General features: G+C 42.1%; 1 protein-coding gene and 1 long non-coding RNA gene across 3 annotated transcripts; one reads left to right on the top strand and one right to left on the bottom strand.

Moving 5' to 3' along the window:
* The first annotated feature begins 35,731 nt into the window (after positions 1-35,731).
* LOC147238267 (uncharacterized) lies at positions 35,732-42,619 on the top strand. 2 transcript variants are annotated; one of them, XM_086197892.1, is made up of 4 exons: positions 37,492-37,632; positions 39,419-39,494; positions 39,564-39,684; positions 39,796-42,619. In XM_086197892.1, the coding sequence occupies exons 3-4, from the start codon at positions 39,576-39,578 to the stop codon at positions 40,956-40,958; spliced, it is 1,272 nt and encodes a 423-aa protein (XP_086054018.1). In that variant the 5' UTR covers positions 37,492-37,632; positions 39,419-39,494; positions 39,564-39,575; the 3' UTR covers positions 40,959-42,619. The 2 variants fall into 2 exon arrangements, with proteins under 2 accessions (XP_086054017.1, XP_086054018.1); XM_086197891.1 differs by lacking the exons at positions 39,419-39,494; positions 39,564-39,684 and having other exon boundaries at positions 35,732-37,632.
* A 4,133-nt stretch (positions 42,620-46,752) lies between these two features.
* Positions 46,753-48,553, bottom strand: LOC147238266 (uncharacterized). Its single transcript, XR_015111885.1, has 3 exons — positions 48,457-48,553; positions 47,440-47,557; positions 46,753-46,948 (listed from the first exon to the last, which is right to left on the bottom strand). It is a non-coding gene; the product is annotated as an uncharacterized LOC147238266 (long non-coding RNA).
* Between the last annotated feature and the right edge of the window lie 23,536 nt (positions 48,554-72,089).

Here is a 72,089-nt window from a genome sequence, read left to right as displayed (position 1 = left end):
ACTGGGTGCAGCCATCATGCAGGAGGGCAGGCCAGTGGCTTATGCATCTAAGCTACTCAACAGCACCGAGCATAATTACGCCCAAATAGAGAAGGAGCTATATGCAGTCCTGTACAGCGCATGATGCTTGCATTGCAAAAATACGGCATAACCCTCATCCACAAACCAGGAAAAGAGATCCCAGTGGCTGACACACTGTAGAGAAAGTCCATGGAGGAAGAGGACAAGTCTCTATCCGAGGCCATGGAGACACAAGTGCACACTGTTATCAGCAATGCCCCAGTGAGTGCAAACAGACTAGATTACATCAGAACAGCTCAGGATGAGCATCTCTCCACCTTAAAGCAAGTCATTTGGTCCAGCGGGCCGGAGAAAAGAAAACAGTGCCACCCACTCATCAGCGAGTACTGGAACCACCGTGATGAGATCACAGAGGCTGATGGAATCCTCCTGAAAGGTGAGAAAATAATCGTTCCACCCTACATGCTAAAGTGTATACACACAGGACATTTTGGAGTAGAGATGAGCCAACACAGGGCAAGGAACATAATGTTTTGGCCTGGCATGAGTCAACAGATCGAGGAAACAGTCCAAAAATGTGACATATGCCAAAAACACCGTAGTGCCAATGCTAAAGAACCCATGCTCTCACACAACATCCCAGAGACCCCATGGGAGACTGTGGAAACAGATCTATTCACATGGAACTCTGAGAATTACATCGTCATTGTCAACTACCTCAACAGGTATTTTGAAATAGAACGCCTGCACAACATCACTACTGCCACTGTCATTTACAAAATGAAGGCGGTGTTCTTAGGTCATGGTATAGCTCAGACGGTTGTCAGTGATAACGGTCCAGCCTATAGCTCACAAGATTTCAAGCAGTTTGCAGAGTCGTGGGGTTTCCAACACATCACCTCGAGCCCGCATTACCCACAGTGCAACAGCCTTGCTGAAAAGACTGTCCAGACTGCAAAGCAGATCGTCACTAAGGCAAAAGAGGACAGGAAAGATCCATAACTCAGCCTTCTGGAGTACAGGAACACACCGGTCGACGGGCTCAGATTCCCAGCCCAGATCCTGATCAGCCACAGACTGCGTTCCATCCTACCCACGACAACTCAGCAGGTACGACCTTGAGCGACCCCCACAGACACTGTGCATGTGAGGAGAGAGACCTGCCAGCAGCGCCAGAAACAACACTACGACAGATCTACTAGACCGCTGTCAGCGCTGCACGCCGGAGCGGCTATCCGTTTCCAGCAGGGAGATGGCACGTGGAAACCAGCTACAGTCGTCCAACCAGCTGAGACCCCGCGGAGGTACCACATCGAGACCGATGATGGACAATCCTTCAGGCGAAACTGACGACATTTACTCGACTCCCATGCATCCCCCACGCAGCAACCTGAGACCAGGGAGGACAACCCTGTCACTGCACGGGAGAACCCAGATGCACAGCAACATCATGATGGTTCTGCCAGTGAACGGAGACATGGCTAACCAATATTATACCGGATGCTAATGTGGACCTGCAAGGTTTCACTGCGGTGAGAGCGGACAGGGACATGAGGGCATGCGAGAAAAGTAAAGGTGGAGGACTTATTATCTACACCAACAACCGTTGATGTAACCCTGGCCATGTCTCAGTGAAGGTGGTTTTGTGTTGCCCTAATCTGGAGCTGCTAGCCGTTAGCATGAGGCCATATTACCTGCCGAGGAAGTTCAGTCACGTGATCTCCCTTTGTGTGTACATCCCTCCGACGGCGGACGCGGCCGCTGCACGTGAAAGGATCCACAGTGTTACTGCTCGGCTGCAGACCCAACATCCTGAGGCCTTCATGATAATTTCTGGAGACTTCAATCATGTCACCCTGGACTCTACCCTGGCTGCTTTCCTTCAGGTTGTTGACTGTCCCACAAGGAAGAACAGGACGATTGACTTACTGTATACCAACGTTAAGGAGGCATACAGAGTCACCGCCCTCCCCCCAATTGGCAAGTCGGACCACAACCTGGTGCACGCACAGCCCCAGTACACTCCCCTGGTCAAAAGACAGGCAGTCTCTACCCGCACCATCAGGAGATGGACTCCTGCAGCAGAGGAGGCCCTGAGAGACTGCTACAACACCACAGACTGGGATGTACTGCTGGGTGCACATGATGAGGACTTAGATGGGATGACTCACTGTCTCACAGACTACCTCAACTTCTGTGCAGACGTGGTTGCCCCCACCAAGACTGTTCGGTGTTATCCAAATAACAAACCATGGATAACACAGGAAGTCAAGGATGTCCTCAACAGGAAGAAGAAGGCCTTCAGGACAAAGGACAAGGAGGAGATGAGAGCAGCACAGAGGGAGGTGAAACGCTGCCTGAAGGAGGCAAAGGACTCCTACAGGAGGAAGGTGGAGCAAAAGCTGAAGGAGAACAACTTGAGGGAGGTCTGGGAGGGCATCAAAACCATCACCGGCCACAAAGCCAGGACCAGCACGGAGGGGGGAGGGGTGGAGAGAGCAAATGACCTGAACAAGTTCTTCAACAGGTTCAGCCAGTCCACGTCACACCACCCTCCAACGCCCCCCTCCCCCTCTGCAACAGCTGAGCAGCCTCCTTCCTACTCCATGACCCACCGCCCCCCCCTCCACAGCAACAGAGCAGCCCCCCTCCACCCCTCCCTCCACCACCCCCCCTTCTCACAATCTCCACAACCCCCTCCTTGCTTCACAGCTGACCAGGTGAGAGGAGAACTGAGGAAGCTTCGGCCCCAAAAGGCAGCGGGACCAGACAGAGTGTGTCCCCGGCTCCTTAAGACCTGTGCTGCTGAACTGGGGGAGCCGCTACAACGGGTCTTCAACCTGAGTCTGCAGCTTGGGAAAGTGCCCACCCTATGGAAGACGTCATGTATCGTTCCAGTTCCTAAAAAGAACCGGCCCAGCGAGCTGAACGACTTCCAACCGGTGGCACTAACTTCACACCTGATGAAGACTCTGGAGCGGCTCTTCCTCAACCTCCTCAGGCCTCAGGTGCAGCATGCGTAGGACCTTCTACAGTTTGCCTACCGGGGGAAGGTCGGTGCGGAGGACGCCGTCCTCTACCTGCTACACCGAGCCCACTCGCATCTGGACAAGGGGAAAGGCACATTGAGGATCCTCTTCCTGGATTTCTCAAGTGCCTTTAATACGATCCAGCCCCCTGCACTACAGGACAAGCTCCTACGAATGCGAGTGGACCCCGGCCTGATTGCTTGGATCTCCAGCTACCTCACTGACAGGCCACAGTTCATCAGGCTGAAGGACATCACGTCTGACACTGTGGTCAGCAGCATCGGTGCTCCGCAGGGGACTGTACTGTCCCCTATCCTCTTCACCCTGTACCCCGCGGACTTCTGCTACAACTCTTAACTGTGTCACATCCAGAAGTTCGCAGATGACACAGCCATCGTGGGGTGTATCAGGGAAAGTGAAGAGGAGGAGTACAGGTGCCTGGTGAGGAACTTTGTTGCCTGGTGCCACTACAACAGCCTGCACCTCAACACCTCCAAAACTAAGGAGCTGGTCATTGACTTTGGGAGGGACAGACCCAGACCTAGACCAGTTCTGATAGGAACAGAGGAGGTTGAGGTCGTACAGTCCTATAAATATCTTGGGCTGTGGCTGGACAACAGGCTGGACTGGACGAGCAACACGAGGCAGCTATATAAGAAGGCTCAGAGCAGGATGTACTTCCTGAGAGCCTTCAACATCTGCAGGAAGCTCCTGTGGATGTTCTATCAGTCTGTGGTCTTCAGCATCCTGTCCTACGCTGTGGTGTGCTGGGGAGGGAGTGTGACGAAGGCAGACCTCTCCAGGCTGGAGAAGCTGATCAGGTGGGCCAGCTCAGTGGTTGGGATGAAGCTGGACCCTCTGGCAACAGTAGCAGAGAGGAGAACTTTGGACAAACTGCTGGACATCCTGGACAATGTCAGCCACCCTCTGCACACTGTCACCACCAGCCAGAGAAGCCTGTTCAGCCAGAGGCTGCTCCTCCCTAAGTGCAGGACCGACAGACTGAAGAATTCATTCATCCCCCGAGCCATCAAACTGTTAAACTCCTCACTGGAGGGGGGGGGGGGGGGGGGGGGGCAACAGAAGGACTGTAGGAGAGGGCTGAGCACCATTAACTTGCCCAGATAACAACACTCATGTGCAATATAAGAGACTGTACATTATTATTATTATTATTATTATTATTATTATTATAATTCTTGTTACTACTGCTATTATTATTATTATTATTATTATAACTATTGTTAAATTTTTTATTATATTATATCATCATCATTATTATATTATATCATCATCATTATTATTGTTATAATTACTATTATTGTTATAATAACAATTAAGAACAATTAATATTATGATTATTCCTGTCACTATGCACATATACATAACCATCCAGGTACACACAGGAACACGCACATGTATATATGCATATATATATATATATATATATATACATATATATATAGTCTTTGTTTTCTCTTCTTTGCTATTTTTAGTCTTTTCTATGGTAACAGTGCTGTGAATGTATGTTGAGGAGAGTGCAATTTCCCTGGCGGAACGTCCAAAAGAGATTAATAAAGTAGTCTGTCTGTCTGTCTGTCTGTCTGTCTGTCTGTCTGTCTGAACCTGAGACGTGCCAACGCACGCGGTATGGACGTGTCATTAAGCCAAGGGAAGTCCTTGACTTATAACTGATTGTAAAGGGTGAGAGCCTAGAGCTGCCCTATGACTTCTTCGATGTACGATATACATATTGGATTTGATGTGTTGATTTCTGAGAAGATAATTGTTTATGGTCCAACTGTACTGATACTTGCCTGTCATATGATGCTCACCAGCTTGCTACTGCCAAAATAGTGTAATTCCCTTATGAGGTTATTGCTATCATCACAGGAGTATCTCTGCACTCTGTTTGATTGATGGAGTTAATTGTTCGCTGCTACTGTAATTGTTCCAGAAGAAGCACACTTACTTGATACTGCAGCTGACTATCTGTTGCTATATTGTGTTCTGAAATATTTGCACTGCTGATTATGTGATTTGAATATTGTGGCATAGGATTGTCATTTAAGTGCATATATATATATATATATATATATATATATATATATATATATATATATATATATATATATATATATATATATCGTCCATCGTATATATATCGTCCATCGTATATATATATATCGTCCATCGTCATCATCCGCTTATTCCTACACATTAAGGGTCGCGGGGCGGCTGGAGCCTATCCCAGCGTCAACGGGCGAGAGGCGGGGTTCACCCTGGACAGGTCGCCAGTCCATCGCAGGGCCAACATAGAGAGACGAACAACCATTCACACTCACATTCATACTTACGGTCAATTTAGAGTATTCAATCAGCCTAGTCCCCAATTGCATGTTTTTGGACTGTACCCGGAGAGAACCCACGCAGACACGGGGAGAACATGCAAACTCCACACAGAAAGATCCCGTGCCCAAGCCGGGACTCAAACCCGGAACCTTCTTGCTGTGAGGCCACAGTGCTAACCACTGCACCACCGTGCAGCCCATATATATATATATATATATATATATATATATATATATATATATATATATATATATATATATATATATATATATATATATTTTTTTTTGTTTTGTTTTGTTTTGTTTTTTTGTTTTTTTGCATGTAATTTACTGCATGGCCACATCTTGATTTTATTGTTAAGGGCAGATGTAATGTTTGGTACTGGGTACGACTTAATTGTGAAGGTCCTCTTATGCTGATAATCACCAGACCGGATCTCGAAGCTCCCAAGAAAAACTGGGGAATAACGGATGTACTGGTCCATTTATTTTTAGATAAGGCTATAGTACATCTCATACATAATATATCACAACACCGCCTTCATTACATGAGTACTGCTTGTTGTAGTTCGCTGATGTGTGCCATTTTTATAATTAAACTGTAACAGTCATTTATTTGAATAGTGTTATTTTGAATATTGTTTGTGATTATTGTGATTATAGTTGTGACAGATGCTGGATTTCAAACAGTCAGTGCTTGGATTCACTCCTTTCATCAACTCTTGAGACTTAGTATTGATTTAGCCAATTTGGACATTGGTCCCTGGTCACAGGGTGGTGCCCTGAAAATGTACTATTCATAGTAAACATTCTTAGCTATTAATAATTATTTTCAATAATTATTCATATTAACTGGCAATCTCCAAAATTGCACCTACTCGTGCACAACACACTGTTTCACGCCAACTCTGGAGGTGCCGTGGAAGTTGGCGGAAAGCCGATTCTTGCGTTAACTTCACTTTGGTCTGTTGGCAACACCCTGTGGTGGTGTTTGGTATCTTTCTATGATCTTTCTGTGTGGAGTTTGCATGTTCTCCCCATGCCTGCGTGTGTTCTCTCCAGGTACTCCGGGTTCTTCCCACCATCCAAAGACATGCAATTGGGATCAAGGCTAATTAAATACTCTAAATTGACCGTAGGTATGAATGGAGTGCGGATGGTTGTTTGTCTATGTATGTTGGCCCTGTGATGGACTGGCGACCTGTCCAAGTTGTACCCTGCCTCTCCCCCATTGACGCTGGGATAGGTTCCAGCCCCCCTGTGACCCTTCATAGTAAAAAGCAGAAGTCGATGGATGGATGGATGGACATACACCGGGCACAAAAAAAGCTTTCAACACAAACACAAACCCAAACAACTTTATGCATTACTTAAGCGGCTATGAAAGAGCCTTCACCATTGTGCTGAATGTGCAACTTTCAACAATGGCAGAACTTGCACTGTTGGAGGACGTGGCAAACAGTGCAATAAGATGGAAGTGACATTTCAGGGAGCGGGAGGACTTGCGCACCAATTCTGATGAGTGGCTAATGAGCTGGTTCCGGCTACTGTGGGCCATCCTCCTGCAAATTCATGAGGAGCTGTGACCAGCGCTCCAGTGCAGAACCACCAGGAGCCGAGCTGTGCCAGTGCCAACACTGGTGCTGAGCACACTACACTTCTTGGTGACTGGCTCTTTCCAGCAGGAGATGGCGGACCGTTCCAGGGTGAGCCAGTCGACCCTAAGCCGGGCCATACCCTTGGTGGTGGACCTGATCACAGTGCAGTTGAACAGGCCAATATTAAAGCACAATTTGCAGCAATAGCCGGATTCTCAAATGTAATCGGAGCCATTGACTGCGCTCATGTTTCCATAAAAGTGCCATCCCATGAAGAATACGCTTACGTTCATCATAAGTGTTTCCACTCCATTAATGTGCAGATCATCGATACACAGAGGCTGGAGGGATGGACGCCGATCCCATCTGGGCAACCGTTCTCACACGCCAGAATTTAATTTTCACAATGTGTATGGGTAAGAAGCAATTACATGATTCATAAAGCCAGATTAATTTATTTTGTCCACGAAATGTTCCAGAACATTTATCAGGCAGTCGAGGCGCTCATTGACCCCGTTATTCCCCTAATAATGTCTTCCTGTGACTGCAAGATTGCCTGTGTGAGGACCCTCCCACTGGATCCGTGTGGGCCGGAGGATGCGCTGCTGGTTTCGGGTGGGCTGGAGGACCGTCCGCTGCTTGTCGGTCTGGTGCTGTGGGATGGGCTGGTCCTGGCAGATGAATACGAGCTGGTGGACGGGCTGCAGGGGTGCTGCACGTCGGCGGCATGTTTGATGGATCAATTTCTGTTACACATTAAACATATTGATTTATTTACATGGCTGATTCTGTGTATTTGTTGCATTTATATCTGTGGCAAAGCATGTGGAAATACTGTGTAAGAAATGGAGTTGCCACTTACCCTCCAGGCTCTTGGAGTCAGCGTGGGTGGTGGCAACAATCCCACCACAGAGGTTCTGCCCGTGACTGCCGCCACCTGCTGCTCAAATTCTGTCAGGTGCTCCTCTCCCTGACCCTCACCTGTCTGGCCGGCACTCCTCCAGAGGGCAGCTTGACCTCCACCTTGAGGTCCTGTTAGTGCCATTTTCCATATTGTTATTTAAATTTAGATTTAAGCCAATTGATTATTTTAGTTATTGCATTTATTAATTGCACAGTGTTGAGTTTAGTCATACATTTAGCTTGCATTGTTTAGGAAGTTAGAATTGCAGACATGCATTAGAAATAGAGAGAGGAAATCTTTCAGAGCCCTAGCAGTAGTGCAAGCTTATGACGTAGTTATGCTTGCACAGGTTTAGTGAGAAAAACTGTGCTTTATATCACTTTGATCACTTCAAACATGTAGCGACTCGTTCTTTCCGTCATTAGAAGTGGTTAAGATTTATGAACATGATGATAAATAACACTGGTGATTGAAAGGAAACAGGTTATAACAGGTCCGATCACGTTTTTTTAAAATCTCCGCAGGGGTGCATTGCTCCGAACCCACCGCATTCACCCTCTCGCACTTCTTTTCCCACTCAAAACTTTTATTTTTTATGCTGACACCACTGGACAGGCTGCCAAACAAACTCTGCTGTCACGCCTCAACCTCCCCGACCAGCACCTCCAGCTTGCACACTGTGAACCTCTTTTTCTTAGACATTATTTTGCAAGTGTGGACAGCAGAGACGCTATTTAAATGAAATTGCGTATTTATAGGTAGGCGTAACTCAATCCTCAATTCCTTGCTGTTTGGGATGTATCAAGGAAAAGTTCGTAGATTCCAGTGCTCACACATATTGATACATCTGGATTTTTTTGTGCATACGCAATTTCGCGATTCTTGCGACCGCAGTTTTTTTTATTATGAGTTCCACTCAAGTATTGATACTTGAGGCCCCTGGTGATCTTCTCAGCAGTCTTCACCACTCTCTGCAGGTGTCTGCGGTCCATGCTGGTCAAGATGGTCTCAATGATGCAACTGTAGAAGTTGGTCAGGATCTTAGGTGACATGCCAAATTTCCTCAGCCTCCTCAGGAAATACAGCCACTGTTGAGCCTTTTTCACCAGCTGTTGGGCCGGTATGTGTACTGCAGGTGGTCCAAGGTATGCTTTTCTGAGTGTGGGCCAGGACCACTCTCTCAAAACACTTCATAAAGATTGGAGTGAATGCTACTGGCCTGTATGCTGTCTGGTCCTGCTACTTTGCGGGGGGGGGGGGGGGGGGTTGATCGTCATACATATTATATATATAAAACGTGTTTTAAAATGCACCCTCAAATTTGCAAGTTCGGACAATTGCGTTTGAGGCATCACAACAAACACCCCTGCAGCTGGACTGTCTTTTGGTTAAGCCCAACATCATGTTCAGGCAGCATGCTGATGCTGTGACGTCAACAATCATTGAAACAGCGTGTCACAGTGACGCAGGTGTCAGCACATTTTACAGTGAGAAATATCACAAAGAAACTCATGATTGGCACTACAAATAGCAGCCCAAATTTTAACATTGACATTAATCCATGTTTGATGCAGTTCCGCCAAATCCATCGGAGGACGGAAGTGGATTTGGTATGGCATGCCAGGTACCTTCTATAAACCTGTTCATGTCCTCATAGTCATCAGATACCAAAAAGCAACATGATGTGTTTACCACTCGGCACAGCTGTCCTTGTTCTGTGAAGATCAAACCCAAACTTCGTTTCTGGGCACTAAGTTCTGTTTTCCATCCGTTGTCTGCCGCTTGTCCTGTTAAGGTTTGCGGGGGGGGGGGGGGGGGGTGGACTGAAGCCTTTCCCAACAGCCTTGGTTGGTGCCCTTGGCAGGTGTAACCTGCCTGCTTGTGAGGCAGGGTACACCTTCGAAGGCTCATCAGTCCATCGCAGGGCCAACACATATAGACAGACAACCATTCACACTCACAGCCATGCCTATGGTCACTTTAGAGTATCCAATTAACCTAGTCTCCCCGAAAGAAACCACGCAGGTGTAATGGTTAAAAATAAGTTACCTTAGGTGAGTTCAAACTCATGTAAATATAAATGCTTTAATTCATAAAAATACATGGTTTAAAAACTAAACAGTTCATTCTAAAGGCTAAAAAAAGAGAAAGCTGATCAAGTTGAAATTCATTGTAATCTGCTGATCTGCTGAGTTATGTGTCACCTGCTACTTTGGTCTCCAAGACCAGTAAGCAGAGTGATAAGCTAAAAGGGATAATCTGTGTAAAAAACATAATCACTTCCTGATATTATTTTGGAAAAGCTCTCCGATTATTGATTTGTATTGTTTGCTAAAATGCTTCTTCTTCAAAGGTATTTCTTGAAAGTTGATCCTATAATCACCTCTAGTATTCGGTTCTTGATTGCTCTGGGCTTAGCTAACTTGTTCGAGGGGAATAAGTTGTTTCCACTCGTCAATTACAACATTGGACATGACTGAAGCACATTGTGTCTGTGTTGTCCATTTATTATTCCCCTTTACAGGTGAGAAAAGTTATGTTTCTCTGTTTTATTGTGTTTAAAAGATAAGGTAAAATACTTGGGTCTGCAGTAATTTTTGAGAGTTCACTTTGAGAACTAATAAGGCTAGCTATATTTGAATGTTAGAGTCACCGTAGCTTTCTTGCTAGCTGTGTTGTGCGGTGCGAATGCCATTGTTTGTTTCAGAAATGTAATTGTGACATTTGTGAGCAATGTTAGGCATTTAATGAGGAAATTGTGAATTTTTGGTGAAAAAGTTCATGACAACGTTGGGCGTGACTGAAGCACTTTGTGTCTGCGTTGTTCATTTATTATTCCCCTTTACAGGGGCATAACACAGGCACAGGGAGAACATGTGCAAACTCCACAAAGAAAAGCCCCGGCCGGGGCTTCAAACCAGAACCTTCTTGCTGTGAGGTGACAGTGCTAACCACTGCACCACCATGCTGCCTAAGTTCTGTACTCATGCTCCTTAATTCTTCATTTACAGGTGACAGAGCATCTGTGGTCTCATTTGCTATGCTCTGTAGTTGGTAAGTGAGCCCATTTACCTTCTGCAATGCAGCCACAATACCTCCCCAAAGAGAGAAAGCTCCAGAGCTCCTTCTCTGCTCCACGGGTCTTGTGAAAAAGGCCCTGTCTAGTGGCATCATCTGTGCTGACTAGTTCCCCACAAACTCTCTTCCTTTACCTGTGCTCCACCTTACACTGTGCAAACTTTGGGCCAATCAGAACCAGGCTGGATTGCATAATGATTTCTCTTCCAAAGACGTCGTCAGAAGACTGTTGGGCATCAGATGCTCTTGTGGATTATGATATTTTGCAAGCTGTGCAAATTGTACAAATCGTCATCTGATGTAAAGTGCATCTAGCGCAAGTGAGTGGCAGAGTTTGTTAATATGTTAATTTACTAATTGAGAGTTTGTGTGTTCAACTTTCATGAGAGCCTGTGTTAATGTTTCTACCTGTTATGTGGCCTCATATAACTCTCTTACCGGAGGTGTTGTGAGGAGCTATAGGATCTACTCAGCTCCACCCTTTCTCTCACGGCTCTACTCAGGATCCTAATGAAAACAAAATATTAAAATGCTTGTTCCTTTTTTTTTTTTCTAGAAATGTACGCCTCTCTGAGAGTACTTCTTAGCAAAGTATCACGCACTCTAATAACGTCTCATTTCAGAGTTAATACATGCTGAGGACATACGTGCCACCTGCTTGTTGGGCCGGGAATTACCTTTTCACAAAGTGTACTCTGTAACCTGTTGTGGGTTACATAAGGATGCCACAGATTGCTTCAAATATCAGATATTAGTCCATCATCTGAAACTGGAAGAAGCTTTGCTCATAGCCGATTCTTACAGCAATTCTCATTACCCCTTCACAGACACCATGGCAGCCTTGAACCGACAGTACGGGCAACTGCATCAGCTGGTTCTTCAGCGCATTACCAAGCTTATGGACAGCCCTAATATCAACAGCAGTGATATCAGGTCATTCCAGGGGTTTGCTCCACCAGCCAGGTCAACCAGAAGACCTCCCCCAGACCTCCAGATTCTTCATGGGGCGGCTGTCTCCTTCATCGTCTCACCAGTGAGTTCCCAAAAGCAAGTCTTTAACATTAAGGGAGCCTTCACAGCACCGAACCTTGGTCTATGAGAGCACACTTATCCCATTAAAGCCCTGGGGTGGAAATTCAGGCATCTGAGGGATCTTCCTATACAGCAGTTTGAGAGCGCTCACCCTGTTTTGCTTATAGGCTCTGATCACCCCCAGTTTGATAACACCGTTGGGACCAGTTCATGTTGGACCACCCGGGGCCCCGGTGGCTACTTGAACCCACTCCAGGGTCCAACCCATGGACTTAAACAATACTTGTCAGAGCAACACTGCCTTTTTACATCCTATTGCCCCCCCCCCCCCCATTGGACCTCTATCAACAAGTTGAAAGGTTATGGCAGATGGATGTCCTTCCCTGGCAGTAAGAAGATCATGAGAGGATCAACAGGCCATCAGCTGCTTGGAGGATAAAACCCAGAGAGTAGAGGTAGCTGGTATCTACCGCTATGCCACCCCTCTTTTCTGTGTTTGGAACTTCCCCCAATTCCATGCACCAAAGGAGGCTGTCCTTCCCCTGCTCAGAAGCACAGAAAGGAGGCTCGCCAAAGCCCCAGAGCAAGCCACAGCATACATTGCGGAGATACACAGGTTGGAACAAGCTGGATACATTGTTAAACTGGAGCCTGGAGCAGAAGACACCCCAACAAGTTGGTACGTCCCCCACCTCATGGTGGAACACAACAGGAAGCCCTGTGTGGTGTTCAATTGCTCTTTCCAGTTCCAGGGGTTTCATCTCAACAAGCTTCTGCTCCCTGGACCAGCACTGGGTTCCTCTCTACTTGCTGTCCTGCTATGCTTCAGGGAACATGCCTTTGCTGTGAGCAGTGATGTTCCATCAATTTAGGCTCCTCCCAGATGACCAGCCACTCCTCCGCTTTCTCTGGAGAGACCTTGAACGGGAGGAACAGCTAACGGTATACAAGTGGAGAGTACTCCCCTTCGGCACTACTTGAAGCCCCTGTTGCGCAACATTTGCACTGCAGAAACATATCCTGGACCACACGCAGCCGGGTGAGGTGGCAAGGGAGTCAGTTTTCAAGTGCTTCTATGTAGACAACTGTCTACAGACTGTAGCCACTGAGGAAGAGGCTAAAGCACTGGTGGACCGACTTCAGACCCTTTTGGTGGAAGGTGTTTTTGAGTTACCGCAGTGGGCAACTAACCACCCTGACATCATCCGTCATCTTCCCTCAGAGGCAAGGCCTGACAGCACAGAGAAGTGAAATTCCCAGGGCTGGACCTGCAGGAATCTGCCATAGGTCTCCAGTGGCACTGTCAATCGGACACCCTGTCCTATAAGTCTCGCACCATCAGAGCAGATCAGATCACCATGCGCTCTGTTTATAAGGAGGTCGCCAGTCAGTACGACCCCCTTGGGTTTCTGGTACCTTATACAACAAGAGCCAAGGTCCTCATATAACACCTATGCCAGCCCCAGGTTGGACTCCCCCACCAGTAATCGCATGGTCCATGTGTTCTGTGATGCCTTGGAGCAGGCATATGGAGCGGTGGCATATCTTCGAACTGAAGGTCACAGTGGTGAAGTCGAGGTAGCATTCCTCACAGCCAGGAGTAGAGTGGCCCCAAGGAAGCTCCTCTCCGTACTAGCAACCAGTAGTCGTTGGAGGTGTGTCCCTTCTTTCCTACTCAGCAGCACAGATCAGTGGTCAGAGACCTCCCAACACCACACAACTTCGATTCCCAGGAGAAAAACAGCTTTCTGTGGGCTAACATCCCCAACCTTATGTCACTAAGTTCACACTTTTTAGTGACCTCATAACTGCAACTGCTCAGGCATTGCACGGGGCGGCTGAGGATGCACTATCTGCTGAGGAGTATCGCAAGACCCAAACGTCTCTCCTTCAACGAGTGTGGAAGAACTGCTTCCCCACCGACCTCACACAGCTGAAGGCGAAGAAAGCAGTGCTGAGCAGTAGTCACCTCCTCACTTTGTCCCCAGAATTCGATGATGTTACCACCAGCTCGTTTTAAGGGAAAAGGGGAAGTAACATAAAATGAACCAAGATTTTAAAGGGTTCAAAAAAGTATTTAATTAATAAAAGTTGCTTGTTTGGATTACGAAAGTGAGGCAGATAACTAATGGAGTGCTGAAAGATAAACAAAATGAGAACAAAGGGAGACTCTAACCTAGAGCTATTGGATAATAACTAGTACAAAAAAAGGGTAGATCACACAACCAAACAGCATCCAAACCTCGAGTCTAACAGTATAAACTAGTGCCTCACAAGATTACAAGGTGTCAGAGTTGCAGTAACAGAGCAGTCTGAGTTGAGGAGGCACAGGACCATGGCTGGCTACAGCTTACTGCGGAGCGTTGGTCTGTCAGCATCTTATTAGGCAGCCTGCCGATGACTGGCTGATCGTCCGTCCAATCAGGGGCCATCCGCACAGGTGTACGGGATCAGCAGTATTGTCCCTGAGAGTGATCACACACGCCTATCCACATGCACACTCGCAACACTCACACAAAAGGGGGAGAACCTCCAAACGGCTGCGGCCGTAACAGATGAAACTGATGATCTCATCCACGTGGGTGGTCGGTTACGCTATAGCAACCAGCATGATCCAGAGGTCGTCCATTCAGTTGTGCTGGATGCCAAACACCCGGTCACACAGCTGATAATTAAAGACTTTGATGAGCAGCTACATCACTCCGGTCCAGAACGAGTCTTTGCGGAGATTCGTTATCAATACTGGATTCCTTGAGGTAGAGAAGGCATTTGATAGCATCAGAGAAGTTAGCTTACTTAAGCTGACTTACCTCAAGCAGGACTAGGTCTGCGTAAGCCAGCATTCTTCTCCACAGGCGTCAACTGCTTTGGCCCGTACTCCATCAAGATCAGCCGAAGAAGTGAGAAGCGATGATGAATATTATTTAAATGCATGACCACTCGGGCGGTGCATATTGACCTCTTATCTTGACACAGACTCTTTTCTCATGGCTTTGAGGCGGTTCATAGCTCGCAGAGGAAAGCCATTTGAACTGCTATCAGATCAGGGCACCAATTTTAAAGGAGGAGAGCGTGAACTGAGAGATGCGTTTGTAGCCCTCCAATCAGACCTTCAAACCCAGTTTGCTCCCCAGCAGATCCACTTGAGATTCAACCCACCAAATGCTCCACACTTTGGCGGTTGCTGGGAATGAGAGGTGCGCTCTGTGAAGCAAACCTTGCAGGTAACCCTTGGAGCACATACTGTGACAGAGGAGGTGCTGAGGACGCTCCTTATTTAAGTAGAAGGGATCCTCAACTCCAAGCCCTTGGGCTACACATCGTCGGACATCGCTGATGGCGACCCAATCACTCCTAACTCCTTACTAATCGGGCGCCCATATTCATCTCTCCCACAGTTGGTGTATGCTGAATCAGAGCTCCTTGGAAGAAGGTGCTGGCATCATAGTCAGCTTCTAGCTGACCATTTCTGGAAGTTCTATCTTCCTGGCCTTCAAGCTCGGCAAAAATGGCATACAGAGAAGCCAGACTTAGACATTGGGAAAACTGTCATGATCATGGACCCTCAGTTACCTTGCTAACTTTGGCCAATAGGAAAGGTCACCAGGCTTTCCCCTGGTCTTGACAGCAAAGTAAGGTCTGTACATACGCACATCCAGTGGTTAGACTTATTCAGCTCCCTGTCTTGCCAGACTAATTGATTACTGGTCTTGTTACGGCCATGGACTGAACAAATGGCCTTTTTGAGACTGATACAGATTTCCTGTGGAAATTTGGGGGCGGCTGTGAAAAAGGCCCTCTCTAGCAGCATCATCCGCGCTGACTAGTTCCCCACAAACTCTCTCTTCGGCCTGTGCTCCCCCTTACACTGCGCAAACTTTGGGCCAATCAGAATGGGGCCGGATTGTGCAATGATTTCTCTTCCAAAGAGTAGTCAGAAGACTGTCAGGTGTTGGATGCTCTCGTGGATTACGATATTTTGCAAACTGTGCAAATTGTACAAATTGTCATCTGATGTAAAGATCATCTAGCGCAAGTGAGTGGGAGAGTTTGTTAATATGTTAATTTACTAATTGAGAGTTTGTGTGTTCAGCTGTCATGAGAGCCTGTGTTCATGTTTCTACCTGTTATGTGGCCTCATATCAGCAGCTAACATTATGCCGGTATGAGCTGAAATTGATATTTGTCTTAGGCATACTGTGTAGCTGTTGAGATGTCACTTTAGTTTGTATTGGTCACTGTGACTGATAGATATTGCTGTTTGTCGGTCTGCCTGTCTGGCCGTGTGTTAATTAATGCCGATACACGTGTTCATTGGAGGATTTAACCACCGTATTGATGCTGTGTAGGTGTATGACCAATAGAGGGCGGTGTTGTACTGCTGATGGTCATTTATTCACTGTTCGAGATGCTTTTTGCTGTGCTAGCCACCGTTTGTCATGTATTGTGGTCACATGATTCAGCTGTTGTTGCAGGTTGTATTATCTGTACATCTTATATTTTCATACAGTTGAGAAGCAATGTAGTACACAATTCCTGCATATTTCTGGTTTATTTCATGTGGACATGTTTGTCTGATTTGTTGTGTTGTTCGATGCAGAACCACTGAAACCATCAGACTTTTGTACAAGAAGTGTGTTTGTGCAACTAAAGACACTGAAATGAAGACATCTGTGTGACTCTTAACGATCCTCCTCAGCGGGTTCTGCTTTATAAATCCAGCATATAGTATATGCAGGGAGACCACATCTTCCCCACAGGTCTGCTAGGGTGTAACTGTTATATTTGGTCATTCTTCCTGCTGTATGAGATCTCTTTTCTGCAGGTGCTTTTCCTGGAAATTCTGGGGAAGGGCCGACGCCACCTGCTGAGACATGGAACACAGAGCAGCAAGCGAACCACCTTTTCTCGCACCTGCGCATCTGAGACAGGCTCAGCAGGTGAGGGCAGCAGGAGAGACAGTTTTGTACGCATCCGTCAGCCGTGGAGTAGTTGGAAAGGTGATACTCCATAAGGATGGCAAACTGAGACTTTGTGGTGGGCAATGTCTCTTTCAAACAAGATTGCAGCAAAATCAGAAGGTACAAACTGGGGCCAATTATCAGTCACTGTGGCCAAGGGTTGCCATGTCTACTGAAAACAGAGGTGAGGAAAGTAGTAACATCTGTTTTAGTGACATTTGCAGTGAAACCAACCTCTGGCCACTTACTGTAATAGTAGACCAGGGGGATGGAGTATCAGCAGGATTGTGTAGCGGTCTCAAAAGGGCCAACTATATCAATGGTCACCTTTTGCAATGGGCGTCCTGAGAGAGTTATGGGTTGGAGTGGTGCAGGGTGAGGTGTGGCAGTCTTGTTGTTAGACTGGCACAGCTGGCATGACTGGATTGTTGCGTTAACAAGTACATCCATTTTAGGCCACCACAAGTACTCTCTCAAGCGTTGCTGTGTACTCACCACACCTTGGTGAGTTTCGTGTGCCAGTGCTGGAGTAGCATGCTTTGCGATGGGCACAACCTGACGAGCATCATGTTGTGTGCTGTTGTCTCCATAAACAATGATGTCGTCCAGCGTTTTGGACAACTGATACACCTTCCAGGATGGTAGCAAGCATCTTCTGAAATGCAGATGGTGCAGAGGAAAAGACCCTTGTGAGTAATGAATGCGGTCAAATCCCGACTTTCCACATGTAGAGGCATCTGATGTTATGAATTGCCAGGTCGATAGTTGAAAACACTGCGGCCCCCTGCAGAGTGGACAGCAGTTCATCAATGTGTGGGAGCGGGTAGCCGTCTGCAATGACCACTTTGTTTGGCTCTCTGAGGTCCACGCAGATCCAAATGCCTTCATTCCTCTTTTTCGTAATGACTGTTTGGTTAAGCGAGAAAGGAGAACAAACAAACAGACAAACAGGAAGGTTTGCCCCCACAGAGATAACAGCAGATACAAAGGCGTCGTGGCCTTTCCTCATTAACAGAGATCAGACTGCTCCACAGATAGCAAAGCCTTTTACTTTCTGTAACAACTTTTTTTCCCGCTGAGATAGTCAGGGTGGAACTTAGAAACTGCACAAGTGCCCAAAACAAGAGATTCTGTGTGTCTGTCAGTCACAGCACACAAGGATGACGACACTGCTAGAAAACAATCGGGACAAAGCAAGGAGACACCAAAGCGGAAGCATCACACCTCTCAATCATATCAGCAGCGAGGAGCCTAGTAATCTGCGCCAAGCGACGGCGTTTTTGTCAGACTGGGGGCACAGAATCTTTTTGTCAACTTTTAATCTCACACTGGCCAGGGATGTTAGTAACACTATAGTATTGACACACCTCTTTGGAGGTGGTAGCGATCAACACTTCATTTACTTAAGATATGACAGTGCTGCCAGCTGGAGGTGTGAAGTTAAAAAAGCACAACACCAAAGCTTCATTCACCAGCCAGGTGAATGTATATCTTTGGCCTTTAAAGGAAAGTCCAAACCAAAATTATGATTCTAGAGCAACTCTGATGAAGATCTAGGCATTTGAAATATTGATCACTGAGAAACAGACCGTGTTAGCAGGCAGGTCTGCTAAAATTGTGCTTGGATTTGATGTAATCAGATGTCTTGGTAATACCATTCTCAGATCCTACACAAATACCACCTATTGTCCTTTTTCTTGATGGGTAGGATTGGTACAGGGAGAAAAGGGACACTGTACAATTACTCCTTTATCAAACAAAGCTTTGAATATTGGTTCTATTTCTTACTCTGCTTCTTTTGACAAAGGCTACTGTGCTTTCAATGGGTAACGCCATGTTTTACTTTGTATAGTTAATGGTGCAGTGGTCGACAAAGTGTCGATATCCAGACAGTCTGTTGCCACAGCAATTCTGGAATAACTGAATAAATGCTTTCTTTTCTAGCGGGGACAGAGTTACGCTTTCCCTCTGCTGTACTCATTGTGGTTGTATAAAAATTAGTAGAGTAACACATGCTGTAGCGAATGCCTGCCATTTGAACTGAATCCACTTCATCTCTTAAATGGTACAATTTGACCAAGAACTCTGGAGAAGGTGGAATTCCCAAAAACAATCACACAGCTCAAATATTCTGGCACTTCAATATTTCCCTGGAGCGGGACTGGTGTTTCAAACACATCTTTAGGCGCTTTGCATTCATAGCCTATCCATCTGGGACATGTTTTTTGACAACATAATATAACAGGTCCTTCTAACCCGACTCCCCCATGGTCAGTAGGATTGTATGGTATATTTTGCATTACAAGTCCAGTCCCACAAGTTTTCAGGGCAGACCTTTCTGAGGAGGAAAGAATGCTCCACTGTTATAATTAGGGCCTGAGCCCGGAGGCACTCTGGGGTAAAGACCCAAATATGTTCGCTCAACACACTCGCCACTTCAAAAGTTAATTTGACCTCCTAAACATGCTCAAAAACTCACAAAATTTGGTACACACATCAGGTGTGGTGAAAAATAAACAAAAAAGCAGCACTTTACTCAATAGCGCCACCTAGATACACAAAAAACCACACCATGGCCTGTAGAACTGTCCTGCAGACATGGGACCAACACCGTTTTATTCGTCTCATCAAGACGGACAAATCATACACTCACACCCCTAACCTAACTCTAACAGGATGTCCACACTTTGGACACGAATGTCTAATTTTGGACAATTTTGCGCCTCAAACAAACGCTATCTCCTCCGAGGGCGTTCATGGTATCGCTTCCAAAACTTCATATGTAACTCTCCAAACTCTGCTGATCAAAAGTTATTAAAATTTTTTATATAGCGTAAACGGTTTGGGTTTTATAAGCCCTCAAAGTGGGGGAGACACTTTTTACACTTTTCACCTTACAATGGAAACCAATGGGGCACCTGTCTGCTCTCATGGTACATACTCTCAAACACTCGCTTCTCACATGTAGACTAAAACTTCAGCTTCAAAATAGACACCACTGTATTCCTGACAAAAATCCCTACAAAAATATGGTATCATGTTCCACTTTTGCCCAACATATGCAGAGCTATTTGATTTTGACACACTAAAAAATGTCAGAATCCTCCTCTGCTCTCCACTCTGACACAGACAGCAGAGAGCAGCAAGGGAGGGGTTCTTAAAGGGCCAGCTCTCAGCTCTGCTCTCACTCTCTGATCAGACTCAGGCTTCTATCTCCTAAACTACAAGGCCCAGGGATTTGCCAATTACACCGTTGGATTTGGGCCGGCGTTTGGCACCCGGTCGCGGCCGCGTGGGAGCTCAGGCCCTAACAACGCTGCTTGCAGCTTTAATTCTCATATCTCTTTCCACTGCCATACATTGCAAAATTGTCACTGTCGTTTTTGAACCTAAAGAATACATAATTCTGAACTCAGGCCTGTGAATGTGCTATGTGGAATCACACATGAAAATCAAATATTTCTCAGAAATATGGAACCAAATTTGTATGATAATTCAAATGAAAATAAAGTAACAGAAATGCATTTGCATTTTCAGAATGTACCTGCATTTCTTGACTCAAAAATAAAATAAAAAATAATCTGAACTGCAATTGCTTTTTCTTCTTCAAGGCTTATCATTCTGTAACAAATTAAAATGTAAAAGAAAAAGCCATTTGAGTTTAATTTTCAAAATATGCCCCAGCAAATATTTACCAAAATTCAATTTGAAATGTCAAATCTGAAATTGAAATGCAGTAGCAGTATGGCTTTTTTTTAATGTCAAATCATAACTATAATTTGACCCTGAAATAAAATTAAGAATAAATAAAACAACCTGAATTTTCATTTTCTTATTTGAGCTGCACATTTCGTAACACATTTCAAAAGAAAAACCAAACAGATCATTGCTTTTCATTTTCTTTTTCCCCATGCAAAAAGTGTACCAAAAATCAAATCGACTTCGCAGTCTCAAGCTGCACACATGAGTGACGTCAGTGACCGTTCTGCCCTTTTTCTACACATAAATGCAGTGTGTCCATGGTGCTGTGTACCTTTCTTTTTGAACTTGATCGACAGTATGATGGATCTCCTGCAACCATTGCTCAAGCTTTGACGGATTTAGTTTCCCAGTTGGAGTTACAAACTATTTCTGAACCAGACGCCGGTGACAGATGTGAGAAAATAATGGAGACGTTGCCTAAACCATGGTTGTCAGAGTGTGTAGATGTTGTATCAAAATGCTTCAAATCAAACAAGGGTGTGTGTGTGTTGAAGCAAACCTGATGTGGCTGGCTACACTCAAGTACATTGGCATCATTAGTAAGATGATGGGAGGATAACTGGAAAAAAAGCAGCTAGGAACTTCACTCCTTTTACCCATCTCCAACAATCCCCCTTTTGATGTGTTCAATGAACAAATCACACAGGCCAGTGGTTAGAGAAACACCTCTGACCTTATCCAAATAGACTAGTTTACAGCCTCCCTCTGGAATTCTGATCTCTGCGTGGAGGTGGCTCACGTTATTCCATGGTTTAATTGAAAAATAGCTTTTATGAATAGCAGACTAGAAGCATTCTTCATTGCAGACTATGAGCAGCAAGCATGTCTTCACTGTATTAGCACAACATGTCTTAACACAAACTATTATTTAAAAAATTCTAAACCAGGTTTGTAAGTACGTGTGTATCATAGGCAGTGTAGGGCACATTACTTTGAAAATGTAATTAGTTTTACTTATTTACTTTAGTTAGTTACTAGTTACATCTCCCAAAAAGTAACAGTAACTGAGTTGCTCCAATATGAAAGTGACTAGTTACCAGGGAAAGTAAGTATTGTGTTACTTTTTTTTCTTTAAAGTTTAAAACTGTCAAAGAATTTGGATTTTTTTCTTTTGCCTATCAGGGCTCTGAAGGAGTTTGAATCAATTGTGGACAAAGTTCTGTCCGTGTCACAATTTTTTTGTGGAGCGGGGAGGAAAAATCCAGCTTTGGCTGCCTGGACAGCGTGGGTCCGTGTCCTTCTTTGTTAGCGGAGCTCACGTTATCAGCACCTGGCTTGCTCTCGTCATTAGCGGTGTCAGTAGTGTTTCTGTTCTCTAGTTTCGTAGACGCGTGGACTGTTGACAGGTGCTTCATTAAATTGGAGTCGCTTATATTGAACGTTGACAGCCTCTTTGCTCTTGCTCTGGGACAACATAACGTACACTCAACATGTACATTTTTACCTTTAACCTCCATGAAGTTAATGTAGTGCCTATATGTCCATCTTGAAAACGCAGACTTTCCCCGCAACTCTGGACTCGCCATCTCTGATAGTTTGTGTGTGCGCTGCTGCGTGCTGAGTTTGAGTGTAAACACCTGCCCACCTGATGTCTCTGGTTGGCTTAACATGAAATCTTACTCTGTCTTAGCCAATCATCATTACTTAGGTGGTTATCTTGCCCCCTTTTTTTCCCCTCTCACCAAAGGAGAAAAAAACACATGTATTTGTGGCTCCTGTGTCTGTGTGAGCTGAGTCAGATGAAAGCTTCAATGAGTAGCTTCAGTAATGCGTTGTAATGGTGTGGTAGCAGTAACGGTGTGTTGGTAACTCGTAACGCGTTGTAACGATAGAGAATGTAATGTAGATGGAGAAAGATAGATAGAGAAAGTAATAAATTAATTGTAAATTTCCCCACTGTGGGACGATTAAAGGTTTATTAGGGCCTGAGCCTGAAGGTACTTCAGGCGAAGACCCTATTATGTTTGCTCGTTTTATCTTATCTTATCTTAATTAGATTACCCGTTACTGACAAAAGTAACGCCGTTAGTAAGGGCGTTTATTTAAACACCATTATTCCTATTCACTGATCCCAAATAATACTGCCCCTGGTGGATCAGTTACCGAGGCCCTATCAGGGCTCAAAACACTGTCCTTAGAAATGGCAGAGCACTCTGTTATAAAAAAAAATCCATTTGGAGACTGGATGAAACGAATGTTTGGTAAATGGAAAAATACAATGACCTCCATATTCATCTCACTAGTTGTAGTAATCTCACTGTTCATCCTGTGTGGTTCCATGTATCAGGTCTCTCTGTGAAATATGTTGACACAATGATCCCAAACAAAATGGGACCTCCTCCTCCTTATCAGATGCCCTTGCTGTTAGCAGAGGAGAGGAACAGTCTGTTGGGAAAGACAGAAGCTGAGGAAATGCTGATGTCAGATAGGGAAAATTATATGTTTGTTGTAATCTAAGCAATTTCATGGCTACATTGACACACCCCCTAAATTAATTTTCCTGCACAGGGAGAAGATGTGGTTCCAGGAGATGAAGACCTGCCCCCTGTCACCTTCCTTCTCCACTAATCATGCACACTCGTAATGTTTAAAACATTACAGCTATAGTTATGATCAGTGATGGGAATATTGGCATTAAAATAAACGCCATTACTTGTTGAAAACATGCTATTGTTGTCAGCAGTTGATTCAGACTCCTTCAGAGCCCTCATAGGCAAAATACTCAGGAGAGGAGGAAGAGCTCCGCCCTGCAGAAAGACATTTTCTAAATACATAAAACAAATTCTTTGAGATCTTTAAACTTAAAAGAAAAAAGAGTAACGCAATAGTTACTTCCTCTGGTAATTAGTTATTTTCATAGTGGAGTAACTCAATTACTAACTCAGTTACTTTTTGGGAGAAGTAACTAGTAACCATAACTGATTGCTTTTTAAAGTAACGTGCCCAACACTGTTCGGGATAAAGACACAGCATTCTTGGCTGAACATCGAGCAAATGCCCCCTTTTTGGCCAGTAAGAAGTCCGGCGCAATTCTGTTTTGGTAGGTCATGAGGGAGGTGGCGGATAGCTGTTCACAAAGCCTGATCACGGCATCTCTGGTCATATTGCTAAGTCTTTGGAAATTAAAGTGGATATAATAGCCGGTCTACATTCTTGTTGATAGTTCCCACCAGAATTGGGATGACTCCAAACATGCTGCAATTTCGTCAACTAGTTTGTATTCATCAGAAACCCTTTGGGGTATCCCAATGACATCAATGTAGACCAGGGAACTTGCGTATAAATCCAACTGCACTTTCCTTTTGTGTTGCCCCCGTGGGGAGTTGATGAGGTCCCCCATCAGGTCCACGGCACTTGTTTTTACAATCGTTATGGGGGCTATTAAGGACACAATGGTATATTTCCCACCCCACCACAGTGGCAACATATTGCGTAAGACATGTCCACCACAATAACAATATACATCAGACTGGGCAAATTTCAATTTGGTAGCATTATCCCACCCTGTTACATTTATCATGATGAGGCACCATTCCAGCTCAAGAGACCTTTTGGACCCGTTTTATCAAACAGGTATGATTGCCAATCACAGGCGTGAATATAGAGGGCTGGGCATCGGATGGAGCCAGAGCGCAATACTTCTCTAGGTATTTGCACCCACTGGTGTGACTTTCAGTTGTAGGTAGCTCTAACAGCTGTAGTTGTAACATGCAATTTCTTTCATGATCAGAGAATGGTGTGGGTACGTCCATGAGGAGAGGCCAAGGCATAGAGCACACCTCGCAATCCTGTTTAGTCATTGTTTTAGCTGCACTTTGCATGAGGTCCATCCAATAGTTGGCTTGTTTGAAGCCTGTTGTCAATGGTATGGTTTGAGTAACAGCTAAGTCTTCCACATTTGAAGCAACATAAGTTTTGAGGTGGATGGACGCAACAGGTGACTGTTCTGAATTTAAATATGAAAGGGGCATTTTGGGCACAGTGTAGATAGGACAGGTTGCCAGTCCATCGCAGGGCCAACACATATAGACAGACAACCATTCACACTCACAGTCATACCTACGGTCAATTTAGCGTATCCAAATTAGCCTAGTCCCTATTTGCATGTCTTTGGACTGTGGGAGGAAGCTGGAGTACCTGGAGAGAACCCACACAGGCACAGGGAGAACATATATTATAATATATATATAGAATGTATATTATAGCTCAAGGCCGTAATGATCATGTGGATGTGTTAAGACCAGGATGTTCATTTAACATTAAGTTTGAATTATGTGATCATATGGAGGATTTGTAACAGTACAAGTGAAGGACTGGAGACTGTAGTCTCACAGGATTTGCAGTTAGATGCTTCCACCCACGAACCCAATGGAAAATAACATGAAGTGTCATGAACATGTGACATGTTTCCATGCATCCACCAGGTAGAGCCAGAGTGACATTAATGCAAAAAACTTATCTTGCTGCTGTTTGGTGAGTGTATCCAAAATCTGATTATCTTTGTTCCACTGATTTTATACTGCAGATGTGATCAGATTAGGCTGTTGATCAAACATGTGAAATTTAAAGCTCACAGGTTGTAATGTTACTAAGTTTGTTTAATAAGATTGTCGTTTTATTGTGAAGGCGGGAGCCTTATTTCGTAAGGCGGGGTTTTCCTGTTGCCGCCATTTTGGAAAGTGGGGACTGCATGCGTGACGTGTGTGACAGCCATCCTTCTTTTTAAGTTTATCGGGCCATTGCCAGTGAGTACATTTGAGTTAGACCTTTAAGAAGAATATTATTATTTATGTATTGTTTCGGTTGTGTTTATTTGGTGACGTTTCTCTTACTTTCTGTATGTACTGTATTTGTTTGTTTCAGTTTTACCTTTTCTTAAGTAAATACCCTGCCAAGCACAACACTTGCCTGTTCTTTGGAGGAAATACGCTGAAGAAATGAGTTTAGACTTGCTGTTTCACAATGGGTGAGAACAGTACATAGGTCAAAAACAGAATTTTCTCAGTGAGAAACCGACAAAATAAATATTTCATGCAGGAAAACCTTTATTTTGAGGAAAAGTGACTGGTTTTCATCTCGTACTCCTTCTTTGTGAAAAGTTCAATGTTAACATTCCTCTGGAAACTGAAATTTGAAAATATTTATGAAGTTTGTGATCACAGGTAACAAATTGCGTTTTTATCAGCAAGAGACGGCTAAAATGAAAACTTCATGCAGAACCCTTGTGAAAAACTGAATATAATCTATAACTAACTTCAAGTTTCGATGTTTCTAAGTTGAAATTACTATGGAAAGTGATTTTGAAAAACTTATGGTTTTATCATTACAAATTTGTATTCCTACGTCAACAACAGCATTTTCTCAGCGAGAGAAGAACAAAATGAAGATTTTGTTAATTTTGAGGAAAACTGACTGGAATCCATCTGTAACTAAAAGTTTAGGAATCTGTCTATTTTTTAAGTCTGAAGTTTCAATGGACAGTCTTTTCGAACAAAAGTTAGAGAAAGTAAAAAAAATTATGCGGAACTCCTTTATTTTGAGGAAAACAGAATGAAATCCGTCTGTAACTTCAAGATAATGTTTTTTTTCTATGCTGTAGGTGAAAATTTGACTGGACAGTCAGTTCGATTAAATGTTTTGGTTGTTGTGATCACAGGTCCCAAATACCGTTTTCTCAGCGAGAGAAGGCCAAAATGAACACTTCATGCATAACTCCTGTATTTTGAGGAAAACTGAGTGAAATCCACCTGTAACTTCAAATTTATACATCTTTCTATACTTTCAGGTTGAAACTTGACTGAAAACTCACTTTGAAAAAAAATTATGGCTGTTTTGTATCACAGGTCACAAATACTGTTTTCTCAGTGAGAGAAGGCAAAAATGAACACTTCATGCATAACTCCTGTATTTTGAGGAAAACTGAGTGAAATCCACCTGTAACTTCTCTTTTATGTATCTTTCTATGCTTTCAGGTTGGACCTTGTCTGAAACAAAAGTTATGTCTGTTTTGTATCACAGGTCCCAAATAGTGTTTTCGAAGCGAGAGTAGGCCAAAATGAACACTTGAAGTGTGGATACATGAAGTGTTCATTTTGGCCTTCTCTAGCTAAGAAAACGCTATTCGTGACCTGATACAAAACAGCCAGAACTTTTATTCAAAGTCAGTTTTCAGTCAAGTTTCAACCTGAAAGCAAGCAAAGATGCATAAACTTGAAGTAACAGGTGGATTTCACTCAGTTTTCCTCAAAATACAGGAGTTATGCATGAAGTGTTCATTTTGGCCTTCTCTTGCTGAGAAAATGCAATTTGTGACATTTGATCAAAAAAAGCCATAATTTTGTTGAAAGTGACTTTTCAGTGAAATTTTAACCTGAAAACGAAGAAAGATGCATAACCACTATTGGTTCGGGAGTCAGGGATGGATTTCACTCAGTTTTCCTCAAAATACAGGAGTTATGCATAAAGTGTTCATTTTGGCCTTCTCTCGCTGAGAAAATGCTATTCGTGACCTTTGATACAAAACAGCCATAACTTTTGTTCAAAGTCAGTTTTCAGTCAAGTTTCAACCTGAAAGCAAGCAAAGATGCATAAACTTGAAGTTACAGGTGGATTTCACTCAGTTTTCCTCAAAATACAGGAGTTATGCATGAAGTGTTCATTTTGGCCTTCTCTTGCTGAGAAAATGCAATGTGTGACATTTTATCAAAAAAAGCCATAATTTTGTTGAAAGTGACTTTTCAGTGAAATTTTAACCTGAAAATGAAGAAAGATGCATAACCACTATTGGTTCGGGAGTCAGGGATGGATTTCACTCAGTTTTCCTCAAAATACAGGAGTTATGCATGAAGTGTTCATTTTGGCCTTCTCTCGCTGAGAAAATGCTATTCGTGACCTTTGATACAAAACAGCCATAACTTGTGTTCAAAGTGAGTTTTCAGTCAAGTTTCAACCTGAAAGCATAGAAAGATGCATAAACTTGAAGTTACAGGTGGATTTCACTCACTTTTCCTCAAAATAAAGGAGTTATGCATGAAGTGTTCATTTTGGCCTTCTCTCGCTGAGAAAACGCTATTCGTGACCTGTGATACAAAACAGCTAGAACTTTTGTTCAAAGTCAGTTTTCAGTCAAGTTTCAACCTGAAAGAAAGCAAAGATGCATAAACTTGAAGTTACAGGTGGATTTCACTCAGTTTTCCTCAAAATACAGGAGTTATGCATGAAGTGTTCATTTTTTGCCTTCTCTCGCTGAGAAAAAGCTATTTGGGACCTGTGATACAAAAAAGCCATAACTTTTGTTCAAAGTGACTTTTCAGCGAAATTTCAACCTGAACGCTTTGAAAGATGAATAAAAATGAAGTTAAAAGAGGATTTCAGTCAGTTTTCCAAAAAATACAGGAGTTATGCATGAAGTGTTCATTGTGGCCTTCTCTCACTGAGAAAACGCTATTTGTGACCTGCGATACAAAACAGCCATAACTTTTTTTCAAAGTGAGTTTTTCGTCAAATTTCAACCTTAAAGCATACAAAGATGCATAAACTTGAAGTTACAGATGGATTTCACTCAGTTTTCCTTAAAATACAGGAGTTATACATGAAGTGTTCATTTAGGCCTTCTCTCGCTGAGAAAACACTATTTGTGACCTATGATACAAATCAGACATAACTTTTGTTCAAAGTGAGTTTTCAGTCAAGTTTCAACCTGAAAGCATAGAAAGATGCATAAACTTTAAGTTAGAGGTGGATTTCAGGCAGTTTTCCAAAAAATGCAGGAGTTATGCATGAAGTGTTCATTTTGGCCTTCTCTCATTGAGAATACGCTATTCGTTAACTGTGATACAAAAAAGACATAACCTTTGTTCAAAGTGAGTTTTCAGTCAAATTTCAACCTGAAAGCATAGAAAGATGCATAAAAGAGAAGTAACAGATGGATCTCCTTCCTTCTAAAAAAAACCATATTTTTGTTGAAAGTGACTTCTCAGTGAAATTTTAACCTGAAAACGTAGAAAGATGCATAACCACTATTGGTTCGGGAGTCAGGGATGGATTTCACTCAGTTTTGCTCAAAATACAGGAGTTATGCATGAAGTGTTCATTTTAGCCTTCTCTCACTGAGAAAACGCTATTTGGGACCTACGATACAAACCAGCATGAACTATTGTTCAAAGTGAGTTTTCAGTCAAGTTTCAACCTGACAGCATAGAAAGATGCATAAATATGAAGTTACAGATGGATTTCACTCAGTTTTGCGAAAAATACAGGAGTTCTGCATGAAGTATTCATTTTTGCCTTCTCTCACTGAGAAAACGCTATTTGGGACCTACGATACAAAACCGCCATAACTATTGTTCAAAGTGAGTTTTCAGTCAAGGTTCAACCTGACAGCAGAGAAAGATGCATTAACTTGAAGTTAGAGTTGGATTTCATGCAGTTTTCCTCAAAATAAAGGAGTTATGCATGAAGTGTTCATTTTGAGAAAACGCAGTCTGTGACCTGTGATACAAAACAGCCATAACTCTTTTTCATAGTGAGTTTTCAGTCAAGTTTGAACCTGAAAGCATAGAAAAATACAGAAACTTCAAGTTAAAGGTGGATTTCACTCAGTTTTCCTCAAAAGAAAGGAGTTTTGCACTAAATGTTTATGTATGCTTTCTTTTGATTTGAAAACACTCTTTGTAACCAGTGATCATCAAAGAGATACCTGTTTCTCAAATTTCTTTCAAGTTAAATTTCAACCTGAAAAGACTGAATGATTTATAAACTTCAAGTTACAGGTGGATTTCAGTCAGATTTCCTCAAAATAAAGGACTCATCCATTAAGTGTTCATTTTTTGCCTTCTCTCACTGAGAAAACGCTATTTGGGACCTGTGATAAAAAACAGCCATAAACTTTGTTCAAAGTGAGTTTTCAGTCAAGTTTCAACCTGAAAGCAAGCAAAGATGCATAACCTTGAAGTTAAAGGTGGATTTCACTCAGTTTTCCTCAAAATACAGGAGATATGCATGAAGTGTTCATTTTGGCCTTCTCTCGCTGATAAAGAGCGATTTGTGACCTGTGATATAAAACATACATAACCTTTGTTCAAAATGAGTTTTCAGTAAAGTTTCAACCTGAAAGCATAGAAAGATGCATAAACTTTAAGTTAGAGGTGGATTTCAGGCAGTTTTTCTCAAAATACAGGAGTTCTGCATGAAGTGTTCATTTTGGCCTTCTCTCGCTTAGAAAACGCTAGTAGTGACCTGTGATACAAAACAGCCATAACTCTTGTTCAAAGTGAGTTTTCAGTCAAGTTTCAACCTGAAAGCAAGCAAAGATGCATAAAATAGAAGTTACAGGTGGATTTCACTCAGTTTTCCTCAAAATACAGGAGTTATGCATGAAGTGTTCATTTTGGCCTTCTCTCGCTGAGAAATTAAGATCAAGAAGGGAAAGTATGGAAAGGGTAAAAATAAAAAGGGAAAAGGAAAAGAAAGGGACAGCTGAAAGGGGATAGGAATGTGAGAGACACAGACATGTACCGCAAACCCTAAACCCAAACCCTAACCCTAACCCTAACCCTAATCAGGGTTCGGGTTCGGGTTAGGGTTTGGGGTTTAACCAACCCTCACCCTAAAACCCTGAAGCGTAAACTCAAGAAAGAGAAACACAAACTCAAGTCAGAGAATAATAAAACTAAATAAGTGAACTCAAAGAAGAGGAAAGGAACTTATGTAAATTACAAACCGATAGGACAGGAAGGGAAGGTAGAAATTAAAATCAAAAAGGGAAAGAATGGAAAGGGTAAAAACAAATAGGGAAAAGGAAAAGAAAGGAACAGCTGAAAGGGGATAGGAGTGTGAGAGACACAGACATGTACCATAAACCCTAAACCAAGAGGACAGGAAGGGAAGGTAGAAAGAAAGAAGAGGAAGGGTTAGGGTTAGTGGGAAAAACCCTAAAACCAAATCCTAACTCTAACCCCAATTAGGGTTAAGGTTTTAACCAACCCTCACCCTAATACCCTTAAACTTACACTCAAGTCAGAGAATAATAAAACTAAATTAAAGCTGCAAGCAGCGTTGTTAGGGCCTGAGCCCCCGCGCGGCCTACGGCCGCGTCCTTGACACCGGCCCAAATCCAACAGTGTAATCGGCAAATCCCTAGGCCTTGTAGTTTAGGAGATACGAGCCTCAGTGCGCTGCACAGTGTGAGAGCAGAGCTGAGAGCCGGCCCTTTAAGAACCCCTCCCTTCTCTGCTCGCTCTCTGCCATCTCTGTCAGAGCTGAGAGCAGAGCTGAGAGCAGAGCTGCCAGCTGGCCCTTTAAGAACCCCTCCCCCGCTGCACTTTCTTTGATCTGTGCTAGAGTGGAGAGAGTGGAGGATTAAGAGAAATGTAGTGTGTAAAAGCTGAATAACTCGGCCTACGTTGGTGGAAAGTAACACAAAATACCATATTTTTGTAGGGATTTTTGTCAGGAATACAGTGATATGTTTTTAAAAGCTGTGCGATGTATGGTATAGACGTGAGAAGCATTTGTTCGAGAGTATGTACCATGAGAGGACACGGCCTCCCCATTGACTTCCATTGTAAGCGTGAAACGTGTCTCCCCCACTTTGACGGCTTATAAAATCCAAACCGAGCACGTAGTATACTAGCCTTTAAAGATTTTTGAAGAGCACAGTTGGGAGAGTAATGTGTGAAAGTTTGGAAGCCCTGGCATTTACGGTTTAGGAGGAGATAGATTTTGTTCGGGGAGTAAAAAAAGTCCTGATTTTGACAGTTTTGTCCAATTTGTGGACATTCTCTTGGAGATAGGTGAGGGGTCAGAGTGTAAGAATTGTTCGTCTTGATGAGACGAGTCCAACGGTGTTGGTCCCATGTCTGTGGGACTTTTGTGTGAGGAGTTATAGCGCGAAATTAAAAAAAATTATCTTTTTTTTGTGTGGCTCCCTAGGTGGCGCTATAGACTTTTGTGGCGTTTTTGTTTTTGATTAGTGAATGTTGAGACATACCGAACGATTGTGCCGAAATTCAGCGAATCTCATGCATGTTCAGGGGGTCAAATTAGATTATGCGCGTTATGCGCATATAGCGCGCACTCATTGAGAGCAAGAACAGTATAATACCAGGTTTTGAATGGGTGTGTATGTGAAAACTGGCTCCGGGCCGTCTGGCCCAGTTGCCTCATGGGTGTTGGGGGGGCCTGGGACACTGTTTAGTGTGGGTTTTTAGTGTTTTTAGTGCTGCTAATGTGTTGCTCTGCCAAGCAAACATAATAGGGTCTTCGCCAGAAGTACCTTCTGGCTCAGGCCCTAATTAAAGCTGCAAGCAGCGTTGTTAGGGCCTGAGCCCCGGCGTGGCCGCGGCCGGATCGCCGGCCCGCAACCAACGGTGTAATCGGCAAATCCCTAGGCCTTGTAGTTTAGGAGATAGGAGCCTTACTGCGCTGCACAGTGTGAGTGCAGAGCTGAGAGCTTGCCCTTTAAGAGCCCCTCCCTTCTCTGCTCGCTCTCTGCCATCTGTGTCAGAGTGGAGAGCAGAGCTGCCAGATGGCCCTTTAAGAACCCCTCAGGAATGCAGTGGTGTGTTTTTAAAAGCTGTGGGATGTATGGTGTAGACGTGAGAAGCATTCGTTTGAGAGTATGTACCCTTAGAGGACATGGCCTGCCCATTGACTTCCATTGTAACGTAAAACGTGTCTCCCCAAATTTGACGGCTTGTAAAACGGAAACCGAGCACGTAGTATATTAGCCTTCAAAGATGTTTGAAGAGCACAGTTGGGAGAGTAATGTGTGAAAGTTTGGAAGCGATGCCATTTACGGTTTAGGAGGAGATAGATTTTGTTCGGGGAGTAAAAAAAGATGTGTTTTGGACAGTTGTGTCCAATTTGTGGACATTGTGTTGTAGATAGGTGAGAGGTCAGAGTGTATGAAGTTTGCGTCTTGATGAGACGAGCTCAACGGTGTTGGTCCCATGTCTGTGGGACATTCGTGCAAGCAGTTATAGCGCTCCAAACTTCTTCTTTTTTTTGTGCCAGACCGGACGTGTGTGCCAAATTTCAGCAAATTTCATGCATGTTCAGGGGTTCAAATAAAGGATTTACTTGGCGTGGAAGAAAGAAAGAATTAAAGCTGCAAGCAGCGTTGTTAGGGCCTGAGCCCCCTCGCGGCCTATGGCCGCATCCTTGACACCGGCCCCAATCCAACGGTGTAATCGGCAAATCCCTAGGCCTTGTAGTTTAGGAGATACCAGCCTCAGTTCACTGCACATTGTGACTGCACAGCTGAGAACAGAGCTGCCAGCTGGCTTTTTAAGAACCCCTCCCCCGCTGCACTGTCTCTGATCTGTGCTGGAGTGGAGAGAGTGGAGGATTAAGAGAAATGTAGTGTGGAAAAGCTGAATAACTCGGTATACGTTGGCCAAAAGTCACACATAATATCATATTTTTGTAGGGATGTTTGTCAGGAATCCAGTGGTGTGTTTTTAAAAGCTGTGGGTTGTATGGTGTAGATGTGAGAAGCATTTGTTTGAGAGTATGTTCCCTGAGAGGACACGCTCTCCCCATAGACTTCCATTGTAAGGCGAAAAGTGTCTCCCCCACTTTGACGGCTTATAAAATCCAAACCGAGCGAGTAGTATATTAACCTTTAACAATTTTTAATCAGCACAGTTGGGAGAGTAATGTGTGAAAGTTTGGAAGCCCTGGCATTTACGGTTTAGGAGGAGATAGATTTTGTTTGGGGTGCAAAATTGTCCAATATTAGACATTCGTGTCCAAATTGTGGACATCCTGTTAGAGTTAGGTCAGGGGTGTGAGTGTATGATTTATCCGTCTTGATGAGACGAGTTCAATGGTGTTGGTCCCATGTCTGTAGGACATTCCTACAGGCTGTGGCGTGGTTTTTTGTGTATGTATGTGGCGCTATTAAGTAAAGTGCCTCTTTTTTGTTTAATTATTGAATTTTAGTTGCACCTGATGTGCGTACCAAATTTGGTGAGTTTTCCAGCATGTTTAGGGGGTCAAATTAACTTTTGAAGTGGCGAGTGTGCCTTCGAAACATAATAGGGTCTTCGCCAGGTACTGGCTCAGGCCCTAAAAAGAAAAGGCAAAAAACGTAACAATTTCAGATATAATTTTTGCCACCATTGATTTCAATGGGAGACCTCACCCCCTGTCCCCCCCGGACCCCCCCGTGATGTTTTTAGAGGCCTGTGATGCTCCTAAGTGTGTGTTTTTACTGCTTTTAGCGCTGACTTCGTGTCTCTCTGACTTCGAAACATAATAGGGTCTTCGCCTGAAGTAACTTCTGGCTCAGGCCCTAATTAAAGCTACAAGCAGCGTTGTTAGGGCCTGAGCCCCTGCGCGGCCTGTGGCCGCGTCCTTGACACCGGCCTGAATCCAAGGGGTGTCTTGGTCAAATCCCTGGGCCTTGTAGTTAAGGAGATCGAAGCTTGAGTCTGATCATAGGGTGAGAGCAGAGCTGAGAGCTGGCCCTTTAAGAACCCCTCCCTTGCTGCTCTCTGCTGTCTGTGTCAGAGTGGAGAGCAGAGGAGGATTGTGACATTTTTTAGTGAGTCAAAATCAAATAGCTCTGCATATGTTGGGAAAAGGGGAACGTGATTCCATATTTTTATAGGGATTTTTGTCCGAAATACAGTGGTGTGTATTTAGAGGCTGTGGGACATTTAGTTTACATGTGAGAAGCGAGTGTTTGAGAGTATGTACCATGAGAGCAGACAGGTGCCCCATTGGTTTCCATTGTAAGGTGAAAAGTGTAAAAAGTGTCTCCCCCAATTTGAGGGCTTATAAAACCCAAACCGTTTACGCTATATAAAAAATTTTAATAACTTTTGATCAGCAGAGTTTGGAGAGTTATGTATGAAGTTTTGGAAGGAATACCATGAACGCCCTCGGAGGAGATAGCGTTTGTTTGGGGTGCAAAATTGTCCAAAATTAGACATTTGTGTCCAAATAGTTGACATCCTGTTAGAGTTAGGTTAGGGGTGTGAGTGTATGATTTGTCCGTCTTGATGAGACGAATAAAACGGTGTTGGTCCCATGTCTGCAGGACATTCCTACAAGCCGTGGCGTGGTTTTTTGTGTATCAAGGTGGCGCTGTCCAATTTGTGGACATTCTGTTGTAGATAAGTGAGGGCTCAGAGTGTATGAATTTTTCGTCTTGATGAGACGAGTCCAACGGTGTTGGTCCTATGTTTGTGGGACATTCGTGGGAGGAGTCATAGCGCTCCAAATTATTAAAAAATTATCTTGTAGTTGTGTGGCTCCCTAGGTGGTGCTATAGACTTTTGTGTTGTTTTTGTTTTTGATTAGTGAATGTTTAGCCAGACCGGACAATTGTGCCGAATTTCAGCGAATTTCATGCATGTTCAGGGGGTGAAATTTGATTATGCGCGTTATGCTCATAATGCACATATTACGCGTGCTCATTGACAGCAAGAACAGTCTAGTACCAGGTTTTGAATGGGTGTGTATGTGAAAACCGGCTCCGGGCCGTCTGGCTGAGCTGCCTCATGGGTGTTGGGGGGGCTGGGACACTGTTTAGTGTGTGTTTTTAGTGCTGCTAATGTGTTGCTCTGCCAAGCAAACATAAGAGGGTCTTCGCCTGAAGTACCTTCAGGCTCAGGCCCTAATAATGATTGATGATATTTTTGAAAGTGTTCCAAATGGAATGGGGAGATCTTATTTGCAGATTATGGTGCCTTGTGGATGAGGGGGAGGAATTTTGCGCATATTGTCAGGAAAATACAGGAGGGAATCAATCAAGTAGAGAGATGGGGAACAAAATGGGGATTTAAACTTTCAGTGGAAAAGACAAAAACTTTGTTTTTTTACAACAAAGAAATGAACAAATTGTTTAAAAATGTATGGTGAAGAAATAGAGAGAGTTAAAAGTTTTGGCTTCCTAGGAATACATTTTGATCAAAGATTAACCTGGAGAGGACATGTGAGTCACATGATCAGTAAGTGTAAACAAGTTTTAAATGGAATGAGGTGCTTGATGGGACTGCGGTGTGGTGCAGATTTTGCATCGTTAAAGCAGATTTATGTGGCCCTGATCAGATCCAGGATGGACTCTGGGAGCATAGTATATGGTTCAGCGACAAGAACAGTGCTGGCAGGGTTAGATGTGATCCAAGCACCAGCATTAAGACTGTGTTTAGGAGCAGTCAGGTCTTCCCCTGTGTGTGCACTTCAGGTAGAAGCAGAGGAAATGCCACTGTATTTGAGAAGGAAACAACTGATGGCAAAACTACTGGATTAACATTAAAGGGCAGGGTGATGAGCATCCTGCAAAAAGTGTCCTGCAGGTATGTTGGGAGAAAGAACGAATGACAAAAGAGAGTTTTGGGTGGAAAGGAAATGAAAGCGCTAAAGATATGGGTGTGTTTGAAAAGGACTTTGCTAAGACTGGAGTATGGCCTGAAAGACCTCTCTGGTTGTATGAGAAGCGAACAATAGATTTTGATCTGTTGCAAATCAAGAAAACTAAGAATAACACAGACTTAGTTCAGGAATTTTACCACCTAGTAGGAAACAGATATAAGGATTTGATCCAAGTTTTTACAGATGGATCAAAGGAACCTCTTACTGGTGCAACAGGTGCAGCTGTTGCAGTACCAGGTATTAATTTTGGGTACAGTAAGAGAACACCTGATCACATTCGTGTTTTTGCTGCTGAGCTAGTTGATGTGGATATGGCAATAGACTGGACTGAACAAAGTGACTGCAGAAGAGTGATTATTTGTAGTGACTCTGTGAGTGCTTTGACTCGTATTGGTACTAGTAGTAGCAAGATCTCACCAAGAGCTCGTATTCAAAATATTGACATCTTGTGAAAGTCTGAAAGGAAAATGTAAAATTGTGTTTTTCTGGGTCCCTGCACATACTGGTATTGTTGGAAATGAAAGAGCAGATAAGCTGGCAAAGGAGGTGGTCAAAAGATCAGATATTGAAGCAGATATTAAACTGTCAAAGTCAGAAGGAAAAAGTATTGTGTGGGACAAGATAACTCAAATGTGGCAACAAAACTGGAACACTGAGACAAAAGGAAGGCATTTATATTCAATACAAAACAGTAAGACCAATAAGAAACAGAGGACATTAGCGGAAAGAGCAAGTAAGAAGATTGAGAATTGGACATGGTAACTTAAATAGCACTTTGCACATCAGAGGGAAGCATCCAACAGGATTGTGTGAGCAATGCCAAGAGCAGGAGACAATAGAGTATGTACTTCTGACGTGTAAAATACAGACAAGAAAGAAGAAGAATGATAGAAAAGTTGAAGAGAATAGGAAGAGGAGGAGAAAGTGTTAAAAGTATTATCAAGTGTGCAGAATGTGCGCAGGGAAGGGAGGAGGTGATGACCTTTTTGACTGCGACTGGCCTTTTTAATAGAATAGAAATGAACAGTAATAGCGGATGAGTAACTGAAGATGGCAGTAATGCAACGTCATGGATGCCAACTGCCGTAAAACACCGAAGAAGAAGAAGAAGAAGAAGAAGAAGAAGAAGAAGAAGAAGAAGAAGAAGAAGAAGAAGGAGGAGGAGGAGGAAAGAAGGAGAAGTCCGTGATCACCCGGCCGCGGTCTTTGTTTCCTGAAAAGCTGCGCGGCGCGACTAGAACCGCAACATGTGCGCCACGCAGCTTCTGCGGGTGTCGGTCCAGGAGCGGATCCTCGCCGCCGCTGAAGACTTCCTGCTGCAGCTGGGAGAAGGAGACTCAGCTGCGGGAGTCCCGGTGCTGAGAGCGCTGCTCACCGAGCGGCTGGCGGCGGCCTCGGAGCAGATCGTGGCTCTGCTGGAGGAAACCTTGGCGGAGTACGAGCGGGAGAACCGCCGGCAGAGGTTGCTGCTCGATGCCGTGCTGAAGCCCCGAGTCAGGCTCTACAGAGCAGGTGAGTCCCCGCCAGGGTCCTGCTGGGCCCCGAATTCAGCCCAGGAAGTGGAGCTGCAGAGACGCTCCAGGCGCGGCGCAAATCCCTGTGCTGGGTCCTGTTAAGAAGATCTGCCTTAACAATCAGTAGCAGCATGTTAACATTGAACTGAGCCACAACAACACCTCACCTAGGTGACGTTCACACTGGATCACCAACTGCTGCTGACTTGTGGACCAAAATGTGAACCAGGCTACAGCGCTGCTTGTTTACAACATAAAAGAGAGGTTTTAGTAGCTCAGGAAACAAAGGCCAGGAATTCTAGCTGGAGCTTCATCAAACCAAGTGGTCCAGACCAGCTGGAAAAATCCCTGAGGAAAACTCCACCTTCAGGAACCAGAAAGAAGGATTGGATTGTTTTTAAGAAAGGCAAAGGTGGCCAAATCCCATCCATAATCCCAGATTTGCACAGTGCCCACTCAGATAAAGATGCTGTATAAAATCAACAACAATTCAGTAAAAGTAAAAGAGCAGCGCAGCACACACACACACACACACGTCAGCAGTCTGTCTGACTCCTGCAGCAAGTCACATGATATCCAAATGAGTCATGTCAGAATCAACCAATGTTACAGTTGCTTTAGAGGACAAAATACAAAGGCAAAACTCATGCAGACACAAATGAAGCTTTATTGTTTCATTTAAATGCAGTTTCAGTCCAGATCAATGAGTCTTGAGCTGCTTGCTTGTCAGCTAAACACAGAGCATCACAACACTTAACAGGACCAGAGCTGGAGTCGTTTTACTGGCTTGAACTGACGTCACTCGTGCAGCTCTTTAAGTGTCTAACTGGTTCAGACCCCCTGTGCTACAACCATGAACAGGAACCTGGAAGACCATCAACAATTCATCAACAGTATAGAAGAATGCAGAATGGTTTCCACTTCCAAATGAAAGGCTATCACACTGTTCCTATAACAATATTACAGTGTTATAGGTTTTAGAAAGTTCACCAAATTAAGAGTAAAAAATGATATTATAGGCATTGACTCAGGTACATGTAGAATACAAATACAAAGCCAGAATACCTGGAGAGAACCCATGCAGGCACAGGGAGAACATGCAGACTCAACACAGAAAGAGCCTGTGCCCGAGCCGGGGCTTGAACCCAGAACCTTCTTGCTGTGAGACCACAGTGTGAACCACTGCACCACTGTGCTGCCTGTATTGGAAATTATACAGGCCTATTAAAAAATTATTTTTGTTCACTGCCCCAGCTGGCCTGAGCTGGACCGGCCATTCAAGAATTGTCCCACTTTTCCCAGTGGCCAGGATGTCCCTGGACCCCACACACTGACCAGGAAACTGGGAGGCGGCACTCATGCTAATGCTAGCCAGCAAGTGTCTCCAGTCTTGTATCTGTAATCCAGGTCTTTGTGTTCCAACTGAGCAGGAGTGCAACAACGTAGAAGTGTGTAGTAGTTGATGGCTATTTGGTGTTTTTAGAGCCGGTAAACCTCACCATGCTTGGGACATGCTGGGTGCCATTTTGGCTGCTTCCTGATCAACATGTTGATGGCACTGTCAGGTTTCCAGGATGCATCCCTGCCACCGCCATCTTGCTCAGGCCCACCTACCTGTTCACTGGATTGCGACTGCTTTTGGATATTTTTGCAGAAAACTCAGTGACATGGTGTAACCCTTCATAGGTGATACATTACTTTAGAGTTCTGTGCAAATGCAGCACAAAACAGGCTGTGTGTTTCTGTCTATCTGTCTGTCTGTCTGTACTTGGCTCTTTTCCCAGATGTCTCCTGTTTTTGCGGGGTGGGCTGACATGTTTAGCATCAGTACAGGTCACAGTGATCCAGCACTCACCTCTGGTTAGTGACTTAACTTTCATTCTCCAACAGGATCACATCACAGAAATTAACTAATTTATCAACTTGCAGATATGATGATGAATGGACAAAAACATTGAGCAGTGGGGACCTATGACCTTTGACCTGGGTGACACAACGTTGATCCAAGCATCTGAAGCCAGCGTTTCTACTACCCGTTTGCTGACTGTTTGTCAGTAGCAGGATGTCTCTTTTCATTTAGTTTATTTCTGTTTCAGTCTGTTGCTCTGCTATTTCAGAGTCAAATGAAGAGATTTCTGATGTTGCTGTTTTTGTCCTGCAGATGTGGAGCAGCTGCCAGTGATTAAAGTAGAGGTTCCCCCTGAGCTGCAGGAGCCAGAGCCCCTGCACATTAAAGAGGAGTCAGAGGAGCTCTGGACCAGTGAGGAGGGAGAGCAGCTTCAAGGGCAGGAGGAGGCTGATATCACCACGTTCCCCTTCACCCTGGTCCTTGTGAAGAGTGAAGAGGAAGAAGAGAAACCTCAGTTCCCACAGCTTCACCAGAGTCGAATTGAGGAGAACTTGAAAGCAGAGTCTCTGACCAGCAGCCCAATTCATCATGTGAAAACAGAAGCTGATCAAGAAGGGTGTGGAGGAGCAGAACCAGAACCAGCCAGCAACGTAGATCCAGATACACTTGTACAACCTGGGACTGACGACCAGATGTCAGACTCTTCTGAAGCTGAGACTGAAGTCAGTGAGGATGATTGGGTCAAACCTGATAATACAGCCACCTCTGAGCACAAGGAACTCTTTTGCTCAAGACAGAATTTGCATCAGAAATGGAGCCCAGGACAGGAAGTGACTTATTGCAGCTCAAAAGAGCAAAAAGTAAAGACTGAAAGAGAATCAGAAATGGTCAGGAACATGAACTTTGGTCCCTCTGAATCTCAGACAGATGGCAGTGAGGATAAGCTCCCCTTTAGGTGCTCAACATGCCGTAAAGGTTTTAGTTACAGAAGTAGTTTAAATATACACATGAGAAAGCACACTGGGGAGAAACCGTTCCCCTGCTCCATTTGTGGAACAAGATTTTCAGAAAATAGACATCTGAAAAGACACATGAGAACACACACTGGAGAGAAACCATTCCCTTGTTCAGTTTGTGGCACAAGGTTTTCAGAAAAAGGAAATCTTATGAACCACATGAGAACGCACACTGGGGAGAAACCATTCCCCTGCTCCATTTGTGGCAAAACATTCTCAGTTAAGGGATGTTTGAAAACACACATGAGCACACACACTGGGGAGAAACCAGTCCCCTGCTCTGTTTGTGGAAAAAGATTCTCAGAAAAGAGTCAACTGACAAGACACATGAGAACGCACACTGGAGAGAAACCATTCCCCTGCTCAGTTTGTGGCAAAAAGTGGTCAGAAAAGGGAAATCTGAAAAAACACATGAGAATGCACACCAGGCATGCAAACCACTCACCTGCTCAGTTGTAAAACACACAGGATGAACTTCACAGTGAAGGTCTTCTTTATCTACGGCTTAATTAAAATGTAATCAGCTGTAGAGAGAGGCTCCACTTGTATCACCACTGATGTGCTTTACTATTTTGAGTGGATATTGTTATGATTTGTCTGTTTACGCGCTGCCTCAGTACAAGGTCGAGGGAGTGGTTCAGGTAGTGGGTGGGCTTATTTACACTCTGAGAGAAGCCAATTGAGTCTAATAATGAAATAAATGCAGAGTGAAGGCTGTCATTTTCAGCAGACTTGAACACTAAATTGGCATGAAGACAACATTAAAATGGTCTCAATCGTATTTGTTCTGCCCTGAGCATGTTAAAAGTGTGTTAATGATGTTAAAAGACCAAGTCGACTGTTAAAAACGTGTTTTTTTGTTGTTTATTGTTGTTTTATAAAAGATCACGATGCTTTTATTTTGAAGGCTGAAAGGCCGGCGCAAACAGGAAACGGGTAACAGGAAGTAGGAAGTAGAGAGAACACTGTAAACAGAGAAAGGTATGGCTGTAACTGTATGGTTTCCCGTGTTGAACCCAGTGTGATCCTCCTCATGAATCCCTCAGAAAGCATGGCTGTAAGTTTGTGTGTTCTCTACATGTTTATTGATATTTTCAGAGTTTGTACAGATTGAATAACTTTATTTGTGTGTGCTTATGAGACAACTTTACAGCTGTATACTTACCTGCTGCATACTGACTGGATTTACAAGTTACTGGTAGATTGTTTTATACTTGTCATAGTAGTCATTTACATACATTTTTTTTGTATCTTCTTTGTAGTTTCACTCCAATTCAATGTGTCACTGTGACTTAACCTGCCGTGAAAGAGGTTATTAAAGGAGCAAGGACAGTCACTTCCTGGTACTTGAAAAGGAGTTTTGCTGGCTGTTTGTTTATGTCAACACTTTGGAAGTAAAACACAGAGAGAACTGTACAGTATTTAAGCTTGATGTTAGTTTGTTCACGTTTGTGATAAATCTAATGTGCAAACAAAAGTTGAACAAGGTAATGTTGTTGGTGCTGACTGAATTCTACCACCTGACAGACTGGGAAGGCTCGTATTTGTGATGGATCCATAAATATATGAAGGTCTTGTTTCAATGTCATAACATTAAAGCTCATCAAACATTAAAGTGAAACTCTGTCTCTTACTCTCTCTCCACCGGTGTGCAGACACAGAAGTGCAGGCTGATATTCAGGCTGATTCAGATAGGACTGAAAACATTTGTCATGTGTCTGTCACTGTGACACAGAGTAACTTCTGGTTGGCACGCTAGTTAAGACAGCCTGAAACTGCAACAACCGATTAACTGCTGGTTCGGGTGCTAGGTAACACTATCTGCAGTATCAGTCACTTCATTAATGGTTATCCTGAACTCACGACAAACCAGGTGCTGCATTGGTGTTAGTCACAACTACTTAACGGTACAGCATTGAATGGTTTACTTTATTCAAACACGTTATACTTTAAGATGCTGAACAAAACTTAACATCCATCCCTGTTTTTATCGGTCTGTCTGCAAATGCAGTGACTGTTACTGTTTTTTCCCTTCCTAATAATTAGTTTATTTTTGGGCCTTTTTGTTTCAAATGTGATTTTATGTTCCTTGTGTCTTTTTCTTTTGGTTATTTATATTAAGTGGGCTTAGTGCAATAACCTCCGGGCATTGTGCAATTCTTCAGTGGCAGTTGGTTGTAGGAGTTGTAGTCCTAGCATTAAGTGACTGTTTTTTGTGTGCTCATAGTTGGGCTGCCACTAGTCAGCTCCACAAGGACACCAGGTGTGATTCTTCATTGTGTGTAGTGGCATTTCATCCTACAGGATTGTTTATCCTTTTGGAGTGTATTCAGTCCTAAATGTGTTTTTATTCTACATAGCCTACTCTCTAGTATGGTCCTCTGAACGAGTGAACGTGCCCTGGCCAAATGTATAGTACTGGATTTTGCTACTGTGTAGCTGCTAGCCCACCTGTTGTATTTTTAGGGCCTGAGCCTGAAGATACTTCATTATAACTATTTGTAATAAATTTGATATTTGTTTGAGCCGTCAGCCTCCTGTCCTGGTTATTCTGGACACTTACCTGTCTGTAGTGAACCAGACTGTGAAATCATAGGCATATTTACAATAAGAAGCTAATTGAATCACTACACTAAATAAGGGCACTTTGTGCGGCATGTGGAGCTGCCAACTGCCTCATTATAGCAGAGGGAGATTAAAACAACATTACAGGCAGCACATGCTGAATGTACCTGCGTATTTACTGATGTCAATATGTTAATACAAATACTTGAACTTCAAGTGGACTGTAGCACTGATCAGTCAATCACTGTTGTTTTACCTCTCTGGAATAAACACACATGGAGCGGTTTTCAGCAAGTTAGGTAGCAACAACAAAAGACCAGCGCTCGGGTTGCTAAACAAGACAAAGATTTTTTTTTCCCTGTCAGAACAAAAGAAGAGTACAAAGTATTATTTTGAAGTGAGGAGTGAAGAGTGCAGCGCTACCACTCTCTGAAGCAGCCTCCTCCCTGGTGCCGTGTCTTTAAAGACTCTGATGACCTCACTGGGACCTCTCTGGATGTCTCGATGGCAGGCAGGAGAAGGTCAGAGAGCCGTTCTTCTCCACACAGACTCCTTGGTTGTTTTTAATCACCAAGGCAGCATGGTGCTTTGGGAGCCTGTGCAAAAATATACAATTTCTTTACTGAAAATAAAGGTCCGTGTTTAATCCAACCTCACCTCTCATAATCCACAGGTCCAGAAAATTATTTTCCTTTTCCATAGTGGAGGACAGATGTTGGACTTTCGTGTTAAGGAGGTCATGGAATGACATCAGTTCACCTTAAGTTCCCTTAAACACAATAAAACTATCATCCAAAAAGAGTATCCACAATAAAAACTTGTATTAAAATCCTTCTTCTCACTTTGAAAGCTGTTAAAGGACAATTCTTCTTCATTTCTCATATATTACTTTTATTATTATTATTAACATAATTTGCATTATATTAATATTATTGTTTCTATCACTGTTATTCTTTTATTAATATCATGTTATTGTTCCATCCATTGTCTTCCACTTATTATTTATTGTTAATTGAATATGGTCAATTTAGAGTATCAATCAGCCTCGTCCCCTCTTGATGTCTTTAGACTGTGGGAGGAAGCTGGAGTACCAGAGAGAACCCACACAGGAACAGGAAGAACATGTAGACTCCACACAGAAAGATCCCGTGCCCGAACCCGGAACCTTCTTGCTATTAGGCCACAGTGCTAACCACTGCACCACCGTGCAGCCCATATCATTGTTATTATTAGAATTAAATCACTATCACCATCATTTTTTTTTATTACTGTAGACATAGGATCTGTTTTCTCTACCCTTTTTCGAAATCAGACTGCCAGAAAAACTTGCAGGAACTTACAAACTATTTACAAGACTGTTTACAAGCTTTTGATGAATTGGAGCTAAAAACCCCTGAAAGAAAACAGTTTTGCTCAGTTTCTTTCTTGTGCTGTGTGGATCTGCTTGACATTCCTGCCTGTTAAAAGGAAGGTTTTCATCGCTGCTGTTGCAGGATGTGCTTAATGATGGAGAATTGTTGGGTGTAAATTCATTGAAGGAGTTTGATGCGGGACCTGCTCTACCTGTAAGGTGTAGTTTAGTCAGTTTTGTTGTGATTTGGCGCTAAACAAATAAAATTGACTTGACTTGACTTGCTTCCACTCTGATATTTGAGTGAGGTGAGTTTTGCAATGTGGTGCAGCCTAATTTTGAGGACCACAGACACCAATGGTTTTAGTAGGTTTGAATAGTGGTTGTCAATGCCAGATTGTGTGTCTCCAGTGTGTCCCTAAGCAAACACACATCATCCATGACAATCTCCTCACAGACCACATGCATGACTGCTGACATTTTGGGAGCTTGCCCTGAGTGGACCTGGCCAATCACCCGCTCTGCTGCCATCACCTCCTAACCCACCTCTCTGTGCTGTGTTCTCCAAAACAGCAATGTGCAGTGACACTGAGCTGCCTTCAAGCCAACAACATGGGCACAGTGTACCCAGAGCCACAGGCTCCTCCCAATATATGCAACACTGCCAGTGACCCCTGCTTCAGTGTAACGGTGACTCTCCAAACTCCATCATTGTGGCTTTGAAATTTGGGTTGGGAACAAGCCAACATGAGCACATTCATGTTGTTCACCACAATACTCACAGGTGTTGAATACCTTCAACTCTGAAATGTCACACCTACATTATTATTTTCCCAGCTTTTCCTTCCCACGCTCAGTTTGTGACTCTGGTGATTTTGCAGGGCAAGAGGACCTTTGTTATGGTCCTTCTGGAGCACCTTTCAGAGCTTGTCCCTCTTCCAGCGGTGGACATGAGACGGGAATTCCTAGAGACTGGTGCTTTTGTAAGGTGGCAGCCGGATGAACCCCTATTTGTGAGCCAGGCTGCAGTCACCAACAGTGCTTGTGCCCAGACTTGAACTGAGTACATCATCCAGGGCTGGCAGAGGACAGTAAAAGAAGAGCTCTTCCAGGTTGACTCTGATTGGAGTGCCTTCCACCAGAGGTCAGACCTCCCCACCCTCTGACTGTGCTGCCTGGTGGTGGATCACTCTTCACCATCCTCACAGGCCTTGATGGAACCAAAAAGGCGAGTTCCTGGAGAAGATCTTCTAGGGTGTCCAGGTTAAAGTGGTGCCCCAGCTGGCACCAGGCGCTGACCCAGGTCCTGCATGTGAGATACTGTCAGTTCTGTTCTGCCCTGCTCATAACCATAGGCTGGTGTTGAGGCCTGCAGCAACCAGGGCCCCAGTCACCAAGTGTATAAAGGCTGGTCATTGTAGCAGTGGGAGGAGTCAAAATGAAGACAGACCAATGTGAGCAGGACGTTACTGCAAAAGTAAGACGAACTTGACCATGTTTCCTACAGTACCCAGGAGGCCTGGTAGTTGTTGAGAAGGAAGCTCCAAAAGCAAAGAGCAGACAGCAGGATATAAAAAGAAAAGATCCAGGCACTAAAACTACAAGTAGAAACAAGATGAAATGCTAAAAGCTTTGGAAAGATACTACAAGGTTGTATATATATGATTATATACACTACTATTCTCCATGACTCCTAAAGAGGGAAAGGAACAATTAGAATGTGGATCATATCAGCTGATTATATTGTTAAGTCCATCCCTCCATCCACTTTCTATTCTTATCCTTTAAGGGTTACGGGGGGGGGGGGGGGGGATTCCCAGCTGACATTGGGCAAGAGGCAGGGTTCACCCTGGACGGGTCGCCTGTCCATCACCCGGCCATCAGGAGAAATAAGGTGGTCAGTATTGTGCAACCTGTCAGAAAAAAAAGATCATATTCAAGATTAAAGCAAGAGTCTCCAGATCAAAGTCAGAATTGATGATGATGTCATCAGGGCTTTGAAGGTGGATGTATTTGTACCTAGAATTCTGTCTTTGATCTCAGGAGGACATGAAAGAAACACAATTGAGGAAAGTAGAGGAGAACATTCAGCTTCATTAGAAACACTTGAACTGTTTAACAGTAGAATTTGTTTGAAACAGTTTACAACACTTAGTGACAGGATTGAAGAGGGAAGATTTTGTATTTCCAATTTAATTCTATCTTAAAACTGGAGATGAACATTTTAGTAGTTCATATACTAATGTACAGAGTAAGTCATGTCATTCCCTTTTGAAAAAAAAAAGAAAAAAACATGTGAAGCTCCTCCCCCCAGCTCCAGATGGTACAGACAGATATGAGAGTGGCAAGGAAGCAAAGAAGTGTTGTGCTCCTCTCCAGTACTCTTGTGTTGTTGTGTTCTTTTTTTAGCTCCATCATGAAGACGTGATGGCAGTGGGCGCTGGTGGAAGTTTGCAGCACTCACTGGAAAGTCCTGTGGCTCGTCCCATTCTGAAGCAGGCAGTTGCTCCCAGCCAGCCGACACTTTCACTCTCTTGTGTAGGAGTGAAGAACAAAATCAAAATAAAGAATCATCACTCTTTCATTGGGGGACATTTTTTCTCATTCTGATACAAAAATTCAACAGCTTCTATCATTTATTTTACAGAATATGTCAGTGATATACTTGGATTTTCTGTTGTTCTGTCAAATTAACTTTTATCAATGCTTCACACTTCAGGTGTGAAAGTTTTTCTGTAGGACCCGGAGGAAAGACATGCGAATGAGGACGAGGCTGATTGATACTCTAAATTGACTGTGAGTGTGAATGGTTGTCTTTATGTGTTGGCCCTGCAATGGACTGGCGACCCCTCCAGGGTGAACCCCACTTCACGCCGAAAGCTGCTGAGACAGCCCCCCCCCACAACCCTTAACAGGGCAAGTGGAAGTAAATGGATGAATGGATGGAGGGAGGGATGGATGGATGGATGGGTTATAGTTAAGTCACTGTGTCTCTTGTTCCCACAGTGATTTGATGCATCTTACCAACACAGCAGGACTCGCCAGGAGACGATGGATTGTCAGTCATTTTTCACTGGCAGCACTGGAGCAGAAGCCCACAAGGTCACAACTGGCATTGGTGGACTCCAGGATATGTATGTACCTACAGAAATGCACAACCTGTTAATGGCAATTCTTTCATATATTTAGCCCTGCTCACAGATCTCTGATACAATTTTCATGTCAGACAACAGTTTCAATGTCGACCCTTCCACCGACGTTAAACTGAAGCAGAGGTCACTGGCAGTGTTGCATATATTGGGAGGAGCCTGTGGCTCTGGGTACACTGTGTCCATGTTGTTGGCTTGAAGGCAGCTCAGTGGTACTGCACATTGTTGTTTCGGAGAGTTCAAGATGAGGAGAACACCTCAAGTTCAGGACATTTTCTTCCCACAAGTGATAAAAGCAGCCAACACCTCCAGCACAGAGAGGCTGTGAGAGACCTGCCACACCTCTCCAGTGACCTGAGATATGATGGCAGTGGTGGGATTTGAACCCACTCTCTTTTTTGCTTTTTTAATGTTTTCCATCACCTCCATTTTAAGTTTGGTGAGGTGACACACCACATCGTAAGCTGGTTCATCAGGGGATAAAATTCTCAAAAGGAGATAAAATTGGGGATAAAATTCTCAAAGGGAGATAAAATTGGGGATAAAATTCTCCCTTTGAGAATTTTATCCCCTGATGAGCCAGCTTACGATGGGACTGTTCAGCTTTCTGCCAATTTGTAGTTCAGCAGGAGTTACACCTGTAGCCTCCTGAACAGCAGAGTTTATGGCAAACCTGAACTCTGGAAGGTATTGATCCCATTTACTGTGATTGTCATCCAAATATGAGGCTATCATGGTTTTTAGAGTATGATTCACTCTTTCTGTCATGTTTGTCTGTGGGTGATAGGCTGTAGAGAGCTTAGGAATCACAGTCCACTGGTCACAGAGTTCAAAGATGGAAGAGACAAATTGAGGTCCCCGATCTGACAAAATGTAATCAGGTACTCCCCACCTGGTAAAAATGTCTTCTCTCAGAAATTTGGCGATTGTTTTTGCTGTAGCAGTTCACGGAGGAGTAAATTCAACCCATCGAGTGAAATAATCCACCACCACAAGCAAGCATTCATTTCTTCCAGAACTTCGGGTAAAGGTCCCATAAGGTCAATGCCAAGCATCTCATTAAGGCCTTTGACATCTGTTTGTTGCATTTTTCCAGACGGTTTTTGGTCATCTGCTTTCGTACTTTGACAAACAGCACATTTTTTTATAGTGTTTCACATCCGTCCACATTCCAGGCCTCATATGCCTTTGTAGGTTTTGAAGATTCCATCATGTCCACTCATAGGACTTTCATGATAGTTGGATGGTACTTGTTGAACTAGAGTGCTGGGAATGTAGAGCCGGTAGTGGAACTGGTTCTGATTTTTTTTGTGATACACTTTATCATCCTGGATAGAAAAATCCTGATTTGTTTTTTCATCTCCTTCAGGGAGTTGTTTGATAACTTGTATTTTTTCACGGTTTTGAGAGGACAGACAGACAACAGAGGGAATTCTTGAAAGGGTATCTGGAAGATTGTGTAATTTTCCCTTTCTGTACTCCACAATGAAGTCAAAACGTTGCAACCTCAGTGACCATCTTATCAAGCGAACCCACTAAGAACCCACTTTAAGGCAAAATGATCAGTAATAACAGTAAACAGTTGTGAGTCAAGATAGTGCTGCCATTTTTCTAGTGCCCAAATGACTGCAAGGCACTCCTTTTCTGTGACTGAGTAATTCCTCTCAGCTTTAGTGTTCTGCTTGCATAATGTGGCGGTGGGGTGTGGGTATGATTACAACAGCGCCAGAGTATGGCAGTTGGGAAAAATGGTTGCAACAATGCCACCTGGAGACAACTATGCCCCAGGAAATTATAGGTCAGGGTCATGCAGATTCGAACAAAAGCCCACAGGACAAAAGACGTGTAAAATAAACAGTTCTTTATTAACCAGATATAGTTAAATGGAACCTAAAATTAAAGCTGCAAGCAGCATTGTTAGGGCCTGAGCCCCCGCGCGGCCTTTGGCCGCGTCGTTGACGCCGGCCCCAATCCAACGGTGTATTGGTCAAGTGTGTAGGCCTTGTAGTTTAGGAGTTAGAAGCCTGAGTGTCATGCAGAGAGTGAGAGCAGAGCTGAGAGCTGGCCCTTTAAGAACCCCTCCCCCACTGCTCTGTCTTTGATCTGTGCTAGAGTGGAGAGCAGAGGAGGATGAACAGAATTGTAGTGTGGAAAAGTGGAATAAGTCGGCGTACGTTGGTCAAGAGTGACTCATAATACCATATTTTTGTAGGGATTTCTGTCAGGAATGCAGTGGTGTGTTTTGTAAAGCTGTGGGATGCATGATGTAGACATGCGAAGCGTTTGTTTGACAGTATGTACCCTGAGAGGACACGGTCTCCCCATAGACTTCCATTGTAAGCATGAAACGTGTCTCCCCCACTTTGAGGGCTTGTAAAATCCAAACCGAGTAATTCATATAAAAACCTTTAGCAACTTTTAATCAGCACAGTTGGGAGAGTAATGTGTGAAAGCAACATTCTGTTGCAGATAGGTGAGGGGTCAGAGTGTATGAATTTTGCGTCTTGATGAGACAAGTCCAACGATGTTGGTCCCATGTTTGTGGGACTTTCGTGGGAGGAGTTATAGCGCTCTAAATTATAAGAAATTATCTTTTTGTTGTGTGGCTCCCTCGGTGGCGCTATAGACTTTTGTGGTGTTTTTATTTTTGATTAAAGTGAATGTTTAGCCGGACCGGACAATTGTGCCGAATTCAGTGAATTTCATGCAATTAGATTATGCACGTTATGCGCATAATGCGCGCGCTCATTGACAGCAAGAACAGTCTAGTACCAGGTTTTGAATGGGTGTGTATGTGAAAAATGGCTCCGGGCCGTCTGGCCGCGTTGCCTCATGGGTTTGGGGGGGGCTTGGACACTGTTTAGTGTGTGTTTTTAGTGCTGCGAATGTGTTGATCTGCCGAGCAAACATAAGAGGGTCTTCGCCTGAAGTACCTTCAGGCTCAGGCCCTAATTATGTGAAGGAGGATGCTTGTGGACTTTTTGTTTTTACAAAATTTTATTCAAAAAAATAAGTTTTTCCAATGTTTTAAAATTAAGTGTGTTGCGTTTCTTGCAAGCGATTTCTCCTGCTGTGGAGAACACACGCTCACATGGCACTGATGATGCCTGTATACACAGGAACTCTTTGGCCAGCAAGAAGAGGCTGGGACAGGCAATCCGCTGGCTCTTCCAATATACCAGAGGATCTTGAGTCCGTCCAATATTCCCCTCTGCTAAGTATCGCTGCACTTCAGAGATTGAATCTGCAGTTGCACTTCTTCCAAGTCTCCCCACTTCATTCCAAGTGCTGCCACAAGTCATCTAAAAGAAAAAAAAAATTGGCATTTTAGTACAATTTCCAAAAACAAAAAAATAATAATGATGAATAACATGCCTGGGGCCCGTTTCACAAAGCAGGTTCATCAAACCCTGAGTTTCATCCTGATCTCCGAGTTGATCTACCCTGAGATAGAAAACTCTGAGTTTTCGGTTTTAGAACAGCGGATTTGAATCAGTTTGATCAACAAAATGGGTGGTGGCCCAGGAATTCCTGGAGGAAGTTCATGCTCAAAACCCAACCCCCAAGACACCACCAGTGCCTTCATAAAATGTAATATGGCTCTCTATATATAAATATATATATACATATATATATATATATGCACCCATGACTTTATTTCCCAACAGATTCTGATGGTGCCATTTGCTTTGTGCCACAACAGACAGTTGAGTTACTTCCCTTTGTGAAACGGAAAACTCTGTGTTTTCCTTATTTCAGGGTTAATAGACCCAGAGTTTTCACTTAACCTGCTTTGTGAAATGGACCCCTGGTAAGGCAGGAGGCCGTCACATCCCGTTCCATAGGAACGGGGTTCCAACCCCGGAACTAAAAATCACCCGATCAAATTACTAATACATCCCATTTTAAATTTACATATATAAAGACTCAAGTTATGTTAACTTTGTCAACTGTCACAAATTGCATGTTACAGGGCTGACCTGTCTACTGTTACTAGACTGACATAATACACCCACTCCTGCTTCACCTTTGCCATCCTACTTCCTCCCTCAGCAACCTGGTACCAGTGGTAAGCGAATTAAGAGGGAAAAAAGGAGAGGCAAGGAAACAGACAAACGGACAACAGGCATATGATTATACACATAGGTGACTATCCGTGATAAGGAGCTCGGGACAAACCACAACATTATCCTTTAATGTAGCGGATATCCAACCAATAACACTGCAGCAATAGCGACCAACGGATCAGTCGCTGGTTCGGACACTGCAGGGAGTTGAAAAAGGTCAAGGGATTGTGGTCGGTGTAGACCACCACAGGTACAACACCAGAACCCACATAGACATCAAAATATTTGAGTGCCCATATCAGAGCAAGTGCTTCCTTTTCTATTGTGGAGTAGTTTAACTGATACGAATTGAATTTCCGTGAAAAGAAGCTAACAGGTTTTTCTAACCCAAAGTCATCACTCTGTAGAAGGACAGCACCCGACCCCACATGACTGGCATCCACCTGAAGGGAAAACAGTCGGTCAAACCGTGTGGCTGCCAAAACTGGGGCACTGCACAACAGGGCCTTCACCTTCTCAAAAACCTGTAGGGAAACAGGGGTCCACACAAAAATTGCCCTTCCTTTTAGCAAATCAGTAAGGGGTGCTACCACTTCAGAAAAATTCCTGCAAAAACTCCTGTAGTATCCCACTAGGCCAAGGAAACGCATGAGTTCCTTCTTTGTGGCTGGCAGAGGATACTGCTCAACAGCTCTGATTTTTTCCTGCACTGGCCGAACTGTACCCTTCCCAACCACTCGACCCAGATAGGTCACCGTCGCTCTCGCAAACTCACACTCAGCGAGGTTAATTACGCAACCCAAAAGGCATGACGCGATAGGAAAATAACCCATTGGGAGTTATGAATGCGGAAATCTCATGTGCACGCTCAGACAGTGGGACCTGCCAATACCCTTTTAATAAATCAAATTTGCTAACATACTTAGCATGGCCAACCCTTTTCGACACAGTCCTCCATTCGTGGGAGGGGGAAAGAATCTGGCTTACTCAATGGATTCACCTTACAAAAATCGGTGCAGAACCGAGGAGTGTTATCTGATTTAGGAACCATAAGATAAGGTGAGGCCCAGCTTGAGGATGAGGGCTCAGCAATTCCATGATCAAGCATGTATCTCACCTTGGCATCCAAGTACGTACATTTTTCACACGACACCTCTGTCTAATGGGCTAAGCATCACCGACATCTATATCATGCTCGATAAGATGGGTCTGGGTGGGAGCATCATTAAACAAACAAGGGAAAGCTCTAATAAGTCCTGACAGATCTGCTTGCTGAGATGATGTAAGGTGACCCAAGAGACCCTCCAAGTTGCACAATGATTCAGAGTTCTTTAAACGCCCTTGTAACATTGCAACATCCAGACAAGGCAACGCATCCTCCACCTCAACTTCGACACTCTGAGGTGCAGGGACAACACACACCCTCCCCACTGGACATGCGGGCTGCACCCCCCTGGAGAAGACTGAACTTCACCTTCAGATTTAACAGACAAACAGCAGTAATAAGGTTTTAACAAATTCACGTGGCACAGTTGGGTTGACTTCCTGAGCTCAGGAATGGCTATAATATAGTTATGCAGACACTTAAGCAGGATCTTATGTGGACCAGTAAATTTGGCTTCACAGGGCGAGGTGACAATAGGCAGAAGTGCTAGAACCTGATCTCCAACACTGAACACATGACTCTTGGCGCGTCTGTCATACAATTTCTTCAGTTTCCCCTGCGCAGATGACAGCTTCTGTTTAGTGAGCTCCCCAGCTGCATAAAGCCTATGACGAAAACCATTTACGTAGTCAATGAAACCTTAAGGAGGATCTGCTTCCTTCCACTGATCATACAGCACAGTCAAGGGGCCCCGCACTGTGTGCCCAAATACCAGATCATTGGGACTAAAAACCAGTACTTTCCTGTGTCACCTCCCTTGCAGCTAGCATCAACCAGGGCAACCCCTCCTCCCAAACCCTCTCCATCTGAGTACAATAAGCACGTAACAGAGACTTCAAAGTCTGATGGAACCACTCTAAAACACCCTGACTTTGCGCATGGTAAGCACATGCTTTGTTGTGCTTGACATGGAGTTGTTTCAGTACTTGAGCGAAGAGATGGAAAGTGAAGTTTGACCCCTGGTCAGTTTGGATGATTTTTGGGATACCAAAAACAGAAATAAACTGTGAAAGAGCATAAACCACAGCCCTTGCCGTAATAGTGTGCAATGGGTAGGCAGCCGGATAACTCAGGTTGCACTTTTCTCCCATGCCGATTCTCTCTCCTTCGCTGCTGCAGTGGTGCTCCAACTCCATTGGCATGAAATAACTGGATCTTTTGTTCTTGGTTGTCATGGTGACTCGTGGTGTCGGGGCTCCATTGATGATGGCATTTTGTCGTAGTTGTGCACGTGTGCAACTCAAGGTGAACATACTCAAAGTTGATTGAAGCAACTCAGATCTGCTGTTCTGGAACCAGATACTCAGAGTTTCCCATCTCAGAGTGTCAACTCAGGAGTAATTGAGAAGAGTTTCAGAATAGCCAAAGTTGGGGGACCTCCATCCAGCCATCCATTTTCTTTACCCGTAAGGGAGTGTAAACAGTTCTGCAATAATAACACAAATAAACAGTATGTCGTGGCAGAAAATGGTGGATGAGAGGAATCAGAGGTAGTCTGATAATAACAAACATAAACAGTATGTCATGGCATCTACCTCAGAGTCTCAGGTGCCAAATGGGGGATCTCTTTATTCTTAGGAACTATCCCTACTAGAAACGCAGTTAAAGATGTCTTCCCACTGATACAGAATATGACATACCTTTTTATATTGTATTCAGGCTGTGTGTGTGTATGTGTTTGTGCGATGTGAAGGACTTTACACTATCTTCATGGACCAGAAAGGAATGGGACATTCCCCGATTACACTTCTCTTGGACCTTGGCTGTCTGTATGTGACGTCTCTGTACCATGTGTATGTGGTGTACTTGCTTTCCCAGATGACTGCTGTCTTTGTTATGTGGGCTGACATGTTTTAATGTTGGCGCAGGTCATAGCGATGAGACGTAACTCTCATTCTCCTACAAGTCTTATTTCCACCTCATACTCCGGCATATATTCAAATGAACAGGGAACACAAATTTAACTTTCTACTTTTAAGAGACAATTGAAGACTCAATTGTTCAGAGAGCACCTAGGCACTTAACCTGACTCTTCTCCTCTTTGTCCTGTGGGGTAGAATAAGTCAGAGGGTCCAAGACCCAGCACTTAGTGATTATATAGCACTAACTGTGTTGTGTGATGTTGTATGTTTGTCAAAAAAAAAAAAAAGGGGGAGGGGGGGCGATACTTCTTCTGCCGCTAGATGGCAGTACCTGTGACCAAATCACAACTGAAGCACTTTTGTGCTTTCTATGGGCTTTTCCTTAATTAAGTCTAAATACTTGCTTGTGTTGTACGTCGCTTTGGACAAAAGCGTCTGCTAAATGAAATTGTAGAATTGTAGAAATTTATGCACAACTTCTCCTGTGTGTTCATCCACAGTCACTAAACAACAACCAAACCAAACAAAAGGGGGTTTGCTAGCATGGCAATCAGCTGTAGTTCACCCATTTTATCTAGGTCACATGGCTCAGGAGTAGCATGGCCGTCTGGCACCCAAAGGGTTGCTGGTTTGATCCTCATTTCCCCCAGTGACCATGTCAAAGTGTCCTTGAGTAGGATACTGAACCCCTAATTGCTCCTGTTGAGTAGGTTGATGCCTTGCATGGCAGCCTTCACCATCAGTGTGTGAGTATGTGTGAATAAGAGGACACTGTTAAGCTCCTTGAGTGCTGCTGCGATAGAAAGGCACTGTATTAATTGAGTCCATTTACCATTTCTTTCTTGGCTGCTTCTAGCGGTGTTGTCATCACTTCCCATGACCACGGGAGGGAAGAGGTTACCAATCACAATAAGTTTTATATCATGATGTGACTTCCGCTTCAACACGCCTTGAGCAGATGGGACCTGGGTGTGAAGACTGGTATGTCCTGAAGCCATTGATTCTTACACATATGGGCTCTATGTCCATTTTACTCACTTTACCTCCTCAGAATCACAGTGATGCGCAACAGCCTCAGGGACTTTTCAAATGCCAAATAGTTGTCCTGTCAATGCAAAGAAATTTTTTTTTATTTGTTATGGCTGTTTTGTATCACAGGTCACAAATAGTGTTTTCTCAGCGAGAGAAGGCCAAAATGAACACTTCATGCAGAACTCCTGTATTTTGATGAAAACTCACTGAAATTTAGCTGTTACTTCAAGTTTATGCATCTTTCTATGCTTTCAGGTTGAAACTTGACTGAAAACTCACTTTGAACAAAAGTTATGGCTGTTTTGTGTCACCCGTCACAAATAGCGTTTTCTCAGCGAGAGAAGGCCAAAATGAACACTTCATGCAGAACTCCTGTATTTTGAGGAAAACCCACTGAAATCAAGCTTTATCTTCAAGGTTATGCATCTTTCTATGCTTTCAGGTTGAAACTTGACTGAAAACTCACTTTGAAGAAAAGTTATGGCATTTTTGTATCACAGGTCACAAATAGTGTTTTCTCAGCGAGAGAAGGCCAAAATGAACACTTCATGCAGAACCCCTTTATTTTGATGAAAACTCACTCAAATCAAGCTGTAACTTCAAGTTTATGCATCTTTTTATGCTTTCAGGTTGACACTTGACTGAAAACTCACTTTGAACAAAAGTTATGGCTGTTTTGTGTCACAGGTCACAAATAGCGTTTTCTCAGCGAGAGAAGGCCAAAAAGAACACTTCATGCAGAACTCCTGTATTTTGAGGAAAACTCACTGAAATCAAGCTGTTACTTCAAGTTTATGCATCTTTCTATGCTTTCAGGTTGAAACTTGACTGAAAACTCACTTTGAACAAAAGTTATGGCTGTTTTGTGTCACAGGTCACAAATAGTGTTTTCTCAGCGAGAGAAGGCCAAAATGAACACTTCATGCAGAACTCCTGTATTTTGATGAAAACTCACTGAAATCCACCTGTAACTTCAAGTTTATGCATCTTTCTATGCTTTCAGGTTGAAACTTGACTGAAAACTCACTTTGAAGAGAAGTTATGGCATTTTTGTATCACAGGTCACAAATAGTGTTTTCTCAGCGAGAGAAGGCCAAAATGAACACTTCATGCAGAACCCCTTTATTTTGATGAAAACTCACTGAAATCAAGCTGTAACTTAAAGTTTATGCATCTTTTTATGCTTTCAGGTTGAAACTTGACTGAAAACTCACTTTGAACAAAAGTTATGGCTGTTTTGTGTCACAGGTCACAAATAGCTTTTCTCAGCGAGAGAAGGCCAAAATGAACACTTCATGCAGAACTCCTGTATTTTAAGGAAAACTCACTGAAATTTAGCTGTTCCTTCAAGTTTATGCATCTTTCTATGCTTTCAGGTTGAAATTTGACTGAAAACTCACTTTGAACAAAAGTTATGGCTGTTTTGTGTCACAGGTCACAAATAGCGTTTTCTCAGCGAGAGACGGCCAAAATGAACACTTCATGCAGAACTCCTGTATTTTGATGAAAACTCACTGAAATCAAGCTGTAACTTCAAGTTCATGCATCTTTCTATGCTTTCAGGTTGAAACTTGACTGAAAACTCACTTTTAAAAAAAGTTATGGCATTTTTGTATCACAGGTCACAAAATAGTGTTTTCTCAGCGAGAGAAGGCCAAAATGAACACCTCATGCATAACTCCTGTATTTTGATGACAAGTCACTGAAATCAAGCTGTAACTTCAAGTTTATGCATCTTTCTATGCTTTCAGGTTGAAACTTGACTGAAAACTCACTTTGAACAAAAGTTATGGCATTTTGGTATCACAGTTCACAAATAGTTTTTTCTCAGCGAGAGAAGGCCAAAATGAACACTTCATGCAGAACTCCTGTATTTTGATGAAAACTCACTGAAATCAAGCTGTAACTTCAAGTTTATGCATCTTTCTATGCTTCCAGGTTGAAACTTGACTGAAAACTCACTTTGAACAAAAGTTATGGCGGTTTTGTGTCACAGGTCACAAATAGCGTTTTCTCAGCGAGAGAAGGCAAAAATGAACACTTCATGCAGAACTCCTCTATTTTGATGAAAACTCACTGAAATCCACCTGTAACTTCAAGTTTATGCATCTTTCTATGCTTTCAGGTTGAAACTTGACTGAAAACTCACTTTGAAGAAAAGTTATGGCATTTTTGTATCACAGGTCACAAATAGTGTTTTCTAAGCGAGAGAAGGCCAAAATGAACACTTCATGCAGAACTCCTGTATTTTGATGAAAACTCACTGAAATTTAGCTGTTACTTCAAGTTTATGCATCTTTCTATGCTTTCAGGTTGAAACTTGACTGAAAACTCACTTTGAAGAGAAGTTATGGCATTTTTGTATCACAGGTCACAAATAGTGTTTTCTCAGCGAGAGAAGGCCAAAATGAACACTTCATGCAGAACCCCTTTATTTTGATGAAAACTCACTGAAATCAAGCTGTAACTTAAAGTTTATGCATCTTTTTATGCTTTCAGGTTGAAACTTGACTGAAAACTCACTTTGAACAAAAGTTATGGCTGTTTTGTGTCACAGGTCACGAATAGCTTTTTCTCAGCGAGAGAAGGCCAAAATGAACACTTCATGCAGAACTCCTGTATTTTAAGGAAAACTCACTGAAATTTAGCTGTTCCTTCAAGTTTATGCATCTTTCTATGCTTTCAGGTCGAAATTTGACTGAAAACTCACTTTGAACAAAAGTTATGGCTGTTTTGTGTCACAGGTCACAAATAGCGTTTTCTCAGCGAGAGACGGCCAAAATGAACACTTCATGCAGAACTCCTGTATTTTGATGAAAACTCACTGAAATCAAGCTGTAACTTCAAGTTTATGCATCTTTCTATGCTTTCAGGTTGAAACTTGACTGAAAACTCACTTTGAAGAAAAGTTATGGCATTTTTGTATCACAGGTCACAAATAGTGTTTTCTCAGCGAGAGAAGGCCAAAATGAACACTTCATGCAGAACTCCTGTATTTTGATGAAAACTCACTGAAATCAAGCTGAAACTTCAAGTTTATGCATCTTTCTATGCTTTCAATTGAAACTTGACTGAAAACTTACTTTGAACAAAAGTTATGGCATTTTTGTATCACAGGTCACAAATAGTGTTTTCTCAGCGAGAGAAGGCCAAAATGAACACTTCATGCAGAACTCCTGTATTTTGATGAAAACTCACTGAAATCAAGCTGTAACTTCAAGTTTATGCATCTTTCTATGCTTTCAGGTTGAAACTTGACTGAAAACTCACTTTGAAGAAAAGTTCTGGCATTTTGGTATCACAGGTCACAAATAGTGTTTTCTCAGCGAGAGAAGGCCAAAATGAACACTTCATGCAGAACTCCTGTATTTTGATGAAAACTCACTGAAATCCACCTGTAACTTCAAGTTTATGCATCTTTCTATGCTTCCAGGTTGAAACTTGACTGAAAACTCACTTTGAACAAAAGTTATGGCGGTTTTGTGTCACAGGTCACAAATAGCGTTTTCTCAGCGAGAGAAGGCCAAAATGAACACTTCATGCAGAACTCCTCTATTTTGATGAAAACTCACTGAAATCCACCTGTAACTTCAAGTTTATGCATCTTTCTATGCTTTCAGGTTGAAACTTGACTGAAAACTCACTTTGAAGAAAAGTTATGGCATTTTTGTATCACAGGTCACAAATAGTGTTTTCTCAGCGAGAGAAGGCCAAAATGAACACTTCATGCAGAACTCCTGTATTTTGATGAAAACTCACTGAAATTTAGCTGTTACTTCAAGTTTATGCATCTTTCTATGCTTTCAGGTTGAAACTTGACTGAAAACTCACTTTGAAGAGAAGTTATGGCATTTTTGTATCACAGGTCACAAATAGTGTTTTCTCAGCGAGAGAAGGCCAAAATGAACACTTCATGCAGAACCCCTTTATTTTGATGAAAACTCACTGAAATCAAGCTGTAACTTAAAGTTTATGCATCTTTTTATGCTTTCAGGTTGAAACTTGACTGAAAACTCACTTTGAACAAAAGTTATGGCTGTTTTGTGTCACAGGTCACAAATAGCTTTTTCTCAGCGAGAGAAGGCCAAAATGAACACTTCATGCAGAACTCCTGTATTTTAAGGAAAACTCACTGAAATTTTGCTGTTCCTTCAAGTTTATGCATCTTTCTATGCTTTCAGGTTGAAATTTGACTGAAAACTCACTTTGAACAAAAGTTATGGCTGTTTTGTGTCACAGGTCACAAATAGCGTTTTCTCAGCGAGAGACGGCCAAAATGAACACTTCATGCAGAACTCCTGTATTTTGATGAAAACTCACTGAAATCAAGCTGTAACTTCAAGTTTATGCATCTTTCTATGCTTTCAGGTTGAAACTTGACTGAAAACTCACTTTGAAGAAAAGTTATGGCATTTTTGTATCACAGGTCACAAATAGTGCTTTCTCAGCGAGAGAAGGCCAAAATGAACACTTCATGCAGAACTCCTGTATTTTGATGAAAACTCACTGAAATCAAGCTGTAACTTCAAGTTCATGCATCTTTCTATGCTTTCAGGTTGAAACTTGACTGAAAACTCACTTTTAAAAAAAGTTATGGCATTTTTGTATCACAGGTCACAAAATAGTGTTTTCTCAGCGAGAGAAGGCCAAAATGAACACCTCATGCATAACTCCTGTATTTTGATGACAAGTCACTGAAATCAAGCTGTAACTTCAAGTTTATGCATCTTTCTATGCTTTCAGGTTGAAACTTGACTGAAAACTCACTTTGAAGAAAAGTTATGGCATTTTTGTGTCACAGGTCACAAATAGTGTTTTCTCAGCGAGAGAAGGCCAAAATGAACACTTCATGCAGAACTCCTGTATTTTGATGAAAACTCACTGAAATTTAGCTGTAACTTCAAGTTTATGCATCTTTCTATGCTTTCAGGTTGAAACTTGACTGAAAACTCACTCTGAACAAAAGTTATGGCTGTTTTTTGTCACAGGTCACAAATAGTGTTTTCTCAGCGAGAGAAGGCCAAAATGAACACTTCATGCAGAACCCCTTTATTTTGATGAAAACTCACTGAAATCAAGCTGTAACTTAAAGTTTATGCATCTTTTTATGCTTTCAGGTTGAAACTTGACTGAAAACTCACTTTGAACAAAAGTTATGGCTGTTTTGTGTCACAGGTCACAAATAGCTTTTTCTCAGCCAGAGAAGGCCAAAATGAACACTTCATGAAGAACTCCTGTATTTTAAGGAAAACTCACTGAAATTTAGCTTTTACTTCAAGTTTATGCATCTTTCTATGCTTTCGGGTTGAAACTTGACTGAAAACTCACTTTGAACAAAAGTTATGGCTGTTTTGTGTCACAGGTCACAAATAGCGTTTTCTCAGCGAGAAAAGGCCAAAATGAACACTTCATGCAGAACCCCTTTATTTTGATGAAAACTCACTGAAATCAAGCTGTAACTTCAAGTTTATGCATCTTTCTATGCTTTCAGGTTGAAACTTGACTGAAAACTCACTTTGAAGAAAAGTCATGGCATTTTTGTATCACAGGTCACAAATAGTGTTTTCTCAGCGAGAGAAGGCCAAAATGAACACTTCATGCAGAACTCCTGTATTTTGATGAAAACTCACTGAAATCAAGCTATAACTTCAAGTTTATGCATCTTTCTATGCTTTCAGGTTGAAACTTGACTGAAAACTCACTTTGAAGAAAAGTTATGGCTGTTTTGTGTCACAGGTCACAAATAGCGTTTTCTCAGCGAGAGAAGGCCAAAATGAACACTTCATGCAGAACTCCTGTATTTTGAGGAAAACTCACTGAAATCTAGCTTTAACTTCAAGTTTATGCATCTTTCTATGCTTTCAGGTTGAAACTTGACTGAAAACTCACTTTGAACAAAAGTTATGGCTGTTTTGTGTCACAGGTCACAAATAGCGTTTTCTCAGCGAGAGAAGGCCAAAATGAACACTTTAGGCAGAACTCCTGTATTTTGATGAAAACTCACTGAAATCAAGCTGTAACTTCAAGTTTATACATCTTTCTATGCTTTCAGGTTGAAACTTGACTAAAAACTCACTTTGAAGAAAAGTTATGGCATTTTTTTATCACAGGTCACAAATAGCGTTTTCTCAGCGAGAGAAGGGCAAAATGAACACTTCATGCAGAACTCCTGTATTTTGATGAAAACTCACTGAAATCAAGCTTTAACTTCAAGTTTATGCATCTTTCTATGCTTTCAGGTTGAAACTTGACTGAAAACTCACTTTGAAGAGAAGTTATGGCATTTTTGTATCACAGGTCACAAATAGTGTTTTCTCAGCGAGAGAAAGCCAAAATGAACACTTCATGCAGAACTCCTGTATTTTGATGAAAACTCACTGAAATCCACCTGTAACTTCAAGGTTATGCATCTTTCTATGCTTTCAGGTTGAAACTTGACTGAAAACTCACTTTGAAGAAAAGTCATGGCATTTTTGTATCACAGGTCACAAATAGCGTTTTCTAAGCGAGAGAAGGCCAAAATGAACACTTCTTGCAGAACTCCTGTATTTTGATGAAAACTCACTGAAATCAAGCTGTAACTTCAAGTTTATGCATCTTTCTATGCTTTCAGGTTGAAACTTGACTGAAAACTCACTTTGAAGAAAAGTTATGGCATTTTTGTATCACAGGTCACAAATAGTGTTTTCTCAGCGAGAGAAGGCCAAAATGAACACTTCATGCAGAACTCCTGTATTTTGATGAAAACTCACTGAAATCAAGCTGTAACTTCAAGTTCATGCATCTTTCTATGCTTTCAGGTTGAAACTTGACTGAAAACTCACTTTTAAAAAAAGTTATGGCATTTTTGTATCACAGGTCACAAAATAGTGTTTTCTCAGCGAGAGAAGGCCAAAATGAACACCTCATGCATAACTCCTGTATTTTGATGACAAGTCACTGAAATCAAGCTGTAACTTCAAGTTTATGCATCTTTCTATGCTTTCAGGTTGAAACTTGACTGAAAACTCACTTTGAAGAAAAGTCATGGCATTTTTGTATCACAGGTCACAAATAGCGTTTTCTAAGCGAGAGAAGGCCAAAATGAACACTTCTTGCAGAACTCCTGTATTTTGATGAAAACACACTGAAATCCACCTGTAACTTAAAGTTTATACATCTTTCTATGCTTTCAGGTTGAAACTTGACTGAAAACTCACTTTGAAGAAAAGTCATGGCATTTTTGTATCACAGGTCACAAATAGTGTTTTCTCAGCGAGAGAAGGCCAAAATGAACACTTCATGCAGAACTCCTGTATTTTGATGAAAACTCACTGAAATCAAGCTATAACTTCAAGTTTATGCATCTTTTTATGCTTTCAGGTTGAAACTTGACTGAAAACTCACTTTGAAGAAAAGTTATGGCTGTTTTGTGTCACAGGTCACAAATAGCGTTTTCTCAGCGAGAGAAGGCCAAAATGAACACTTCATGCAGAACTCCTGTATTTTGAGGAAAACTCACTGAAATCTAGCTTTAACTTCAAGTTTATGCATCTTTCTATGCTTTCAGGTTGAAACTTGACTGAAAACTCACTTTGAACAAAAGTTATGGCTGTTTTGTGTCACAGGTCACAAATAGCGTTTTCTCAGCGAGAGAAGGCCAAAATGAACACTTTAGGCAGAACTCCTGTATTTTGATGAAAACTCACTGAAATCAAGCTGTAACTTCAAGTTTATACATCTTTCTATGCTTTCAGGTTGAAACTTGACTAAAAACTCACTTTGAAGAAAAGTTATGGCATTTTTGTATCACAGGTCACAAATAGCGTTTTCTCAGCGAGAGAAGGGCAAAATGAACACTTCATGCAGAACTCCTGTATTTTGATGAAAACTCACTGAAATCAAGCTTTAACTTCAAGTTTATGCATCTTTCTATGCTTTCAGGTTGAAACTTGACTGAAAACTCACTTTGAAGAGAAGTTATGGCATTTTTGTATCACAGGTCACAAATAGTGTTTTCTCAGCGAGAGAAAGCCAAAATGAACACTTCATGCAGAACTCCTGTATTTTGATGAAAACTCACTGAAATCCACCTGTAACTTCAAGGTTATGCATCTTTCTATGCTTTCAGGTTGAAACTTGACTGAAAACTCACTTTGAAGAAAAGTCATGGCATTTTTGTATCACAGGTCACAAATAGTGTTTTCTCAGCGAGAGAAGGCCAAAATGAACACTTCTTGCAGAACTCCTGTATTTTGATGAAAACTCACTGAAATCAAGCTGTAACTTCAAGTTTATGCATCTTTCTATGCTTTCAGGTTGAAACTTGACTGAAAACTCACTTTGAAGAAAAGTTATGGCATTTTTGTATCACAGGTCACAAATAGTGTTTTCTCAGCGAGAGAAGGCCAAAATGAACACTTCATGCAGAACTCCTGTATTTTGATGAAAACTCACTGAAATCAAGCTGTAACTTCAAGTTCATGCATCTTTCTATGCTTTCAGGTTGAAACTTGACTGAAAACTCACTTTTAAAAAAAGTTATGGCATTTTTGTATCACAGGTCACAAAATAGTGTTTTCTCAGCGAGAGAAGGCCAAAATGAACACCTCATGCATAACTCCTGTATTTTGATGACAAGTCACTGAAATCAAGCTGTAACTTCAAGTTTATGCATCTTTCTATGCTTTCAGGTTGAAACTTGACTGAAAACTCACTTTGAAGAAAAGTCATGGCATTTTTGTATCACAGGTCACAAATAGCGTTTTCTAAGCGAGAGAAGGCCAAAATGAACACTTCTTGCAGAACTCCTGTATTTTGATGAAAACACACTGAAATCCACCTGTAACTTAAAGTTTATACATCTTTCTATGCTTTCAGGTTGAAACTTGACTGAAAACTCACTTTGAAGAAAAGTCATGGCATTTTTGTATCACAGGTCACAAATAGTGTTTTCTCAGCGAGAGAAGGCCAAAATGAACACTTCATGCAGAACTCCTGTATTTTGATGAAAACTCACTGAAATCCACCTGTAACTTCAAATTTATGCATCTTTCTATGCTTTCAGGTTGAAACTTGACTGAAAACTCACTTTGAAGAAAAGTCATGGCATTTTTGTATCACAGGTCACAAATAGTGTTTTCTCAGCGAGAGAAGGCCAAAATGAACACTTCATGCAGAACTCCTGTATTTTGATGAAAACTCACTGAAATCAAGCTATAACTTCAAGTTTATGCATCTTTTTATGCTTTCAGGTTGAAACTTGACTGAAAACTCACTTTGAAGAAAAGTTATGGCTGTTTTGTGTCACAGGTCACAAATAGCGTTTTCTCAGCGAGAGAAGGCCAAAATGAACACTTCATGCAGAACTCCTGTATTTTGAGGAAAACTCACTGAAATCAAGCTTTAACTTCAAGTTTATGCATCTTTCTATGCTTTCAGGTTGAAACTTGACTGAAAACTCACTTTGAACAAAAGTTATGGCTGTTTTGTGTCACAGGTCACAAATAGCGTTTTCTCAGCGAGAGAAGGCCAAAATGAACACTTTAGGCAGAACTCCTGTATTTTGATGAAAACTCACTGAAATCCACCTGTAACTTCAAGTTTATACATCTTTCTATGCTTTCAGGTTGAAACTTGACTAAAAACTCACTTTGAAGAAAAGTTATGGCATTTTTTTATCACAGGTCACAAATAGCGTTTTCTCAGCGAGAGAAGGGCAAAATGAACACTTCATGCAGAACTCCTGTATTTTGATGAAAACTCACTGAAATCAAGCTGTAACTTCAAGTTTATGCATCTTTCTATGCTTTCAGGTTGAAACTTGACTGAAAACTCACTTTGAAGAAAAGTCATGGTATTTTTGTATCACATGTCACAAATAGCGTTTTCTCAGCGAGAGAAGGCCAAAATGAACACTTCATGCAGAACTCCTGTATTTTGATGAAAACTCACTGAAATCAAGCTGTAACTTCAAGTTTATGCATCTTTTTATGCTTTCAGGTTGAAACTTGACTGAAAACTCACTTTGAAGAAAAGTTATGGCTGTTTTGTGTCAAAGGTCACAAAATAGTGTTTTCTCAGCGAGAGAAGGCCAAAATGAACACCTCATGCATAACTCCTGTATTTTGATGACAAGTCACTGAAATCAAGCTGTAACTTCAAGTTTATGCATCTTTCTATGCTTTCAGGTTGAAACTTGACTGAAAACTCACTTTGAAGAAAAGTCATGGCATTTTTGTATCACAGGTCACAAATAGCGTTTTCTAAGCGAGAGAAGGCCAAAATGAACACTTCTTGCAGAACTCCTGTATTTTGATGAAAACTCACTGAAATCAAGCTGTAACTTCAAGTTTATGCATCTTTCTATGCTTTCAGGTTGAAACTTGACTGAAAACTCACTTTGAAGAAAAGTTATGGCATTTTTGTATCACAGGTCACAAATAGTGTTTTCTCAGCGAGAGAAGGCCAAAATGAACACTTCATGCAGAACTCCTGTATTTTGATGAAAACTCACTGAAATCAAGCTGTAACTTCAAGTTCATGCATCTTTCTATGCTTTCAGGTTGAAACTTGACTGAAAACTCACTTTTAAAAAAAGTTATGGCATTTTTGTATCACAGGTCACAAAATAGTGTTTTCTCAGCGAGAGAAGGCCAAAATGAACACCTCATGCATAACTCCTGTATTTTGATGACAAGTCACTGAAATCAAGCTGTAACTTCAAGTTTATGCATCTTTCTATGCTTTCAGGTTGAAACTTGACTGAAAACTCACTTTGAAGAAAAGTCATGGCATTTTTGTATCACAGGTCACAAATAGCGTTTTCTAAGCGAGAGAAGGCCAAAATGAACACTTCTTGCAGAACTCCTGTATTTTGATGAAAACACACTGAAATCCACCTGTAACTTAAAGTTTATACATCTTTCTATGCTTTCAGGTTGAAACTTGACTGAAAACTCACTTTGAAGAAAAGTCATGGCATTTTTGTATCACAGGTCACAAATAGTGTTTTCTCAGCGAGAGAAGGCCAAAATGAACACTTCATGCAGAACTCCTGTATTTTGATGAAAACTCACTGAAATCAAGCTATAACTTCAAGTTTATGCATCTTTTTATGCTTTCAGGTTTGAACTTGACTGAAAACTCACTTTGAAGAAAAGTTATGGCTGTTTTGTGTCACAGGTCACAAATAGCGTTTTCTCAGCGAGAGAAGGCCAAAATGAACACTTCATGCAGAACTCCTGTATTTTGAGGAAAACTCACTGAAATCTAGCTTTAACTTCAAGTTTATGCATCTTTCTATGCTTTCAGGTTGAAACTTGACTGAAAACTCACTTTGAACAAAAGTTATGGCTGTTTTGTGTCACAGGTCACAAATAGCGTTTTCTCAGCGAGAGAAGGCCAAAATGAACACTTTAGGCAGAACTCCTGTATTTTGATGAAAACTCACTGAAATCAAGCTGTAACTTCAAGTTTATACATCTTTCTATGCTTTCAGGTTGAAACTTGACTAAAAACTCACTTTGAAGAAAAGTTATGGCATTTTTTTATCACAGGTCACAAATAGCGTTTTCTCAGCGAGAGAAGGGCAAAATGAACACTTCATGCAGAACTCCTGTATTTTGATGAAAACTCACTGAAATCAAGCTTTAACTTCAAGTTTATGCATCTTTCTATGCTTTCAGGTTGAAACTTGACTGAAAACTCACTTTGAAGAGAAGTTATGGCATTTTTGTATCACAGGTCACAAATAGTGTTTTCTCAGCGAGAGAAAGCCAAAATGAACACTTCATGCAGAACTCCTGTATTTTGATGAAAACTCACTGAAATCCACCTGTAACTTCAAGTTTATGCATCTTTCTATGCTTTCAGGTTGAAACTTGACTGAAAACTCACTTTGAAGAAAAGTCATGGCATTTTTGTATCACAGGTCACAAATAGCGTTTTCTAAGCGAGAGAAGGCCAAAATGAACACTTCTTGCAGAACTCCTGTATTTTGATGAAAACTCACTGAAATCAAGCTGTAACTTCAAGTTTATGCATCTTTCTATGCTTTCAGGTTGAAACTTGACTGAAAACTCACTTTGAAGAAAAGTTATGGCATTTTTGTATCACAGGTCACAAATAGTGTTTTCTCAGCGAGAGAAGGCCAAAATGAACACTTCATGCAGAACTCCTGTATTTTGATGAAAACTCACTGAAATCAAGCTGTAACTTCAAGTTCATGCATCTTTCTATGCTTTCAGGTTGAAACTTGACTGAAAACTCACTTTTAAAAAAAGTTATGGCATTTTTGTATCACAGGTCACAAAATAGTGTTTTCTCAGCGAGAGAAGGCCAAAATGAACACCTCATGCATAACTCCTGTATTTTGATGACAAGTCACTGAAATCAAGCTGTAACTTCAAGTTTATGCATCTTTCTATGCTTTCAGGTTGAAACTTGACTGAAAACTCACTTTGAAGAAAAGTCATGGCATTTTTGTATCACAGGTCACAAATAGCGTTTTCTAAGCGAGAGAAGGCCAAAATGAACACTTCTTGCAGAACTCCTGTATTTTGATGAAAACACACTGAAATCCACCTGTAACTTAAAGTTTATACATCTTTCTATGCTTTCAGGTTGAAACTTGACTGAAAACTCACTTTGAAGAAAAGTCATGGCATTTTTGTATCACAGGTCACAAATAGTGTTTTCTCAGCGAGAGAAGGCCAAAATGAACACTTCATGCAGAACTCCTGTATTTTGATGAAAACTCACTGAAATCCACCTGTAACTTCAAATTTATGCATCTTTCTATGCTTTCAGGTTGAAACTTGACTGAAAACTCACTTTGAAGAAAAGTCATGTCATTTTTGTATCACAGGTCACAAATAGTGTTTTCTCAGCGAGAGAAGGCCAAAATGAACACTTCATGCAGAACTCCTGTATTTTGATGAAAACTCACTGAAATCAAGCTATAACTTCAAGTTTATGCATCTTTTTATGCTTTCAGGTTGAAACTTGACTGAAAACTCACTTTGAAGAAAAGTTATGGCTGTTTTGTGTCACAGGTCACAAATAGCGTTTTCTCAGCGAGAGAAGGCCAAAATGAACACTTCATGCAGAACTCCTGTATTTTGAGGAAAACTCACTGAAATCAAGCTTTAACTTCAAGTTTATGCATCTTTCTATGCTTTCAGGTTGAAACTTGACTGAAAACTCACTTTGAACAAAAGTTATGGCTGTTTTGTGTCACAGGTCACAAATAGCGTTTTCTCAGCGAGAGAAGGCCAAAATGAACACTTTAGGCAGAACTCCTGTATTTTGATGAAAACTCACTGAAATCCACCTGTAACTTCAAGTTTATACATCTTTCTATGCTTTCAGGTTGAAACTTGACTAAAAACTCACTTTGAAGAAAAGTTATGGCATTTTTTTATCACAGGTCACAAATAGCGTTTTCTCAGCGAGAGAAGGGCAAAATGAACACTTCATGCAGAACTCCTGTATTTTGATGAAAACTCACTGAAATCAAGCTGTAACTTCAAGTTTATGCATCTTTCTATGCTTTCAGGTTGAAACTTGACTGAAAACTCACTTTGAAGAAAAGTCATGGTATTTTTGTATCACATGTCACAAATAGCGTTTTCTCAGCGAGAGAAGGCCAAAATGAACACTTCATGCAGAACTCCTGTATTTTGATGAAAACTCACTGAAATCAAGCTGTAACTTCAAGTTTATGCATCTTTTTATGCTTTCAGGTTGAAACTTGACTGAAAACTCACTTTGAAGAAAAGTTATGGCTGTTTTGTGTCAAAGGTTACAAATAGCGTTTTCTCAGTGAGAGAAGGCCAAAATGAACACTTCATGCAGAACTCCTGTATTTTGAGGAAAACTTACTGAAATCAAGCTTTAACTTCAAGTTTATGCATCTTTCTATGCTTTCAGGTTGAAACTTGACTGAAAACTCACTTTGAACAAAAGTTATGGCTGTTTTGTGTCACAGGTCACAAATAACGTTTTCTCAGCGAGAGAAGGCCAAAATGAACACTTTAGGCAGAACTCCTGTATTTTGATGAAAACTCACTGAAATCCACCTGTAACTTCAAGTTTATACATCTTTCTATGTTTTCAGGTTGAAACTTGACTAAAAACTCACTTTGAAGAAAAGTTATGGCATTTTTTTATCACAGGTCACAAATAGCGTTTTCTCAGCGAGAGAAGGCCAAAATGAACACTTCATGCAGAACTCCTGTATTTTGATGAAAACTCACTGAAATCAAGCTGTAACTTCATGTTTATGCATCTTTCTATGCTTTCAGGTTGAAACTTGACTGAAAACTCACTTTGAACAAAAGTCATGGTATTTTTGTATCACATGTCACAAATAGCGTTTTCTCAGCGAGAGAAGGCCAAAATGAACACTTCATGCAGAACTCCTGTATTTTGATGAAAACTCACTGAAATCAAGCTGTAACTTCAAGTTTATGCATCTTTTTATGCTTTCAGGTTGAAACTTGACTGAAAACTCACTTTGAAGAAAAGTTATGGCTGTTTTGTGTCAAAGGTCACAAATAGCGTTTTCTCAGCAAGAGAAGGCCAAAATGAACACTTCATGCAGAACTCCTGTATTTTGAGGAAAACTCACTGAAATCAAGCTTTAACTTCAAGTTTATGCATCTTTCTATGCTTTCAGGTTGAAACTTGACTGAAAACTCACTTTGAACAAAAGTTATGGCTGTTTTGTGTCACAGGTCACAAATAACGTTTTCTCAGCGAGAGAAGGCCAAAATGAACACTTTAGGCAGAACTCCTGTATTTTGATGAAAACTCACTGAAATCCACCTGTAACTTCAAGTTTATACATCTTTCTATGCTTTCAGGTTGAAACTTGACTAAAAACTCACTTTGAAGAAAAGTTATGGCATTTTTTTATCACAGGTCACAAATAGCGTTTTCTCAGCGAGAGAAGGCCAAAATGAACACTTCATGCAGAACTCCTGTATTTTGATGAAAACTCACTGAAATCAAGCTGTAACTTCAAGTTTAAGCATTTTTCTATAATTTCAGGTTGAAACTTGACTGAAAACTCACTTTGAAAAAAAGTTATGGCATTTTTTTATCATAGGTCACAAATAGTGTTTTCTCAGCGAGAGAAGGCCAAAATGAACACTTCATGCAGAACTCCTGTATTTTGATGAAAACTCACTGAAATCCACCTGTAACTTCAAGTTTATGCATCTTTCTATGCTTTCAGGTTGAAACTTGACTGAAAACTCACTTTGAAGAAAAGTCATGGCATTTTTGTATCACAGGTCACAAATAGCGTTTTCTCAGCGAGAGAAGGCCAAAATGAACACTTCATGCAGAACTCCTGTATTTTGAGGAAAACTCACTGAAATCCACCTGTTACTTCAAGTTTATGCATCTTTCTATGCTTTCAGGTTGAAACTTGACTGAAAACTCACTTTGAACAAAAGTTATGGCTGTTTTGTGTCACAGGTCACAAATCGTGTTTTCTCAGCGAGAGAAGGCCAAAATGAACACTTCTTGCAGAACTCCTGTATTTTGATGAAAACTCACTGAAATCCACCTGTAACTTCAAGTTTTTGCATCTTTCTATGCTTTCAGGTTGAAACTTGACTGAAAACTCACTTTGAAGAAAAGTCATGGCATTTTTTTATCACAGGTCACAAATAGCGTTTTCTCAGCGAGAGAAGGCCAAAATGAACACTTCATGCAGAACTCCTGTATTTTGAGGAAAACTCACTGAATTAAAGCCTTAACTTCAAGTTTATGCATCTTTCTATGCTTTCAGGTTGAAACTTGACTGAAAACTCACTTTGAACAAAAGTTATGGCTGTTTTGTGTCACAGGTCACAAATCGTGTTTTCTCAGCGAGAGAAGGCCAAAATGAACACTTCTTGCAGAACTCCTGTATTTTGATGAAAACTCACTGAAATCCACCTGTAACTTCAAGTTTTTGCATCTTTCTATGCTTTCAGGTTGAAACTTGACTGAAAACTCACTTTGAAGAAAAGTCATGGCATTTTTTTATCACAGGTCACAAATAGCGTTTTCTCAGCGAGAGAAGGCCAAAATGAACACTTCATGCAGAACTCCTGTATTTTGAGGAAAACTCACTGAATTAAAGCCTTAATTTCAAGTTTATGCATCTTTCTATGCTTTCAGATTGAAACTTGACTGAAAACTCACTTTGAACAAAAGTTATGGCTGTTTTCTGTCACAGGTCACAAATAGCGTTTTCTCAGCGAGAGAAGGCCAAAATGAACACTTTAGGCAGAACTCCTGTATTTTGATGAAATCTCACTGAAATCCACCTGTAACTTCAAGTTTATACATCTTTCTATGCTTTCAGGTTGAAACTTGACTGAAAACTCACTTTGAACAAAAGTTATGGCATTTTTGTATCACA

Source organism: Aulostomus chinensis, chromosome 24, assembly GCF_037954235.1.
Source record: "Aulostomus chinensis isolate RoL2024-O1b breed Wild chromosome 24, RoL_Achi_v1.0, whole genome shotgun sequence".
In the NCBI taxonomy this organism is placed as follows: Eukaryota; Metazoa; Chordata; class Actinopteri; order Syngnathiformes; family Aulostomidae; genus Aulostomus; species Aulostomus chinensis.
This window is presented reverse-complemented; position numbering and strand designations above follow the sequence as displayed.

Excerpts from the sequence above, each read along its gene's own strand:
- LOC147238267 (XM_086197891.1), top strand. The coding sequence starts at position 37,368 with ATGTGCGCCACGCAGCTTCTGCGGGTGTCGGTCCAGGAGCGGATCCTC. Across the intron at positions 37,633-39,795 it reads AGTCAGGCTCTACAGAGCAG|ATGTGGAGCAGCTGCCAGTG; the intron begins GTGAGTCCCCGC and ends TTTGTCCTGCAG.